This window comes from Aethalodelphis obliquidens, unplaced genomic scaffold, assembly GCF_003676395.1.
Source record: "Aethalodelphis obliquidens isolate GAN/ISIS:26980383/991018 unplaced genomic scaffold, ASM367639v1 scaffold2, whole genome shotgun sequence".
NCBI classification, from domain to species: Eukaryota; Metazoa; Chordata; class Mammalia; order Artiodactyla; family Delphinidae; genus Aethalodelphis; species Aethalodelphis obliquidens.
The window spans coordinates 91,144,132-91,216,220 of record NW_020837946.1 but is presented as its reverse complement, the minus strand read 5'-3'; positions in this window follow the sequence as shown (position 1 = coordinate 91,216,220).

Here is a 72,089-nt window from a genome sequence, read left to right as displayed (position 1 = left end):
TCAAAGAAATGGAAAGATACCCCATGCTCTTGGATTGGAAAAATCAATATTATTATCAATAAAATGGTCAACCTACCCAAAACAATCTACAGATTTAGTGTAATCCCTATCAAAATACCCAGGACATTTTTCACAGAATTAGAACAAATAATCCTAAAATGTATATGGACCCATGAAAGACCCTGAATTGCCAAAGTAATCTGAGAAAAAAGAAAAAAGCTGGAGGTTTAACCCTCCCAGACTTCAGACTATATTACAAAGCTACAGTAATCAAAACAGCATGATATTGGCTAAAAGCAGACACACAGATCAATGGAACAGAATAGAGAGTCCAGAAATATACGTGTGCACCTAAGGTCAATTAATTTATGACAAAGGAAGCAAGATTATACAATGGAGAAAAGACAGTCCCTTCAACAAGTGGTTCTGGGAAAGCTAGACAGCCACATGTAAACCAATGAGATTAGAACATTCCCTCACACCATATACAAAAATAAACTCAACGTGGATTAAAGACCTAAATGTAAGACCTGAAACCATAAAACTCCTAGAAGAGAACACAGGTGCAACACTCTGACATAAATCATAGTAATATTTTCTTGGATCAGTCTCCTAAGACAAAAGAAATAAAAGTAAAAATAAACTAATGAGAACTAATTAAACTTAAAAGCTTTTGCACAGCAAAGGAAGCCATCAACAGAACAAAAAGACAACCTATGGAATGAAAGAAAATACTTGCAAACAATGCAACCAACATATACATACACCACAGTATCAAAAAAAATAACCCAATCAGAAAATGCGCAGAAGACCTGAATAGACATCTCTCCAGAGAAGACACCCAGATGACTAACAGGCACACACAAAAAAAGCTCAACATTGCTATTTATTAGAGAAATGCAAATCAAAACCACAATGAGATATCACCTTACACCTGTCAGAATCAAAGTCTACAGATAACAAATGTTGGAGAGGATGTGGAGAAAAGTGAACCTCATACATTGTTGGTGGGAATGTAAATTGGTGCAGCCACTGTGGAAAAGAGTATGGAGTTTCTTCAAAAAAACTAAAAATAGAGCTACCATATGATCCAGCAATTCCACTCCTGGGTGTATATCCTGGAAAAATAAAAACACTAATTCAAAAAGATACATGCACCTCAATGTTCATAGCAGCACTATTTACAATAGCCAAGATACAGAAGCAACTCAAGTGCTCATCAACAAGTTATTGGCTTAAGATGATGTGGAGATTTTATATATATATATAAAATCTCCATAAATTATTACTCAGTCATAAAAAAGAATGAAATATTGCCAATTTCAGCAATATGTATTGTTATGTATATTGTTATGTATAATATTCTAGAGAATATTATGCTTAGTGAAATAAGTCAGATAAAGACAAATACTATATGATATAATTTATGTGTGGAAACTAAAAAACAATACAAATGAATGTATATACAAATGAAACAGACTCACAGACACAGAAAACAAACTTGTGGTTACCAAAGGGCGGGGTGGACAAAGTATGGCCATGGGAGTAACAGATACAAACTACTATACATAAAATAGATTAGCAACAAGGATTTACTGTATAGCATGGGGAATTATACCCAATATCTTATAATAACCTATAATGGAATATAATATGTAAAAATACTGAATCACTTTGCTGTATACGTGGAACAAATATTGTAAATCAACTAAACTTCAATTTAAAAATAGATTAAAATTTATTAAGGCAGTGCTTTACATATATAGGGAGAAAGAGTCAATGTCTGGTGGCACAGATCTGACTAACTACAGTAGAGAATTGTAGCCTCTTATAAAATGCTCAGACTTAAACTAATTTAAGGGACCTAGAATCCCTTGATGGAAAAGCAGATCTTACAATGTAACCAGAGCAGTATACTAAAAATCATAGATCAAACCTTACCCAGAGATGCCTGTGGCCATTTCCCACCATTTCTGTGCATTACACAAGTGGAAATGCACAGACCTTCTGGATAAAATCAGGTACTGGCTAGTCACTAATGCTAATCCCTAGGTACTGAAAATATTAATATGTTTCACAAATCACAGAGGGGACTTACAGAGGTCAGGTGATATGTAGACTGATGACTCCAATCCATCTCAAAAGCTCAAAGACATCCTGTGATGATTTACGCTGTCCAAGAATTAAGACTTGGTATAGATTTAAAAAGTAGAGAACAGTAGTTTTCAAATATTATCATACACTACAGTCATCTGGAGGATATGTTAAAACACAGATTGCTGGGTACCACCTCCAAAATCTCTGTCTCAGTAGGGCTTTGATGGAGCCCATCAATCTGCATGTCTAAGTTTCTAAGTGATAGCAATGCTTCTAGTCTGGGCATCATATTTTGAGAACCCTACCTATCATAATAGCCCTTGTTCTTTGGTTCAGGTAACCAACTGGTGTTCTAAGTCAGCAGTCCTCAAAAAATGATCTTCTGACCCTCGTAATGAGAGCCATTCATTCCCTTTTATCTTGTCTGAACAGTGCAAAAGCCATCATGTTTTCTAATATACATCAGCACAAACTTAATGAGGCAATGATGTCAATTACAGTGGTCTTCGTGAATGTGGTAGTTTTCAGGAACAAAACACCACATTCCTTGGCACCCAGTATACAGATATTAACTTGACGACTTCTTCCCTTATTACTATGTGCAAAGTTAGTTAGAAGCTGTTTGTCCTCACATCTTTGGGACAACAGTATGCTATTATTATCTTGTCACTGAACTATACTAACCCTCCTATTCTCTGTCCATAATATATTCCAAAGGGAGCTTGATTTTCCTGATAGCCAAAAAAATATTATTCTGGCTCCTTATATTGATAATATTTTCCTCTTTGAACCTAATGAGTAAGAACTAACTAACTAATGTGTGCCAGAGGTGGGCACCAAATACCCATGAACATTTAGAGGCCTGCCACAGTGAGGCTTCTGGACCCACTGATCTGTAACACTCTGGAGTATCTTCTATAAAATAAACAAACAAAAAACACCACCACAAAACAATAACAACAAAAACCCAACCACCACCACCACCAAAAAAAAACCCTGCTACACAGCCGTCCATCGATATGGGCGGGGGATTGGTTCCAGGATTCCCACAGATACCGAGATCTGTGGATGCTCAAGTCCCTTATATAAAATGGTGTAGTGCAGTCAGCCCTCCGTATCCATGGGTTCTGCATGGGTTCTCACAGAGGATTCTGTGAGAGCAGAGCCCGTGAATAGGATGGCGGCTCACCAATGAAGAAAGAGACCCAATGGTAGTGGTACTCTAAATTTGGGGGTAACTATCATTTATTCCAGCACACTGTTTCAAGGTATTTACTGTGTTAACTGAAAGCCTCCTGATTTTGAGTGAGGGCTTGAAGCAAAAAGGCTCTGCAGCAAGTATAGAGTGCAGTGCATGCTGCCCTGTCATTTGGGACTTGGGACTTGTGGACATACTGTTTTGGAAATATCTGTGCTAGACAGATGCTGAATAAAACATCTAGCAAACTCCCATAGAAGAACCACACTGCAGACCCTGAGCACTCTGGAACTGGGTTATGTCCTGCTGGCCTTCTTTATCTGACAACTATACTCAAGTTGGAAAGCAGCCTCTGCTTTGCTGACTGGGCACAAGAAGAAACTGAATACATGACTACAGGGAACCAAGTATCTATGCAATCTAAATCACTTATTATGTACTTGGTGTTGTACATTTACCAGTCATAAAATTGGGACATTTTCAGCAGTCACTGCACTGTAAAGTGGAAATTGCACACAATCCAACACTAGCAATCCAGAGTGTGTGGGTAAAATGCACAAAGTGGTTCAGATTTCAGTGCCTACACCTTCTGCTTCACTGTCTCTGCTTCACTGTCTCTTCTTCATCCGACTTACAGCCTCACAGAAAATACTGCAAGACCCGTTAATGGAAAAAGAAAAAAGGAAATATCTGCATTATTAATTGTACATACACAGTGTTCTGTCCTAGGTGGAAATGGAGAAAAGAGAAAGAGTGGTGATGGGGTATCTTCCCAGTGGGTTGGTTTTCCACTTTACATAAGATGGAGATGGCTCATGGTAAAAACTGACACCAATTCCTAGGTGACACTATATGCTGGCTGATAAATTACAGACTTGAAAAAAGTTGACAGTGAGGTCTGAGAGTGAAGTAAGTTGATGTATATCTTGGCACAGAGTATAAAAATGTTCTACATAAATACCCACCAGAGGTTATCCACATCAGACACTCTCAATAATTAGATGCACAACATTCATTCTCTGAAGTCAGCCTCTCTCTCCAGGCACTCTGATGTCTGCTCAATGAGCTCATGTTCAATGAACCCCTGATAGAGGGGTAGAGGCTATACAGAGCTCAGCAGCCTGAAATTTCTCTCACCAAAGCTCAAACTTATTGTGTGCAAAACCTGTTAATAACAGACACCAACACTGAGATCCAAATGGCACCATTTCCAAGGAAACCAGCTAGGCACTAGATGGCTGACTGCCTCTAACAGACCTCTCATCAGAAGGGGAACAAAGAACTAACTGCTGAACAGGCATCAACTGGAAGACACTGGAACTCACCAGAAAAGATACCCCACATCCAAATACAAAGGAGATGCCACAATGAGATGGTAGGAGGGGCACAATCACAATAAAATCAAATCCCATAGGGCTTCCCTGGTGGCACAGTGGTTGAGAGTCCGCCTGCCGATGCAGGGGACACGGGTTCGTGCCCCGGTCTGGGAAGATCCCACATGCCGCAGAGCAGCTGGGCCCGTGAGCCATGGCCGCTGAGCCTGTTGTTCGGAGCCTGTGCTCCGCAACGGGAGAGGCCACAACAGTGAGAGGCCCGCGTACCACAGAACAAAAACAAAAACAAAATCAAATCCCATAACTACTAGGTGGATGACTCACACACTGGAGAACATTTATACCACAGAAGTCTACCCACTGGAGTGAAGGTTCTGAGCCCCATGTCAGGCTTCCCAAGCTGGGGGTCTGGCAATGGGAGGAGGAATACCCAGAGAATCAGATTTTGAAGGCTAGTGGGATTTGATTACAGGACTTCGACAGGACTGGAGGAAACAGAGACTCCACTCTTGGAGGGCACACACAAAGTAGTGTGTGCATCAGGGCCCAGGGGAAGGAGCAGTGACCCCATAGGAGACTGAACCAGACCTACCTGCTAGTGTGGGAGGGTCTCCTGCAGAGGCGGGAGGGGTGGTGGCTGTGGCTCACCATGAGGACAAGGACACTGGCAGCAGAAGTTCTGGGAAGTACACCTTGGCATGAGCCCTCCTAGAGTCCGCCATTAGCCCCACCAAAGAGACCAGGTAGGCTCCAGTGTTAGGTCGCCTGAGGCCAAACAACCAACAGGGAGGGAACCCAGTCCCACTCATCAGCAGACAAGTGGATTAAAGTTTTACTGAGCTCTGGCCACCAGAGCAAAACCCAGCTCTATCCACCACCAGTCCCTCCCATCAGGAAGCTTGTACAAGCCTCTTAGATAGCCTCATCCACCAGAGGGCACATAGAAGAAGGAAGAAGAACTACAATCCTGCAGCCTGTGGAACAAAAACCACATTCAAGAAAGATAGACAAGATGAAAAGGCAGAGGGCTATGGACCAGACGAAGGAACAAGATAAAACCCCAGAAAGACAACTAAATAAAGTGGAGATAGGCAACCTTCCAGAAAAAGAATTCAGAATAATGATAGGGAAGATGATCCAGGACCTCGGAAAAAGAATGGAGACAAAGATCGAGAAGGTGAAAGAAATGTTTAACAAAGACCTAAAACAATTAAAGAACAAACACCTAGAAGAATTCAAGAACAAACAGAGATGAACAATACAATAACTGAAATAAAGAATAAACTAGAAGGAATCAGTAGCAGAATAACTAAGGCAGAAGAATGGATAAGTGACCTGGAAGACAGAATGGTGGAATTCACTGCCATGGAACAGAATAAAGAAAAAAGAATGAAGAGAAATGAAGACAGCCTAAGAGACCTCTGGGACAACATTATGTGCAACAACATTCGCATTATAGAGATCCCAGAAGGAGGAGAGAGAGAGAAAGTACCCGAGAAAATATGTGAAGAGATTATAGTCGAAAACTTTTTTAACATGGGAAAGGAAATAGCCGCCCAGTCCAGGAAGCATAGAGACTCCTAGGCAGGATAAATCCAAGGAGAAATATGCCGAGACATATAGAATCAAATTGACAAAAGGTAGAGACAAAGAAAATTTATTGAAAGCAGCAAAGGAAAAATGACAAATAACATAGAGGGAACTCCCATAAGGTTAACAGCTGATTTCTCAGAAGAAACTCTACAAACCAGAAGGGAGTGGCATGACATATTTAAAGTGATGAAGGGGAAGAACCTACAACCAAGATTACTCTACCCAGCAAGGATCTCATTCAGATTCGATGGAGAAATCAAAAGCTTTACAGTCAAGCAAAAAGTAAGAGAATTCAGCACCAGCAAAAGAGCTCCACAGCAAATGCTAAAGGAACTTCTCTAAGTGGGAAACACAAGAGAAGGAAAGGACCTAGAAATACAAACCCAAAACAATTAAGAAAATGGTAATAGGAACATACATATTGATAATTACCTTAAATGTGAATGGATTAAATGCTCCAACCAAAAGACACAGCCTCACTGAATGGATACAAAACCAAGACGCATTTAAATACCATCTCCAAGAGACCCACTTCAGACCTAGGGACACATACAGACTGAAAGTGAGGGGATGGAAAAGATATTCCATGCAAATGGAAATCAAAAGAAAGCTTATAGCAATACTCATATCAGATAAAATAGACTTTAAAATAAAGAATGTTACAAGAGACAAGGAAGGACACTACGTAATGATCAAGGGATCAATCCAAGAAGAAGATATAACAATTACAAATATATATGCACCCAACATAGGAGCACCTCAATACATAAGGCAACTGCTAACAGCTCTAAAAGAGGAAATCAACAGTAACACAATAATAGTGGGGGACTTTAACACCTCACTTACACCAATGGACAGATCATCCAAACAGAAAATTAATAAGGAAACACAAACTTTAAATGACACAATAGACCAGATAGACATAATTGATATTTATAGGACATTCCATCCGAAAACAGCAGATTACACTTTCTTCTCAAGCACGCACGGAACATTCTCCAGGACAGATCACATCTTGGGTCACAAATCAAACCTCAGTAAATACAAGAAAATTGAAATCATATCAAGCATCTTTTCTGACCACAATGCTATGATATTAGAGATCAATTACAGGGAAAATAACGTAAAAAACACAAACACATGGAGGCTAAACAATACATTACTAAATAACCAAGAGATCACTGATGAAATAAAAGAGGAAATCAAAAAATACTTAGAGATAAATGACAATGAAAACACAACAATCCAAAACCTATGGGATGCAGCAAAAGTAGTTCTAAGAGGGAAGTTTATAGCTATAGAAGCCTACCTCAAGAAACAAGAAAAATCTCAAATAAACAATCTAACCTTACACCTAAAGGGACTAGAGAAAGAAGAACAAACAAAACCCAAAGTTAGTAGAAGGAAAGAATTCATAACGATCAGAGCAGAAATAAATGAAATAGAAACAAAGAAAACAACAGCATATATCAGAAAAACTAACAGCTGGTTCTTTGAGAAGATAAAATTGATAAACATTTAGCCTGACTCAACAAGAAGAAGAGGGAGATGACTCAAATCTATAAAATTAGAAATGAAAAAGAAGTTATAACAGACACTGCAGAAATACAAAGTATCCTAAGAGACTACTACAAGCAACTCTATGCCAATAAAATGGACAACCTGGAAGAAACAAACCAACACTTAGAAGGGTATAACCTTCCAAGACTGAACCAGGAAGAAACAGAAAATACGAACAGGCCAATCATAAGTAATGAAATTGAAACTGTGTTTAAAAATCTTCCAACAAACAAAAGACCAGGAAAAGATGGCTTCACAGGTGAATTCCATCAAACATTTAGAGAAGAGCAAACACCAATCCTTCTCAAACTCTTCCAAAAATTGCAGAGGCAGGAACACTCCCAAACTCATTCTATGAGGCCACCATCACCCTGATACCAAAATCAAAGATACTACAAAAAAAGAAAATTACAGAAAAATATCACTGATGAAAATAGATGCAAAAATCCTCAACAAAATACTAGCAAACAGAATCCAGCAACACATTAAAAGGATCATACACCATGATCAAGTGGGATTTAACCCAGGGATGCAAGGATTCTTCAATATACAGAAATCAATCAATGTGATACACCATATTAACAAATAGATGAAAAAAACCCATATGATCATCTCAATAGATGCAGAAAAAGCCTTCGATAAAAATTCTCCAGAAAGTAGGCATAGGGGGAAACTACCTCAACATAATAAAGACCATATATGACAAACCCAGAGCAAACATCATTCTCAATGGTGAAAAACTGAAAGCATTTCCTCTAAGTTCAGGAACAAGACATGGATGGCCACTCTCACCACTATTATTCAACATAGTTGTGGAAGTCCTAGCCATGGCAATCAGAGAAGAAAAAGAAATAAAAGGAATCCAAATCGGAAAAGAAGAAGTAAAACTGTCACTGTTTCCAGATGACATGATACTATAGAGAATCCTAAAGATGCCACCAGAAAACTACTACAGCTAATCAATGAATTTGTCAAGTTGCTGGATACAAAGTTATTGCACAGGAATCTCTTGCATTCCTGTACACTAATGATGAAAAATCTGAAAGAGAAATTAAGGAAACACTCCCATTTACCATGCAATAAAAAGAATAAAATACCTAGTAATAAACCTATCTAGGGAGACAAAATACCTTTATGCAGAAAACTGTAAGACACTGATGAAAGAAATTAAAGACGATACAAACAGATGGAGAGATATATGATGTTCCTGGATTGGATGAATCAATATAGTGAAAATGACTATACTACCCAAAGCAATCTACAGATTCAGTGCAATCCCTATCAAATTACCAATGGCATTTTTTACAGAACTAGAGCAAAAATATCTTAAAATTTGTATGGAGACACAAAAGACCCCGAATAGCAACGCAGTCTTGAGGGAAAAAAAACGGAGCTGGAGGAATCAGACTCCCTGACTTCAGACTATACCTCAATGCTACAGTAATCAAGACAATATGGTACTGGCACAAAAACAGAAATATAGATCAATGAAACGGGATAGAAAGCCCAGAGATAAACCCACGCACCTATGGTCAACTAATCTATGACAGAGGAGGCAAGGATACACAATGGAGAAAAGACAGTCTCTTCAATAAGTGGTGCTGGGAAAACTGGACAGCTACATGTAAAAGAATGAAAGTAGAACACTCCCTAACATCATACACAAAAATAAACTCAAAGTGGTTTACAGACCTAAATGTAAGACCGGACACTATAAAACTCTTAGAGGAAAACATAGGAAGAACACTCTTTGACATAAATCACAGCAAGGTCTTTTTTAATCCACCTCCTAGAGTAATGGAAATAAAAACAAAAATACACAAATGGGACCTAATGAAACTTCAAAGCTTTTGCACAGCAAAGGAAACCATCAACAAGACCAAAAGACAAATCTCAGAATGGGAGAAAATATTTGCAAATGAATCAACGGACAAAGGATTAATCTTCAAAATATATAAACAGCTCATGCAGCTCAATATCAAAAAAACAAACAACCCAATCCAAAAATGGGCAGAAGACCTAAATAGACGTTTCTCCAAAGAAGACATACAGATGGCCAAGAAGCACATGAAAAGCTGCTCAACATCCCTAATTATTAGAGAAATGCAAATCAAAACTCCAATGAGGTAACACCTCACACCAGTCAGAATGGCCATCATCAGCAAAATCTACAAACAACAAATGCTGGAGAGGGTGTAGAGAAAAGGGAACCCTCTTGCACTGTTGGTGGGAATGTAAATTGATACAGCCACTATGGAGAACAGTATGGAGGTTCCTTAAAGAACTAAAAATAGAATTACTATATGACCCAGCAATCCCACTACTGGGCATATACCCAGAGAAAACCATAATTCAAAAAGACACATGCACCCCAATGTTCACTGCAGCACTATTTACAATAGCCAGGTCATGGAAGCAACCGAAATGCCCATCGACAGACGAATGGATAAAGAAGATGTGGTACATATATACAATGGAATATTACTCTGCCATAAAAAGGAACAAAATTGGGTCATTTGTAGAGACATGGATGCATCTAGAGACTGTCCTACAGAGTGAAGTAAGTCAGAAAGAGAAAAACAAATATCGTATATTAACACATATATGTGGAACCTAGAAAAATGGTACAGATGAACCAGTTTTCAGGGCAGAAATAGAGACACAGATGTAAAGAACAAACATATGGACACCAAGGGGGGAAAGTGGCATTGGGGGTTGTTGTTGTTGGTGGTGGAATGAATTGGGAGATTGGGATTGACATACATACACTTATATGTATAAAATGGATAACTAATAAGAACCTGCTGTATAAAAAAATTAAAAAATAAAATTCAAAATAAAAAAAAAGAAGGGGAACAAAGAGTTGATCTTACAGAGATTAAAATACATTCTGGGGTCAGATTTAGTATCCCTTTCCTCTTTCAGCACCTCCATTAAAGGACTTACAGAATGTATTCTTATTTGCCAATGTTCCACAAAATATTACCTTGAACTATGGAACTCGTTGTTTGACACGTGAGGTGTGAAAATAGGCTCACTAAATTCAGTAGACTTACCACATGCTTCCATAAACCATAAGAAGCGGGCTCAAATGGTGGAATTGCTTATGGATGATATCAATTAGGAGACTGTGGATACAGTAAGTCCCTTTAAGTTGTCTTAAACCAGCAATGGTCTCCCCCATGAACAGGTTGTAAAGTCAAAATGGGGGATGTGTGTTAGTTCGCTTGGGCTTCTATAACATAATATCATAGACTGCATGGCTCATAAACAACAGAAATTTATTTCTTACAGTTCAGAAGTAGAAGAACTTGTAGTTCTAGAAATTCCAAGATAAAGGCACTAGCAGAGTCAATGTATGGTGAGAGCCCACTTCCTAGACATCAGTCTTTTTGCTTTAACCTCAACATGATGGGAATAGGGAGCTCTCTGGTGTTTCTTATAAGGTGTTTCTTATAAGGGCACTAATCCCATTCCTGAGGGCTCCACTCTCATGACCTAATCACCTCCCAGAGACCATCACACTGGGGATTAGGCTTCAACATATGAATTTGGGAGTGGGGCACATATTCAGTCCATTGCAGGGTAGGAGTGATTCCTCTTAGGATTCCACCAAATCATCCAAGAAAGAAATTTAACCTCCTTATTCATAGCACCTGGGGATTTAACGTGTTTGAAGGTCTTGGAGTGCTCAATTCATTTAGCCGATCTATTATTGCTTAAAAATTTTGTTGTTTCTAGTTATGAGCTTTCATAAGTTGAATTTTAATGAACACCTTGTGCAAGTCAGTCTTAGAGCAGAAATGCTTGTTATATGATCAAAGTTTGGTAATCTTTATGAAAGACTAGCAGATAGTTTTCCAAAGTGGTTGTACAATGTCAGACTCTCAACACAAGAGTTTAAGTTGCTGTACATTCTCACAAATCCTTGGAGTTTTCAGTCTTTCTAAGGTTAGCTGATCTGATAGGTGTAGTTTTTGTTTTTGCTTGTTTTTAATTCTAAAATCTCACTGTGAGTGTGATTTGCATTAGCCATGGCATTGAGAACCTTTTCATATGCTTCGTCGTCATTCAGTATCTCATTTTCTGAAGTGTTCATCCAAATCTTTTGCTCATTTGAAGAAAGAGTTGCTTGTCGTTTTATTATTGATTTGTAGGATTTATCTATTCTGGATATGAATCCTTTGCCAGATATATGTTTTATGAATATACTTTCCGAGTCTGTGGTTTGTCTCTTTACTTCCTTTTCTTTATCTTTGGTGTTCAGAAGATTTCAATTTTAAGCCCGATTTTTAAAAAATCTTATGGGTAGTGCCTTTTTCATTCTAATTAAGAAATACTGATATTTGCCTAGACCAGGAGATTTGTCTGTGTTTCCTTCAAGAAGCTTTCAAATGTTAGCTTTGACATTTAGGTTTATGATACATTTTTAAATGTATTAATTTTGGTGTAAGGAGTAAGAATGCGGGGGTCAATTGTAACTGATTTTGTAAACACTCTGCCATTTGGATATCCAGCAATACTTGTGGTGATGATCAACCTAATGTATCAGTTTGACTGGGTTTAGAAAGACCCAGACAGCTGATAAAACACTATTTCTGGGTGTATCTATGAGCATGTTTCTGGGAGAGATTAGCGCTTGTTTCAGTAGAGTGAGTAAAGACATCAACCCTCACCAAAGAGGGCGGGCATTATCCAACCCACTGAGGGCCAGAATAGAACAAAAGAGTGAAGGAAGAGTGGATTCCCCCTCTCCTTCCTCTCCTTCCTCTCTCTCTCTCTCTCTCTCTCCTAGAGCTCGGACATCCATCTTTTCCTGTCCTCAGACCTTGGAGCTCCTGGTTCTGGGGCTTTTGGACCCAGGGACATACACAACTCCTGCCCAGCCCCAGGCCCCAGTCTCAGACTGAATTATACCACTGGCTTTCCTGGTCCTCCAGCTTGCAGATGGACATTATGGGACACAGCCTCCATAACTGTGTGAAAGTTGCTATCATAATTCTTTCTTCCTATCTTCCTATCTATTTATCTATCCAGCTAGCTAGCTATCATCTCTCCTATTGGTTCTAGTACTCTGAAGAACCCTAATAATTTTTAAAATAATCCTTCCTTAAGCTATTGAATCACACTGATGCCTTTGTCAAAATCAAGTAATTGTATATAGAGGTTTATTTATAGACTCTCTTTTTGGTTTCTTTGATCTGTTTGTCTGTCTCTACTAATATCTCATTGGCTCAATTAATGTAGTTTTATTCTAAGTCTTGAAATATGGTAAGTCAGTCCTCCATCTTTATTTTTCTTTTTCAAGATTGCCTTGGTTCTTCTTTCTCTGCATTTATGTATATGTTATAAACTTACATATGTATTATGTTTTATAATTATATAACATATACATTACAATTATTACATTAATTATATATTAATGTATAATTATATATGATAATTTTATAATTCTTTTATTAAAAATAAACTTTCCAGTTCTAAAAAAATTTGAATAGGAATGGGATGGGATAAATATGAATCTATAGATCAACTTTAGGAGAAATGGCATCTTAATACTCAGACTTATAATCTATGACCATAGTATATCTGTTTATTTAGATCTTTAATTTCTTTTAACAATTTTTAATATATAGGTCTTACACATAGGTCTTTAAAATTATTAAGTATTTTATGTTTTGGAGGGCTGCAATTGTATCATTTTACAATTGTACTTATTTGTTAATAAACTATGTAAGAACATTTTACAGTCTCTTAAAGAGCTTCTAACCCGTTTATAAATTATTTCTTTTTCTGTGATTCACTTCAGATAATTCCAAATGACCTTCTTTGAAGTTAATAATCCTTTTTTCTTGTGTCCAGCCTACTTGTAAGCCAATCAAATGAATTACTCATTTCAAATATAACATTTTTCAGTTCTAGAATTTACAATTTTTTAGTTTTTTTTTCTGCTGAAATTCTTCATCTTTACACCATTTCATCCATCTTTTTCTTATTTTTTTAGACTACTACTTCCTGCATTTGTGTCATCTATGGTCTGCTTCTTTTGACTTTTTATTCTGAGTCACACTGTTCTGCTACTTTTCATGTCTTCTAGATTTTTGTGTATACACTGTACTTAGGGTATAAAATAGCAGTAGAGACTCATGTGGATAATAAATTCTTCCAGAAAGGACTTGCTTTGTTCCTCTGTTATTCAGCTAGGTGCTTATAACTTCAAGTTAATTAGTAGTTTATGTGATTCGTGTTCTGGTTCTCCGCAGTGAGATCAAGCCCTGGCTTCCAGCAGGACTTTGAAATTTAATCAAAGAGAAATTAAGCAACTTCTCTTTATTTTCCAACTAGCCTGCAATTTTCTAGGAACACTAGAAATTCTTTATGTGGAGAATCGGTAAGCAGCCATGTAAGCCATCTTCCAGTGGTAAAATCTCAGCAAATCTCTTCTCATTAACATAAGACCATTATAGAACAGTCTTATTTTCCCATCCAGTTGTTTATATACACTTGGCAACAGCATTGGGAAATAAAGAATCCTGCTGGACTTTGATCATTTCTGAAGGGCTACCATCTTTATAAATTATTTTATTTAGACTTCTTTGTGCCCATAGCTCTCTGATGACTTTAAAAAGTGTGTGTATATATATATATATATATATATATATATATATTTATTTATTTATTTATTTAACATCTTTATAGGAGTATAATTGCTTTACAGTGGTATGTTACTTTCATGATTTATAACAAAGTGAATCAGCTATACATATACACATATCCCCATATCTCCTCCCGCTTGCGTCTCGCTCCCACCCTCCCTATCCCACCCCTCTAGGTGGTCACAAAGCACGAAGCCGATCTCCCTGTGCTACGTGGCTGCTTCCCACTAGCTATCTCTTTTACATTTGGTAGTGTATATATGTCCATGCCACTCTCTCACTTCACGCCAGCTTACCCTTCCCCCTCCCCGTGTCCTCAAGTCCACTCTCTACATCTGCATCTTTATTCTTATCCTACCCCTAGGTTTTTCAGAACCTTTTTTTTTAGACTGCATATATATGTGTTAGCATACAGTATTTATTTTTCTCTTTCAGACTTACTTGACTCTGTATGACTCTACGTCCATCCACCTCACTACACTACAAATAACTCAATTTCATTTCTTTTTATGGCTGAGTAATATTCCATTGTATATATGTGCCACATCTTCTTTATCCATTCATCTGTCGATGGACGCTTAGGTTGCTTCCATGTCCTGGCTATTGTAAATAGAGCTGCAATGAACATTGTGGTACATAACTCTTTATGAATTATGGTTTTCTCTGGATATATGCCCAGTAGTGGGATTGCTGGGTCATATGGTAGTTCTACTTTTAGTTTTTTAAGGAACCTCCCCATACTGTTCTCCATAGTGGCTGTATCAATTTACATTCCCACCAACAGTACAAGTGGGTGCACTTTCTCCACACCCTCTCCAGCATTTACTGTTTGTAGATTTTTTGATGATGGCCATTCTGACTGGTGTGAGGTGATACCTCATTGTAGTTCTGATTTGCATTTCTCTAATGATTAGTGATGCTGAGCATCCTTTCATGTGTTTGTTGGCAATCGGTATATCTTCTTTGGAGAATCGTCTATTTAGGTCTTCTGCGCATTTTTCCATTGGGTTGTTTGGTTTTTTGATATTGAGCTGCATGTATATTTTGGAGATTAATCCTTTGTCAGTTGCTTCACTTGCAAATATTTTCTCCTATTCTGAGGGTAGTCTTTTTGTCTTGTTTATGGTTTCCTTCGCTGTGCAAAAGCTTTTAAGTTTCACTAGGTCCCATTTGGTTATTTTTGTTTTTTTTTCCATTTCTCTAGGAGGTGGGTCAAAAAGGATCTTGCTGTGATTTATGTCATAGAGTGTTCTGCCTATGTTTTCCTCTAAGAGTTTGATAGTGTCTGGCCTTACATTTAGGTCTTTAATCCATTTTGAGTTTATTTTTGTGTATGGTGTTAGGGAGTGTTGTAATTTCATACTTTTACATGTACCTGTCCAGTTTTCCCAGCACCACTTACTGAAGAGGCTGTCTTTTCTCCACTGTATATTCTTGCCTCCTTTATCAAAGATAAGGTGACCATATGTGCGTCGGTTTACTTCTGGGCTTTCTAACCTGTTCCATTGATCTATATTTCTGTTTTTGTGCCAGTACCATACTGTCTTGATTACTGTAGCATAAAAAGTATATATTTTTAAAGTCCATCTGTTTTTTCTTAATGTTACAAGAGTGATCAATTGATGTTGTGACTATCTATGACTTAACTGATATCAAAACTGCAATGTACATTTTTTCTTGCTATCTCAATTAAGTCATAGATAGTCACACAAAAAAGAGCAAAGAGCAGTGTTTTAGATTTCAGAAAGAAGTATGACTGAATTGCTATCTGTTGGGACTTTGTATGGAAACAAAAGAGGAAAGTTAAGTCTGATGAAGAAAAAGGATGCATGTTTACCTTATGTCCCTGAATATCTAAACTTCACCTTTCTCCACTATGCTTAAATTAAAGGTGGTCTGCTTAAGAAAATGGAGCTTTATTAATTGCAATCTTGAGATGTAAAGATACCAGTTCTATCCAAATTGATCCATAAATTAAGTGAAATCTCAGAATGTGTGTGCGTGTGTATGTGTGTGTGTGTGTGTGTGGAGAATCATGAGCTGGTTCTTAAACATATGTGAGAATGCAATGGGCCAAGGATAAACAAGACAAATCTGTAGGAGAAAAACAAAGTTGGAGGAATTTTGTTACCAGATATCAAAACATATTATAAAGCTACACCAATTAAGGTATTGGTTCAAGACAGACTAATAAATCAAAGGAATAAAATAAAAAATAAAAAACTATATATATATATTATATATATAATCACTTGATTTATATATTATATATATTATCATATATATTATAATATTTATATGTTAATTATTACATTAATAATATAATTAATATAAATTATATTATGATGTTATATTATTATATATGTTATATATATATAATCACTTGATTTGTATCAAAGTGACTCTAATACAGTGTGGAAAGTACTGTCTTTTCAATAATTGATGCTCAGTCGATTGGATATACATATAGAAAAATATTTAGTTTTGACACGTACCTCACATCATATGCAAAAATCAAATCCAGAAGGGCTATAAAATGTAATAGATAAAGCAATAAAACTTCTGGAAGAAGATATGTTAGAATATCTTAATAAGCTTGGGATTACAAAAGATTTTTTAAACTGGACATAAAAACATAAACCATGAAATGAAAGACTGGTTGATGAACTACATAAAAATTTAAAATACCTATTCATCAAAAGCCACCATTACAGAGAAAATGTAAAACAGGAAGTAGAAGATATATATGTATCCAGAATATATGAAGAACTATTATGAGTCCATAAAAGGAAGACAACACAACAGGAAAATAAACAAAAGACCTGAAAAACCAATTTATAGAAGAGAATATCTAAATGGCCAATTAATGAAAAAGTGCTAAATTTCATTAGTCCTCAACACATTGAAATTAAAACCACAAATAGATATCACTACACATTTGCCAAATGGCTAAAATAAAAATAAAAATTAAAAAAAAAGTTTTGTGACAACCTAGAGGGGTGAGATAGGGAGGGTGGGAGGGAGGAAGACACAAAAGTGAACAGATATGGTAACATATGTATATGTATAACTGATTCACTTTGTTATAAAGCAGAAACTAACACACCACTGTAAAGCAATTATACTCCAGTAAAGATGTAAAAAAAAAAAAAAAAAAAAAGGAAACCCACTGAAATCCTTAATTTCCAACTCCAACAGGTGGAAACCCTGAACAAAACCAAAATCCTCTAGCCATTATTACAAAAAGCAGGACGTTGAAAGAGGCAATTACAACCTTAAGCTTAAGCCCTCCAGGTGCCTTTAGTTTTCTGACCAGTCTTTCCAATGCTCTCCTATCTCCCAATGATGGGACTCTGAGGAACTACAGGGCCTTGCCCACTCCTTCCCCATAATTAACTTGGAGAAATTGGGAATTCCTATTTAGATTGGGAATAAATTTCTCTCTCTCTTTAATGACATCAGAGCTACACTCTCTGTGCTGAAATCCACTGTTATTAAACAACTCCTGCCTTGGAGTTCTAAAATGATTCAAATAGTGGGAATCTCAAACAAACCTCAATGAGTTCCTGTCTCCAAACTATCCCCTTTTGTTTAGGCCCTCTAAGAGATACCCACCCATTGCTCCTTAGTTACTCTGTCACTATCCGTTTATTGGGCTGAGATATCTTAGAAGAATGTTATGCTGGAATTACTTTAACCTAAAAAAGAAAAATAATTTCAGGATTTGACAGCAGCAATCAAAATAGCCAATCAGGTGAATCAAATGATCCTTCAGCATCTTTTGTTTGCTCTGTCTCCGAATATGCTAAAGTAAATTCCAAAGACACCAATCATTTGTCCCTTTTGGATCAGCTGCCACCCTCCTTATGGGCAATATTCTCAAGTGATATTGGCAGAATCCACAGTGCACCTCCTGTTAAGATCAAAATTGACCCTTCAAAGCCTCTCCCTAGAATTAATCAATACCTTATAAGTAAAGAGGTTTTCCAGGGCATTAAGCTGATAAAAGAAGACTTGAAGCCCCAAGGCCTCATTGCTCTCTTCACACACACACACACAAAAATTAAAAGAAAAAGATAGTACCAGATGTTGGTAAAAATGTAGCACAATAAAAACCTTCATATACTATTAATACAATTGGGAGTGTACATTGATACAGCAAGTTTAGATAAACTTCAATGAAGTGGAATAAAGGCACATCCTGTGACGCATTGATTCCATTTATAGGTATGTGTGGACCTATGTGCACCAAAAGATATGTAGAGGAATGTATAACCTCACTGTTATTAATAACCCTAAACTAGAAACAACTTAAATGTTAAACTGTGAACCGAATAAAATGTGGTAACACAATCAATACTATACAATGAGAAGGATGCAAACATTTTTACTTGCAACAATGATTAATTTCACACACAGATTAAGCAAAAGCAGTTATACACACAAGAATGTAGAGATTGGTTCAAGATGGCGGAGTAGAAGGACATGAGCTCACTCTCTCTTGCAAGAGCACTGGAATCACAACTAATTGCTGAACAGTCACTGACAGGAAGACACTGGACCTCACCAAAAAATATAGCCCACATCCAAACACAAAGAAGAAGCCACAACAAGACAGTAGGAGGGGCACAATCACAATAAAATCAAACCCCATAACCACTGGGTGGGTGACAAACAAACTGTAGAAAAGTTATACCACAGAAGTCCACCAACTAGAGTGAAGGTTCTGTGCCCCATGTCAGGCTTCCCAACCTGGGGGTCTGGCAACTGCAGGAGGAATTCCCAGAAAATCAGACTTTGAAGGTTAGTGGGATTTGATTACCAGACTTTGACAGGACTGGAGGAAACAGAGACTCCACCCTTGGAGGGCACACACAAAGCAATGTGTCCATCAGGACTCAGGGGGAAGGAGCAGTGACCCCACAGGAGACTGAACCAGACCTCCCTGCTAGTGTTGGAAGGTCTCCTGGAGAGGCAGGGGGCAGCTGTGGCTCACCGCAGGGACAAGGACACTGGCAGCAGAAGTTCTGGGAAGTACTCCTTGGCATGAGCCCTCCTGGAGTCCGCCATTAGCCCCACCAAAGAGCCTATGGGCTCCAGTACTGGGTTGCCTCAGGCCCAACAACCAACTGGGAAGGAACTTAGCCCCACCCATCAGTAGACAAGCAGATTAACGTTTTACTGGGCTCTGCCCCCACAGAGCAACACCCAGCACTAGCCAACACCAGTCCCTCCCATCAGGAAGCTTCCACAAGCCAATTAGATAGCTTCATCCACCAGAGGGCACACAGCAGAAGCAAGAAGAGCTACAATCCTGCAGCCTGTGGAATGAAAAGCACCTTCACAGAAAGACAGAGAAAATGAAAATGCAGAGGACTATGTACCAGATGAAGCAACAAAATAAAACCCCAGAAAAATAATTAAATGAAATGGAGATAGGCAACCTTCCAGAAAAAGAATTCAGAATAATGACAGTGAAGATGATCCAGGACCTCAGAAAAAAGAATGGAGGCAAGGATCGAGAAGATGCAAGAAATGTTTAACAAAGACCTAGAACAATTAAAGAACAAACACCTAGAAGAATTAAAGAACAAATAGAGATGAACAATACAATAACTGAAATGAAAAATACACTACAAGGAATCAGTAGCAGAATAGCTGAGGCAGAAGAACAGATAAGTGACCTGGAAGACAGAATGGTGGACTTCACTGCCGCAGAACAAAGAAAAAAGAATGAAATGAAATGAAAACAGTTTAAGAGACCTCTGGGAAAACATTAAATGAAACAACATTTGCATTATAGGGGTCCCAGAAGGAGAAGAGAGAGAGAAAGGACCTGAGAAAATATTTGAAGAATTATAGTTGAAAACTTCCCTAACATGGGGAGGGAAACAGACACCCAACTCCAGGAAGGGCAGAGAGTACCAGGCAGGATAAACCCAAGAAGAAACATGCCAAGACACATGGTAATCAAACTGACAAAAATTAAAGACAAAGAAAAATTATTAAAAGCAACAAGGGAAAAATGACAAATAATATACAAGGGAACTCCCCATATGGTTAACAGCTGATTTCTCAACAGAAACTCTACAAGCCAGACAGGAGTGGCATGATATACTTAAAGTGATGAAAGGGAAGAACCTACAACCAAGATTCCTCTACCAGGCAAGGATTTCATTTATATTTGACAGAGAAATCAAAAGCTTTACAGTCAAGCAAAAGCTAAGAGAATTCAGCACCAGCAAACCAGCTCCACAGCAAATGCTAAAGGAACTTCTCTAAGAGGGAAACACAAGAGAAGAAAAGGGCTTACAAAACGAACCCAAAACAATTAAGGAAATGGTCATAGGAACATACATATTGATAATTATCTTAAATGTGAATGGATTAATTGCTCCAACCAAAAGACACAGGCTCACTGAATGGATACAAAACCAAGACCCATACATATACTGTCGACAAGAGACCCACTTCAGATCTAGGGACAAATACAGACTGAAAGTGAGGGGATGGAAAAAGATATTCCATGCAAATGAAAATCAAAAGACAGCTGAAACAGCAATACTCATATCAGATAAAATAGACTTTAAAATGAAGAATGTTACAAGAGACAAGGAAGGACACCATGTAATGATCAAGGGATCAATCCAAGAAAAAGATATAACAATTTTATAAATATATATCAACCCAACATAAGAGCACCTCAATATATAGGGCAAATGCTAACAGCTCTAAAAGAGGAAATTGACAGTAACACAATAATGGTGGGGGACTTTAACACCTCACTTACACCAATGGACAAATCAACCAGGCAGAAAATTAATATGGAAACACAAGCTTTAAATGACACAAGAAACCAGACAAATCTAATTGATATTTATGGGACATTCCATCCGAAAACAGCAGATTACACATTCTTCTCAAGTGCACATAGAACAGTCTCCAGGATAGATCCCATATCGGGTCACAAATCAAGCCTCAGTAAATTTAAGAAAACTGAACTCATATCAAATATCTTTACCGACCACAATGCTATGAGATTAGAAATAAGTTATATGGGAAAAAACAGAGACACCTAGAGGCTAGACAATATGTTACTAAATAAGCAAGACATCACTGAAGAAATCAAAGAAGAAATCAAAAAATACCTAGAGACAAATGACAACAAATACAGGACAATCCAAAAGCTATGGTATGCAGTAAAAGCAATTCTAAGAGGGAAGTTTAAAGGAATACAATCCTACCTCAAGAAACAAGAAAAATCTCAAATAAACAATCTAACCTTACACCTAAAGGAACCAGAAAAAAAAGAACAAACAAAACCCAAAGTTAGTAGAAGGAAAGAAATCATAAAGATCAGAGAAAAAATAAATAAAATAGAAACAAAGAAAACAATAGCAAAGATCAGTAAAATGAACAGCTGGTTCTTTGAGAAGACAAAATTGATAAACATTTAGCCCGACTCAACAAGAAAAAGAGGGAGAGGACTCAAATCAATAAAATTAGAAATGAAAAAGGAGAACTTACAACAGACACTGCAGAAATACAAAGCATCCTAAGAGACTACTACAAGCAACTCTATGCCAATAAAATGGACAACCTGGAAGAAACTGACAAATACTTAGAAGGGTATAACCTTCCAAGACTGAACCAGGAAGAAAAAGAAAATATGAACAGACCAATCACAAGTAATGAAATTGAAACTCTGATTCAAAATCTTCCAACAAACAAAAGACCAGGGCGAGATGGCTTCACAGGTGAATTCCATCAAACATTTAGAGAAGAGCTAAAACCCATCCTTGACAAACTCTTCCAAAAAACTGCAGAGGAAGGAACACTCCCAAACTCATTCTATGAGGCCACCATCACCCTGATAACAAAACCAGACAAAGATACTACAAAAAAAGAAAATTACAGAATATCACTGATGAATATAGATGCAAATATCATCAACAAAATACTAGCAAACAGAATCCAACAACACATTAAAAGGATCATACACCACGATCAAGTGGGATTTATCCCAGGGATGCAAGGATTCTTCAACACTCTTCAAAATATGCAAATCAATCAGTGTGATACACCATATTAACAAACTGAAGAATAAAAACCATATGATCATCTCAATAGATTCAGAAAAAGCGTTTGACAAAATTCAAAATGCATTTATGATAAAAACTCTCCAGAAAGTGGGCATAGGGGGAACCTACCTCAACATAATAAAGGGCATATATGACAAACCCACAGCGAACATCATTCTCAAAGGTGAAAAACTGAAAGCATTTCCTCTAAGATCAGGAAGGAGACAAGGAGGTCCACTCTCGCCACAATTATTCAACATAGTTTTGTAAGTATTAGCCATGGCAATGAGAGATGAAAAAGAAATAAAAGGAATACAAATTGGAAAGAAGTAAAACTGTAACTGTTCACAGATGACATGATAATATAGAGAATCCTAAAGATGCCACCAGAAAATTACTAGAGCTAATCAATGAATTTGGTAAAGTTGCAGAATACAAAATTAATGCTCAGAAATTTTTTGCATTCCTGTACACTAACAATGAAAGATCAGAAAGAGAAATTAAGGAAACACTCCCATTCACCACTGCCATAAAAGAATAAAATACCTAGGAATAAACCTACCTAAGGAGGCAAAAGACCAGTACTCAGAAAAGTATAAGACACTCATGAAAGAAATCAAAGATGACACAAACAGGTGGAGAGATATACCATGTTCTTGGACTGGAAGAATCAACATTGTGAAAATGACTATACTACCCAAGGCAATCTACAGATTCTATGCAATCCCTATCAAATTACCAATGGCATTTTTCACAGAACTAAAACAAAAAATCTTAAAATTTGTATGGAAACACAAAAGAGCCCAAATAGCCAAAGCAACCTTGAGGGAAAAAACGGAGCTGGCGGAATCAGACTCTCTGACTTCAGACTATACTACAAAGCTACAGTAATCAAGACAATATGGTACTGGCACAAAACAGAAATACAGATTAATGAAAACCCAGAGATAAACCCACACACCTATGGTCAACTAATCTATGACAGAGGAGGCAAGCATATACAATGGAGAAAAGACAGTCTCTTCAATAAGTGGTGCTGCGAATACTGGACAGCTACATGTAAAAGAATGAAAGTAGAACACTCTGTAACACCATACACAAGAATAAACTCAAAATGGACTAAAGACCTAAATGTAAGACTGGACACTATAAAACTCTTAGAGGAAAACATAGGAAGAACACTCTGACATAAATCACAGCAAGATCTTTTTTGATCCACCTCCTGGAGTAATGGAATTAAAAATAAACAAATGGAACCTAATGAAACTTAAAAGCTTTTGCACAGCAAAGGAAACCATAAACAAAACAAAAAGACAACCCTCAGAATGGGAGAAAATATTTGCAAATGAATCAAAGGACAAAGGATTAATCCTCAAAATATATAAACAGCTCATGCAGCTCAATATCAAAAAAACAAACAACCCAATCCAAAAATGGGCAGAAGACCTAAATAGACGTTTCTCCAAAGAAGACATACAGATGGCCAAGAAGCACATGAAAAGCTGCTCAACATCCCTAATTATTAGAGAAATGCAAATCAAAACTACAATGAGGTATCACCTCACACCAGTTAGAATGGGCTTAATCAGAAAATCTACAGCCAACAAATGCTGGAGAGGGTGTAGAGAAAAGGGAACCCTCTTGCACTGTTGGTGGGAATGTAAATTGATACAGCCACTATGGAGAATGGTATGGAGGTTCCTTAAAAAACTAAAAATAGAGCTACCATGCGACCCAGCAATCCCACTACTGGGCATATACCCAGAGAAAACCATAGTTCAAAAAGACACATGCACCCCAATGTTCATTGCAGCACTATTTACAACAGCCAGGTCATGGAAGCAACCTAAATGCCTTTCAACAAATGAATGGATAAAGAAGATGTGGTAAATATATACAATGGAATATTACTCAGCCATAAAAAGGAACGAAATTGGGTCATTTGTAGAGATGTGGATGAATGTAGAGACTGTCATACAGAGTGAAGTAAGTCAGAAAGAGAAAAACAAATATTGTAAATTAATGCACATACGTGGAACCTAGAAAAATGGTACAGATGAACTGGTTTGCAGGGCAGAAATAGAGACCCAGATGTAGAGAACAAATGTATGGACGCCAAGGGGGGAAAGGGGTGGGGGGTGGGGGTGGTGTGATGAATTGGGAGATTGGGATTGACATGTATACTCTAATATGTATAAAATAGATAACTAATAAGAACCTGCTGTATAAAAATTAAATAAAGGGGAAGATGCCCACTCACTGAGTTAAATGCTTACCAAGAGGCACTCTGTTCCCAAATCTGTTTATATGTGGTCTTCTTGTTACTGTGATTGGCATAAGTTAATTAAGTGGAATGAAAACTGATGAAATGTGTGTGCTAAAATAGAGAAAGCCGTCATTTCCGTGAAAACCTTTGGAAAGACTCCATAAAGACAAATTACTATCAGATGGATAAAGATGAGTCAATTATAAAAGATTAGGGAAAATCATAAAAATATGTGCAGCTTCCAGATTCTGTTTTCATACTGCTCCACAAGTGTCTTTAAATTTTCACTCTTCGTTAAAGAAAACAAACCTGGGAATCTTTGACATTGTATCATGGGTGTTATTTATGCCTAGAAGACAGTGAGAAGCTCCATCACTGGATCCTAGTCAAAGGAAAGGCCTTGGCTCCACATTAAAAGATTTGCCAATAAATGTATACATTTAAATGTTTGTTAAAATAAAATATTAAAGATAGGCAAAAAAAATTAAAAACAAAAAAACCCAAATACCCAGAGGGGAAAAAAAAAGAGTGTATACTGTCTGAGTCTATGTAATGTTCAACTATAGAGTACTAATAATCTTCTATATCTTAAACTATGTGGTGTGCATTTATGATTTGTGCACCATTCAGTACGTATGGTGTATGTTATTAAAAGTTTACTGAGAAAGAATCAAATATACATTTACATGTTTCTAGGAACCTATTTCCTAGGATATAATAAAATTAGACCACCAGTGTATAACAACATGTATACAATAATGTTAACTGCAGCATTTTTCATAGTAAAAAAAAAAATAGAGGTAAATGGCCTTCAGTAAGGACTGTTTAATAAGTAACGATATGCAGCCATTAGAAGAAATTAGAGTTATCATTTAACTTGGAAATATTTCTGTGAAATATCAAGTGAATAAAGCAAAGTGCTGAAAAGTAAGAAAATGGTATAGGGTTTTCAGTTTTTATAAAATCATCTATATGTTTGAATGCATATTAATATATCTTTTATATTCATATTCCTATTTATACATTATTGTGAGATCTTGGAGAAATTCTCAATAGTGCTTACATTCTTAGATAGAAGGTTAGAATTGATACACAAGGAAAGACGAGAACAACAGAATTAGGCACATTTAAAAAGAAAAATACAACCCTAATAATATGACCACATTTACAGTTAATGAACAGTAGTGTAAATACAAGATAAACAATAGAAAATGTAATTATTAAAGCCCTAAAAGAAAGTATAAAAGACCAAAAATAAGTAAAGTGAAAATTACAGGCCAACTTTGACCATAGATGCAAAAATCTTTTTAAAAATATTAGCATACCAAATCCAAACATTTACTTTAAAAAGATATGTCATGACTAGATCAGGATTTATCCCAGGGAGGCAAGGATTTTTCAATATTTGCAAATCAATCAGTATGATACACCACAACAACAAATTGAAAAATGAAAACCATACGATCATCTCAATAGATGCAGATAAAGCTTTTGAAAAAAGTCAATACCCATTTATGATTAAAAAAAAAAAAAAACTCTCCAGAAAGTGAGCATAGAGGGAACCCACCTCAACATAATAAAGGACATATATGAGAAACCTACAGTTAACATCATACTCAAGGGTGAAAAACTGAAAGCATTTCCTCTAAGATCAGGAACAAGACAAGGATTTCCATTCTCATCACTTTTATTCAGCATAAGTTTGTAAGTCCTAGTCATGGCAATCAAAGAAGAAAAAGAAATAAAAGGAATCCAAATTGGAAAACAAGAGTAAAACTGTCACTGTTCACATAGAAAACCCTACAGAGGCTACCAGAAAACTACTAGAACTCATCAATGAATTTGGTAAAGTTGCAGGACACAAAATTAATACACAAAAATCACTTGCATTTCTATATACTAAAAATGAAAGATCAGAAACAGAAATTAAGGAAACAGTTCCACTTACCATTGCATCAAAAAGCATAAAACACCTAGGAATAAACCTACCTAAAGAGGCAAAAGACCTGTACCCAGAAAACTGTAGGACACTGATGAAAGAAGTCAAAGATGACACAAACAGATGGAAAGTTATAAGATGTTCTTGGATTGGAAGAATCAATACTGTCAAAATGACTATACTACCCAAGGAAATCTACAGATTCAATGCAATCCCTATCAAATTACCAATGGCATTTTTTACAGAACCAGAAAAAAAAAACCTTAAAATTTGTATGGAGACACAAAAGACCCCCAATAGCCAAAGCAATCTTGAGCAAGAAAAAATGAGCCGGAGGAATCAGGCTCCCTGACTTCAGACTATTCTACAAAGCTACAGTCAACAAAACAACACAGTACTGGCACAAAAACAGAAATATAGATCATGGAATAGGAAAGAAAGCTCAGAAATATATCCACACACCTGTGGTCAACTAATCTATGACAAAGGAAGCAAGACTATACAATGGAGAAAAGACAGTATCTTCAATAAGTAGTGCTGGGAAAACTGGACAGCTACACGTAAAAGAATGAAATTAGAACATTTTTAAACACCATACACAAAAATAAACTCAAACTGGGTTCAAGACCTAAATGTAAGACTGGATATTATAAAACTCTTGGAGGAAAACAGGCAGAACACTCTGACATAAATCGCAACAATATCTTTTTTGATCCACTTCCTGGAGTAATGAATATAAAAACAAAAATAAACAAATGGGACCTAATTAAACTCAAAAACTTTTGCCCACCAAAGGAAATCATAAACAAAATGAAAAGACAACCCACAGAATGGGAGGAAATATTTGCAAACGGTGCGACCGCCAAAAGATTAATCTCCAAAATCTACAAACAGCCAATGCAGCTCAATATCAAAAAACAACCCAATCAAAAAACGCACAGAAGACCTAAATAGACATTTCTTCAAAGAAGACATACAGATGGCCAAGAGCACATAGAAAGATACTTAACATCACTAATTATTAGAGAAATGCAAATCAAAAGTTCAATGAGATATCACTGCACACCAGTCAGAATGGCAATCATAAAAGTCTACAAACAATAAATGCTGACAAGAGTGTGGAGAAAAGGGAACCCTCCTACACTGTTGGTGGGAATGTACATTGGTACAGCTACTATGGAGAACAGTATAGAGGTTCCTTAAGAAACTAAAAGTAGAACTACCATATGACCCTGCAATCCAACTCTTGGGCGTAAATCTGGAGAAAACCATGGTTCAAAACGTGCATGTACCCAGTGTTCATTGCAGCACTGTTTACAACAGCCAAGACAGAGAAGCAACCTAAATGTCCATCAGCAGATGAATGAATAAAGAAGATATGATACATACATACGATGGACTATTACTCAGCCATTAAAAAGAATGAAATAATGCCATTTGTAGCAACATGGATGGACCTGGAGAATATCATACTAAGTGAAGTAAGTCAGGCAGAGAAAGACAAATATCATGATACTGCTTATATGCAGTATCTAAAAAAAATTGATACAAACAAACTTACTTACAAAACAGAAATAGACTCACAGACTTTGAAAACAAACTTATGGTTACCAAAGGGGAAAGGTGGGGAGGGAGGGATAAATTGGGAGTTTGGGATTGACATATACACACTACTATATTTTAAAAATTAACCATCAAGGACCTACCATATAGGACAGGGAACTCTGCCCAATATTCTGTAATAACCTAAATGGAAAAGAATTTGAAAAAGAATAGATACATGTATATGTATAACTGAATCACTTGGCTGTACACCTGAAACTAACACAACATTGTTAATCAACTATACTCCAATACAAAATAAATTTTTTTTAAATGTCATGACTCTATCAGTTTTTCCCAAGAATGATGGTGAACATTTAAAAATGAATTTATACTGTAACTATCTACATTTAGAAATTAAAGAGAAATAATCTATTATCTCAAAATTATGAAAAACATTTGATTAAATTCAATACTCATTAATGATAACAACTTCTAGCAAACTAACAATAAATAGGAACTCCCGTAGCCTAATGTGAGTCATCTACATGACTTATCATTGCTAATGAAGATGTCAGAGGTATTCTTCTGAAAATTAGGAGTAACTCAAGGGTGCACAGTATGACTGCTACTATTCAATATTATTTTAAACGTCCTATCGCGTGTGGTAAGGTAAGACAAATAATGGAAAGGCACTGTCATTATTCAAAATGACGCCACCGTTAACATATAAAGGCCAAAATCCATAAGCAAATTATAATTAAAAAGAGAGAAGAAATATTTTTTTCTGATATAAACGTATGTCAAAATATATGCCTTTGAGATAGCCATGGGAGTTCTGTTTGCTACCTGCTTTGATAGTCCTGATTTCAGAAAGATAATAAAATCTCATAAGTCATTACAATCCAGGATGTCTTTGTCTTTTCTAGTTTATCTAGGACATTGTGTAGCCACAACTGCTAGGATACTAGTATGTAACCACACCTACTCAACATTAGGGGTTGGGGGACAGAAAAATGAAATAGATATGCATGCTATGCTCAAGAAACTTATGGTTTATTATGGGGAAGAAAGACTCATGAATGGTATGGTACAATAAAACATTTAGCAATAAAATATTTAGCATTATAAAAAGCATGTTCAGAATATATTAGAGGCCCAAAGATACTAAATTTGCCTGGAATGATCAGGAGAAGTCTTCTCAAAGGATTCAGAACTAAGTTTTGGGATAGACTGGGGAATGGCATTCCAGGCAAATAAAACAGAGGCAGGATATCATGGAGGTATAGGATACCTGAAATATTCAGAAACTATAATTAGACCACAATTACAGGAGCACAGGTATAAGTGGGAATATGGAATGAATTCTTGAGAAGTAGAGGAGAGTTGAATTCTAGAGAGTTATCCATAGCATAATAAGCAGCGTGCATATTATCCAAAGGCCTAGAGATCCATTCAATATACTTAAGCAGAACACAACTCTGATCTGTATTTTAGTAACATGGAATAGGGGCAGGGTAATAGAGGCAAGGAGGAAGTTGCTATGGAAATGAAAAGGAGATGAACTGAAAAGTTATGTGCGCCTTGTTTGAGGAAAAACATGATGAGATGATTTGGGGACACATCTAATCTGAGGTACCTGTAGGATCAGCTGGCCTAGATTTTAGACCTGCATTACAGGAAAAGGGGGAATCCAGCTCTTTTTTAGGCTGAAAAAATAGGGCTGTTTTTTCCTATTTCCAGCTTCCTAAGGGTTAAAAACATCTTCATGTTCACTTTAGATTGACTAAAAATAAGTGTACTTTTCATACTGTTTACGTAAGACTTTTAATACGTTTATAAAAATAGCATTTTCATGATAGAATTTTTAAACCAAAACATTTACCTACTAATTTAATGAAATTGTATTTTCCATTCAGCTACCTTGCATGTGAAATACTCAATATATGTTTATTTGAATAGTTAATAATTACATAGAGGATTCCATACTTCCTTTCTCTAACGTTGATTTTTTTCTTCCTTATGAATATATTTTTATTCTTCTTCATCTTTTTATGGCAAATATTTAATAAAAATTGCTGTTTTATATGATTCGTGTATATTTAATCTACTTTTCAACCTACTTTTATGTTTATCTAAAAGAATAATTGGCCTCTTCCACCCTTCAATTGATTAATTTTTCTTGAATATTCCTTTAAGACATTGAGATACATCATAGTTTTTCCATAGCAAATTCTAGTTTATCATATTATTTTCCTGGATCAAGAAAATTTACCATACACACACACACAAATTTCTCTTTTTATTTTTATTTATTCTGTTTTTAAAATTTTTTTGGATTTTTGAAATTTATTATTTTATAGAGCAGGTTCTTATTACTTATCCATTTTATACATATGAGTGTATATATGTAAATCCCATCTCCCAATTCATTCCACCAACATGCCCTGCCCACCACTTCCCCCCCTGGTGTCCATATGTTTGTTCTCTACATCTGTGTCTCTATTTCTGCCCTGCAAACCAGTTCATCTGTACCATTTTTCTAGGTTCCTCATATATACGTTAATATACAATATTTGTTTTTCTCTTTCTGACTTACTTCACTCTGTAGGACAGTCTCGAGATCCACCCAAATTCTACAAATGACCCAATTTCATTCCTTTTTATGGCTGAGTAATATTCCATTGTATATATGTACCACATCTTCTTTATCCATTCATCTGTCAATGGGCATTTAGGTTGCTTCCATGACCTGGCTATTGTAAATACTGCTGCAATGAACATTGGGGTGCATGTGTCTTTTTGAATTATGGTTTTCTCTGGATATATGCCCAGTAGTGGGATTGCTGAGTCATACGGTAATTCTATTTTTAGTTTTTTAAGGAACCTCCATACTGTTCTCCATAGTGGCTATATCAATTTACATTCCCACCAACAGTACAAGAGGGTTCCCTTTTCTCCACACCCTCTCCAGCATTTGTTGTTTGTAGGTTTTCTGATGATGCCCATTCTAACTGGTGTGAGGTGATACCTCATTGTAGATTTGATTTGCGTTTCTCTAATAATTAATAATGTTGAGCAGCTTTTCATGTGCCTCTTGGCCATCTGTATGTCTTCTTTGGGGATGTCTATTTAGGTCTTCTGCCCATTTTTGGAGTGGGTTGTTTCTTTTCTAAATATTGAGCTGCATGAGCTGTTTATATATTTTGGAGATTAATCCTTTGTCCGTTGATTCATTTTCAAATATTTTCTCCCATTTTGAGGGTTGTCTTTTTGTCTTGTTTATGGTTTCCTTTGCTGTGCAAAAGCTTATAAGTTTCACTAGGTCCCATTTGTTTATTTTTGTTTTTATTTCAATTACTCTATAGGTGGGTCAAAAAAGATCTTGCTGTGATTTATGTCAAAGAGTGTTCTTCCTATGTTTTCCTCTAAGAGTTTTATAGTATCCAGTCTTGCATTTAGGTCTCTAATCCATTTTGAGTTTATTCTTGTATATGGTGTTATGGAGTGTTCTACTTTCATTCTTTTACATGTAGCTCTCCAGTTTTCCCAGCACCACTTATTGAAGAGACTGTCTTTTCTCCATTGTATATGCTTGCCTCCTCTGTCATAGATTAGTTGACCATAGGTGGGTGGGTTTATCTCTGGCTTTCTATCCTATTCCGTTGATCTATATCTGTTTTTGTGCCAGTTGCCATACTATCTTTATTACTATAGCTCTGTAGTATAGTGTGAAGTCAGAGAGTCTGATTCCTCCAGCCCCGTTTTTTCCTCTCAAGACTGCTTTGGCTACTGGGGGTCTTTTGTGTCTCTATACAAATTTTAATTTTTGTTTTTCAGGTTCTGTAAAAAATGCCATTGGTAATTTGATAGGGATTGCATTGAATCTGTAGATTGCTTTGGGTAGTATAGTCATTTTCACAATATTGATTCTTCCAATCCAAGAACATGGTATATCTTTCCATCTGTTTGTATCACCTTTAATTTCTTTCATCAGTGTCTTACAGTTTTCTGCATACAGGTATTTTGTCTCCATAGGTAGGTTTATTCCTAGGTATTTTATTCTTATTGTTGCAATGGCAAATGGGAGTGTTTCCTAAACTTCTCTTTCAGATTTTTCATCATTAGTGTATAGAAATGCCAGAGATTTCTGTGCATTAACTTTGTATCCTGCAACTTTACCAAATTCACTGATTAGCTCTAATAGTTTTCTGGTGGCATCTTTAGGATTCTCTATGTATAGTATTCATGTCATCTGCAAACAGTGACAGTTTTACTTCTTCTTTTCCAATTTGTGTTCCTTTTAGTTTTTTTTTCTTCTCTGATTGCCTTGGCTAGAACTTCCAAAATTATGTTGAATAAGAGTGGTGAGAGTGGCCATCCATGTCTTGTTCCTGATCTTAGAGGAAATACTTTCAGTTTTTCACCATTGAGAATGATGTTTGCTGTGGGTTTGTCGTATATGGTCTTTATTATGTTGAGGTAGTTTCCCTCTATGCCCACTTACTGGCGAGTTTTTATCATAAATGGGTTTTGAATATTGTCAAAAGCTTTTTCTGTATCTATTGAGATGATCATATGGTTTTTTTTCTTCTATTTGTTAATACGGTGTATCACATTGATTGATTTGCATATATTGAAGAATCCTTGCATTCCTGGGATAAATCCCACTTGATCATGGTGTATGAACCTTCTAATGTGTTGTCAGATTCTGTTTGCTAGTATTTTGTTGATAATATTTGCATCTATATTCATCAGTGATATTGTTCTGTAATTTTTTTTTTGTAGTATCTTTGTCTGATTTTGTTATCAGGGTGATGGTGGCCTCATAGAATGAGTTTGGGAGTGTTCCTTCCCCTGCAATTTTTTGGAAGAGTTTGAGAAGGATGGGTGTAGCTCTTCTCTAAATGTTTGATTGAATTCACCTGTGAAGCCATCTGGTCCTGGACTTTTGTTTGTTGGAAGATTTTTAATCAGTTTCATTACTTGTGATTGGTCTGTTAATATTTTCTATTTCTTCCTGGTTCATTCTTGGAAAGCTATACCTTTCTAAGAATTTGTCCATTTCTTCCAGGTTGTCCATTTTATTGACATAGAGTTGCCTGTAGCAGTTCCTTAGGATGCTTTGTATTTCTGCGGTGTCTGTTGTAACTTCTTCTTTTTCGTTTCTAATTTTATTGATTCGAGCCTTCTCCCTCTTTTTCTTGACGAGTCTGGCTAATGGTTATCAATTTTGTTTATCTTCTCAAAGAACCAGCTTTTAGTTTTATTGGTCTTTGCTACTGTTTTGTTTCTAGTTCATGTATTTCTGCTTTGACCTTTATGAATTCTTTCCCTCTACCAACTTTGGGTTTTGTTTTCTTTCTCTAGTTCATTTAGGTGTAAGGTTAGATTGTTTGAGATTTTTCTTGTTTCTTGAAGTAGGCTTTATTGCTATGAACTTCCCTCTTAGAACTGCTTTTGCTGCATCCAGTAGGTTTTGGATGGTCGTGTTTTCAGAGTCATTTGTCTCTAGGTATTTTTTTATTTCCTCTTTGATTTCTTTAGTGATCTCTTGGTTATTTAGTAGTGTATTGCTTAGGCCCCATGTGTTGGTGTTTTTTACATTTTTTCCTTCTAACTGATTTCTAATCGCATAGCACTGTGGTCAGAAAACATGCTTGATATGATTTCAATTTTCTTAAATCTACTGAGGCTTGATTTCTGACCCAAGATGTGATCTATCCTGGAGAATGTTCCATGTGAACTTGAGAAGAAAGTGTAATCAGCTCTTTTTGGATGGAATGTCCTATAAATATCAATTAAATCTTTCTGGTCTCTTGTGTCATTTAAAGCTTGTGTTTCTTTATTGATTTTCTGTATGGATGATCTGTCCATTGGTGTAGGTGAGGTGTTAAAGTCCCCCACTATTTGTGTGTTACTGTTGATTTCCTCTTTTATAGCTGTTAGCAGTTTCCTTATGTATTGAGGTGTTCCTATGTTGGGTGCATATATATTTATAATCGTTATGTCTTTTTCTTGGATTGATCCCTTGATCATTATGTAGTGTCCTTATCTCTTGTAACATTCTTTATTTTAAAGTCTATTTTATCTGATATGAGTATTGCTACTCCAGCTTTCTTCTGATGTCCATTTGCATGGAATATCTTTTTCCATCACCTCACTTTCAGTCTGTATGTGTCCCTAGGTCTGAAGTGAGTCTCTTTAGATAGTATATATATAGATCTCGTTTTTGTAGCCATTCAGCGAGCCTGTGTCTTTTGGTTGGAGCATTTAATCTATTCATGTTTAACGTAATTATCGATATGTATGTTCCTATTACCATTTTCTTAATTGTTTTGTGTTTGTTTTTGTAGGTCTTTTTCTTCTCTTGTGTTTCCCACTTAGATAGGTTCCTTTAGCATTTGTTGTAGAGCTGGTTTGGTGGTGCTCAATCCTCTTACCTTCTGATTGTCTGTAAGGCTTTTGATTTCTCCATCGAATCTGAATGAGATCCTTGCCGGGTAGAGGAATCTTGATTTTAGCTTCTTCCCTTTCATCACTTTAAATATTTCATGCCACTCCCTTCAGTGTTTTAGAGTTTCTGCTGAGAAATCAGCTGTTAATCTTATGGGAGTTCCCTTTTATATTATTCGTCTTTTTTCCCTTGTTGCTTTCAATAATTTTTTCTTGTCTTTAATTTTTGCCAATTTGATTACTATGTGTCTCAGCGTGTTTCTTCTTGGGTTTATCCTGCCCAGGACTCTCTGTACTTCCTGGACTTAGGGGCTATTTCCTTTCCCATGTTAGGGAAGTTTTCGACTATATCTCTTCAAGTATTTTCATGGGTCTTTTCTCTCTCTCTCTTCTTTTTCTTCTTGGACCCCTATAATGCGAATGTTTTTGCATTTAATGTGTCCCAGAGGTCTCTTAGGCTATTTCTCTTCATTCCTTTTTGTTTATTTTCTTCCACAGCAGTGAATTCTACCATTCTGTCTTCCAGTTCACTTATCCATTCTTCTGCCTCACTTATTCTGCTATTGATTCCTTCTTGTGTATTTTTCATTTTAGTTATTGTATTGTTCATCTCTGTTTGTTTATTACTTTTTTTAGAAGATGTTGGGGTAGGAGTTTATTAATTTATTTTTGGCTGTGTTGGGTCTTCATTTCTGTGTGAGGGCTTTCTCTAGTTGTGGCAAGCGGGGGCCACTCTTCATCGTGGTGTGCGGGTCTCCCACTGTCGCGGCCTATCTTGTGGAGCACAGGCTCCAGACGCGCAGGCTCAGTAGTTGTGGCTCACGGGCCTAGTTGCTCCGCGGCATGTGGGATCCTCCGAGACCAGGGCTCGATCCCGTGTCCCCTGCATTAGCAGGCAGATTCTCAACAACTGCGCCACCAGGGAAGCCCTTGTTTGTTCTTTAATTCTTCTAGGTCTTTGTTAAACCTAGACCTTTCTTTCATCTTCTCAATCTTTGCCTCCATTCTTTTTCTGAGGTCTTGGATCATCTTCCCTATCATTATTCTGAATTCTTTTTCTGGAATGTTGCCTATCTCCACTTCATTTAGTTGTTTTCCTAGGGTTTTATCTTGTTCCTTTATCTGGTACCTAGCCCTCTGCCTTTTCATCTTGTCTATCTGTGAATGTGGTTTTTGTTCCACAGGCTGCAGGATTGTAGTTCTTCTTGCTTCTGCTGTCTGCCCTCTGGTGGATGAGGCTATCTAAGAGGCTTGTGCAAGTTTCCTAATGGGAGGGACTGCACAAATTTATCTTTTAAATAACATTTCCCCATCTCATCTTGGATGTTGTGTTTTATCACAATGATAACCCTGCATTGTCTCATGGTACTTAAAATGACTTGATATTTATAACTGTTATGGTCAAGTTATATTCTAATGTCCAAGGCAGCATAGTCATTAACGTGTGGATACTAAAATATCCATAAGTTGTTCTTCTCTCTCTTAACTTTAAGATTATATAATATTGTAATTTCAATAAGAAAGAATTCAGCATGACAATTATCTTACCCCTATTTTAATACAGTGTAATTGATTTTTCTGTCAGGTAGAATATATTTACATAACTGTATCGAAATGAGAACAAGATTAATAATATGCTATATCTGTGGTCATATCCTAACTGCACATTCTAAAAATTAACTTTCTATTTGTAGTTATCCTAAAAAATAAAGCTCTTCCTGCAATTTGAATGATTGAATCCTTCAGTGATTGCAGTTAGAATAGCTCTCATATATTTACCCTGCAGCTCACAATGATCCCCCTTTTTGAGGGAATTGCTCTCTCATCCACAAGCATGAGAGCCTAGGGGTTATGTCACATAATCTCTGGCTCCACAGCCAGGTTACATAAGTTTTCATACCAGCTCCTCTACTTAAGTGTTATATGGTCTTGAACAAAGATCTTAACGTTACTGGGCCTTAGTTCCCTTTCTCCAAATTGAGGATGATGATTATACTACTTCCTCACTGAATTGCTCGGTGGACTAAATAATAAATACAATACTGATTCTCTAATGTAACTAAATAATATAGATACAAGTACTGCTTTTAAGCGAGTATCTGACATATGATTATTACTTTACAGAAACCCATGGGTCCATTTCCCCATCTTCATCCCAGGATGGAATTAATTTGACTGTTTCATGCTGAGTTAAGCAGATGATCTCCGGGAATATGGAATTTATACTGAGAGAACAGGTTAGTGTCTGTTCATAACTTGAATTGGAACAAGTGAACTTAGGAGTTGTGGTTGTGGCTATGCTTAATTTTGCTGTTGTTGTTGAGGCCCAGCTGTAGTTCTCTCTTGACTTTTAGGGAATACTTATGGGTTTTTATATTTAGTGTTTACATTTTTCATTGAACTGATTTCTTTTTCTTTCAGTGAAAGAGACTTTACTAATACAATATGTATGAGTTACATCTCTTGATTGTAAAGAACATTTTCACTATTTTCAGAATGCTAAGGTGACTAGCTTGATCTGTTCAACATTTATTCTTCTATCAACAACATTTTATTTTTGAATTGTGGGCAGCAGAGAACAAAATCAGATAGAATGCTGAGTAGTTCATTCAAGGCAGACCCACCTCAAAGCTACCTCCTTCCTGAAGACATCCTTAAATACAGTCACAGAATGGTTCCTCTTCAGCTCTCGAAACAGTGGATCTCAGATATTTAGCTGTTCTATCCATTAAAGGAAAGAGATTGAGTCCATCACAGAATTTCCCATGTTACCATCTATATCACCATCTTTTCATAAAATAAAGAATCATGTTCACCTCAAAAAATTCAGGAAGGACATTTACCTTAGAATTAAGTCCTTTCAATTAAATATTTAACTTTATGAAAAATTTCTATACATTTTCCTTATTTCATGATCAACTGGCACCAAAGCCCTGGTCTGATGGCACGTTTCATTCTTCACTTTTAGTACCTGTCATTTCACAGTATTATATTTATTAATGTATCTTTCTCTGTCTTCCATTAAGTGTTATTCTCCTGAGGAAAAAAAGTGCTGCTCTTATTTATCTTCCCCATCATACCCAGGCAGCCCCTAGTACATGTCTGGTGTACAGCCAGTGCTCAGTAATAAGTTGCTAGGTTGTGCCTCCATGTGACCCAGGAGCAATTGATTAAAAAAAAAGAATTCAGTGCATGGTTGAATGAGAAATAGGTGAAAATAAAGTTTGGGCAAACCAAGATTTCTTTTACCTACAATGTCCCAATCTTTACTGTAGAGACTACCAACTAGTTCCACAATGATACACACTTAAAACAAAGTCTTATTTCACCAATTATCTCTGCTTTATGGATCCAGTGATTACCCAGGGGATATTGTGAGGGCCATCCCTAATTACTTAGTTTTCATTTTTAAAGGCATCACTATTTTTCTAGCTTAAACAATTTCAACAGCTCTGGGGTAGACAATAGTAAGTGTCTTAGAAATAAATTATAAGCTAAAGGCACTGTTGAGCCATTTGCATTTAAGACTCATTTGCTGGAATTATCAGGCTGCGTTATAACAGATTGTGGCTGAGGCACCTGCTGCTTAAGACTTTCAAAAACTACTTTGACTTAGAAATGATTTCTAAAGTAAGCAGGAGTATTTCTCTACTAACATTGTAAACTGAGGACAAACTTACTAGCTCTGTTGACCTGTCATAAAAGATAATGTTCTTGTATCTAAGACTAAGTGAGGCATTTAACGCAGCAGGAGGAACCCACACTTCTGCTTTCCTGCTGGAGACACAGCATATGGCAGAAAGGTGGAGTTCTGTTCCTAGCAGTATCAATTCTCAGAGTCTGGGCAACTCTCTGGTTTGGCAAACAATTAGTCTCAGAGGTCTTCAGGCAGCTGACTTCTGGGGCTGCCACAAACTAAGAGACAACCCCATTCTTTTTTTGGCAAGCGGAGACTCTTATCAAGAGTCAGAGTTTTTACATACTGTGAACATACCCTCTAGCTCTGTCTCCAACACCTTAAATGCTTCCCACAGGAATATATTTCAAGCAACAGATCCAACACAGGTGGTCTCTGCACCAGCTCCAAAGAAATACTCTCACATAACGAAATCAATTGAATTAATCTCACTTGACCACTCAGTTACTGCCAATACACATGTTAACTATCACTTCAAGGTAATTTGTTTTATGATTACTTGGCGTAGTAAAATTAATCACCTGGAAGTATTACAAAGTAGATTTCACTTTTTGCCAGACATAAAATGTGGTTTCCAAGGTATCATGTCACATGGGCTCTCCCCATCCTCCTCTAGTGTGTATTCTTACCAGGCTTTTCTCCCACTGCTAACCCAGCCCCATTGAGCATGCTCACTATGGTCTAGCACATGGGTATTCTGTTGCCTGGGTTTCCCCAGCTCTGTGCTTCCTCAGGTCTTCATTAATTCTCTTCATTGGTTAACTCTTCAAGTAGCTGACCCCTATTCATCATTCTGGCCTCAGCCTTAAAGGTGCTTCTTCAGAGAAAATTTCCCCAACTTCCAAGATTAGGTACTTCAGTTACATGAAAATGCTCTCATTTTAATTACAAGATAACTTAATTGCTGCTTCTCCCACAATATTACAAGCTTCATGTGACTAGGGGCTTTGCCCTTGCTGCTCTTAAATCTGTGCCCACAAAATACCACAGAGGTGGTAGCAGCAGCCCCATTCACTTCTGTAGAAATGACATCTAGAATATCATGGCAGCAATGAAATTTCCAGGATAACCTGTCAAGAACAGTAGCATTTATGTCAGATTTTATATGATTATCTTTGTGGAGCAATGGACAAGATGGTAGTAGTCCAAATTTTCCTGGGTAACTTCATTAAGTCAAAGGTTTGTAGAATCCTCTCTTGAAAGGCACACATGCATTGCTATTCTACTGGGAGAGAATAGCAAGTCTCACTAAATTCTCAGTTGTGGATATAAACATATGCATTCCTAGGGAATTCTGGAGATGTTTGAAGAGACAGAATCTTTCAAAGTCTGTATGTTCCTGTAAGTCTAAGAGATGATAGCAGTGAGCATAGGACTTTTGGGAAATTCAGGCAAAGGTGACCTTCTTCGGTGTATTTGTCTGCTACGACTGCCATAACAAAATATCACAGTCACAAACTGAGTGTCTTAAACAACAAACATTTACTTTTCTCACATTTCTGGAGGCTCGAAGTCCAAGATCAAGGTGTCAAAAGATTAAGTTTCTCCTGAGGTCTCTCTTCCCAGCTTCCAGATGGCAAGTTCTTACTGTGTGCTCACATGGCCATTTCTCTGAGCATGTGCAACCCTGATGTCGCTTCCTCTTATAAGGACACTAATTATATTGAATTAGGGCATCACCCTTAGGACATCATTTAACCTTAATTAATTCCTTATAGGCCCTATATCCAAATACAGTCACAGTGGGGGGTTAGGGCTTCTTCTATACATGAATTTGGGAGGGACACAATCCAGCCCATAAGATCTAATAAAACTCGGGATTCTTGGATATCATGGGTATCTGCCCTGTCAAAGGAATAATCTTTAATGTTGCTGCATTCTGATATAAAATAAATCATATAAAGATTATTATATAATACATATTTATGCATATAATGAGTATTACACTTAAAATTCTGAAAAGATTCTCAAAATAAAGTCTTCATTTTGCTGTTAAGATTACATGGTCAAGAGATGGGATCAAGACAGTGAGATAGCATGAAAAGATGCTCAACATCGCTAATTATTAGAAAAAGGCAAATCAAAACTACAATGAGGTATCATCTCACACTGGTCAGAATGGCCATCATCAAAAAGTCTATAAACAATAAATGCTGGAGAGGGTGTGGAGAAAAGGGAATCCTCCTACAATGTTGGTTGGAATGTAAACTGGTACCACCACTAATGGAGAAAAGTATGGAGGTTTCTTAAAAAACTAAAAATAGAACTATCAGTGTGACCCAGCAATCCTACTCCTGGGCATATATCTAGAGAAAACTATAATTCGAAAAGATACATGCACCTCTATGCTCATCCCAGCACTATTCCCAAGAGCCAAGACATAGAAGCAACTTAAATGCCCATCAACAGAGGAATGGATAAAGATGCGGTACATATATATGATGTTTTCAGTTGGCCAAAAAGTTTGTTTGGTTAGTGAATACACTGTTCAATAAAGTTCTTTGTGAAAATGAAAAATGTGTCTTTTATTGTTACTTAGAACCAAATGAATTTTTTGGTCAACCCAATAATATTACTCAGCCATAAAGAAAGTGAAATAATGCCACTTGCAGCAACATGAATGGATCTAGAGATTATCATACTAAGTGAGTTACACAGAGAAAGACAAATATCATATGATATCATATATGTGGAATCTAAAAAATGATACAAATGAACTTATTTATAAAACAGAAACAGACTCACAGACTTCAAAAACAAACTTATGGTTACCAAAGGGGAAATGCTGAGGCAGGGGATTAAATAGGAGTTTGGAATTAACATATACACACTACTATATATAAAATAAATATTCAACAAGGACATACTGTATAGCACAGGGAACTCTACTCAGTATTCTATATATGGGAAAAGAATCTGAAAAAGAATTGATATATGTATATGTATAACTGAATCACTGCTGTACACTTGAAACTAATACAATATTGTAAACCAACTATACTCCAATAAAAAATAAAAATTAAATTAAAAAAAAAGATGGTGAAGTAGGAAGATCCTAAGCTCATCTCCTGCACGAACACACAAAAGCCACAATATATAGAGCAACTCACTCTCAGAACAACCTAAAGAGTAGCCAAACGTCTCCTCTACAATTAAGGATATAAAGGAAAAAAACACATTGAGATGGATAAAGGGAGCAGAGACACCATCTAGTCAGGACCCAAACCCCAGTGTGGTGACCTACAAACAGGAGGGGACATCACAACCATCGAGGTCCTCCCCAAGGAGCAAGGGGTTTGAACCCCCACATCAAACACCCCAGGCCTGACTATAGGCACATGGAAGATAAGTTCCCATAACTGGCTTTGAAATCCAATGGGGCTTCAGTTTGGGAGATCCAGAGGGCTGTACTAAATTGAGACTCTGCTCTTAAAGGGCTCATGCACAAACTCACTCCAAGTCCAAGTGCAGAGGCAACAATTAGAAAGCTGGAAACAAAAAACAACCCAATACAAAAATGAACAGAAGACCTATATAGACACTTATCAAGAGAAGAAATACAGATGGCCAATAGGCACATGAAAAGACGCTCAACATCACTAATTATTAGAGAAATGAAAATCAAAAGTACCATGAGGTACCAGTCAGAATGACCACTATTAAAAAGCCTACAAATGGGCCTCCCTGGTGGCGCAGTGGTTGAGAGTCCACCTGCCGATGCAGGGGACATGGGTTCGTGCCCCGGTCCGGGGAGATCCCATGTGCCATGGAGCGGCTGGGCCCATGAGCCATGGCCACTGGGCCTGCGCGTCCGGAGCCTGTGCTCCGCAACGGGAGAGGCCACGGCAGTGAGAGGCCCGCGTACTGCAAAAAAAAAAAAAAAAAAAAAAGCCTACAAATAACAAATGCTGGAGAGGGTGTGGAGAAATGGGAACCCTCCTATACTGTTGGTGGGAATGTAAGTTGGTACAGCCACCGTGGAAAACAGTATGGTGGTTCCTCAGAAAACTAAAAATAGAATTACCATATGATCCAGCAATCCCACTCCTGGACAAAACTAAAACTCAAAAAGATACATGCACCCATATGTTCACAGCAGCACTATTCACAATAGCCAAGACATGGAAACAACGTAAATGTCCATTAACAGATGAATGGATAAAGAAGATGTGGTACGTATATACAATGGAATACTACTCAGCCATAAAAAAGAACGAAATAATGCCATATGCAGCAACATGGATGCAACTAGAGATTATCATACTAAGTGAAGTCAGTCAGAAAGAGAAAGACAAATATGATATCACTTATATGTGAAACCTAAAATATGACAAAAGTGAATCTATCTACAAAACAGAAACAGAGTTCCAGACATAGAGAACGGACTTGTGGTTGCCAAGTGGGGGCTGGGGGTGGGATGGACTGGGAGTTTGGGGTTAGTAGATGCAAACTATTACATACAGAATCAACAACAAAATCCTACTGTGTAGAACAGGGAACTATATTCAATATCCTGAGATAAACCACAATGGAAAAGAATATAAAAAAGAATGTATGTATATGTACAACTGAATCACTTTGCTGTAGAGCAGAAGTTAACACAACATTATAAATCAACTGTACTTCAATTAAAATACACACACACACACACACACACACACATACATACATACACATATGGTAGCTGAATGGATTTTAAAAATGAGACCCTTGTATAGGCCTCCTACAAGAGACTCACTTCTGATCTAAAAACACACCAAGAGTAAAAGTGAAAGGATGGGAAAAGATATTTCATGGAAATGGAAACAAAACAACAAAAAAACTGGGGTAGTGCCATAAAAAGAAACGAAATTGAGATATTTGTAATGAGGTGGATGGACCTAGAGTCTGTCATACAGAGTGAAGTAAGTCAGAAAGAGAAAAACAAATACCGTATGCTAACACATATATATGGAATCTAAGAAAAAAAAGAAAAGGTCATGAAGAATCTAGGGGTAAGATGGGAATAAAGACACAGACCTACTAGAGAATGGACTTGAGGATATGGGGAGGGGGAAGGGTAAGCTGTGACAAAGTGAGAGAGTGGCATGGACATATATACACTACCAAACGTAAAATAGATAGCTAGTGGGAAGCAGCCGCATAGCACAGGGAGATCAGCTCAGTGCTTTGTGACCACCTAGAGGGGTGGGATAGGGAGGGTGGGAGGGAGGGAGACGCAAGAGGGAAGAGATATGGGAACATATGTATATGTATAACTGATTCACTTTGTTATAAAGCAGAAACTAACACACCATTGTAAAGCAATTATACTCCAATAAAGATGTTAAAAAAAAAAAACTGGGGTAGCAATATCCATGTCAGACAAAATAGAGTTTAAAACAAAGACTAGAACAAAGAGCATTAAATAATGATAAAAGAGCCAATCGAAGAAGATGGCATAATATTTGTAAGGATATATACACTCAACATAGAAGCACCTAAATATATAAAGCAAATATTAATAGACTTAAAGAGAGAACAGACACCAATACAATGATCGTAGGGGGTTTTAATACTCCATTTACATGAATAGATAGATCATCCAGACAGAAAATCAATAAGGAAACACTGGCCTTAAATGACACCATTAAACTAGATGACCTAATAGATATCTACAAAACATTCTACCCCAAAACTGTGAATACACATTTTTATCAAGTGCACATAGAACATTCTGCAGGATAGATCACATGCTAGGCTACAAAACAAGTCTTAGTAAATGTAAGAAGATTGAAGTCATGTTAATCATCTTTTCTGGCTACAACAGTATGCTAGAAATGAATTATAGGAAGAAATTGGAAAAAATATACGCATGTGGAGACTAAACAACATGTGACTGAAAACCAAAGTGTCAACAAATAAATCAAAGAGAAAATCCAAAAATACCTGGAAACAAGTGAAAATGGAAACATAATGTTCCAAAATCAGTGGGATGCAGGAACAGCAGTTCTAAGAGGGAAGTTTATAGAAATACAGGCCTACCTCAAGAAACAAGAAAAATCTCAAATAAACAACCTAACTTTATATCTAAATGTACTAAAAAAAAAAAAAAAAGAAGAAGAAAAATACAAAGCTTAAAATTAGTAAAAGAAAGAAAAAAAATTAGAGCAGAAAAAATGAAATAAAGTCTAAAAAAAATAGAAAAGATCAATGAAACTAAGGGCTGATTCTCTGTAAAGACAAAATTGACAAACCTTTAGTCAGACTCATCAAGAAAAAGAGAGAGAGGGCTCAAATAAATAAAATCAGAAATGAAAGAATTTACAATCAATACCACAAAAATACAAATTATACATCAAAATATTGGATAGCCCTTGTAGAAGAAATGAAAAATTCCTAGAAACATACAATCTTCCAAGGCTGAATCGGGAAGAAATTTAAAAATCTGAACAGACCAATTATCAGTAAAATTGATTCAGTAATCAAAAAACTCCCCTCAAAATAAAAGCCCATGACCAGAAAGTTTCACTGGTGAATTCTACCAAACATTTAAGGAAAAGTTAATACCTGTTTTTCTCAAATTATTCCAAAAATTGAAGAGGAAGGAAAGCTTCTGAACTTATTCTACAAGACCTGCCTTAACCTAATACCAAAACCAGACAAAGACACTACAAAAGAAGAAAATTACAGTCCAATATCTTTAATGAACATGGATGCAAAACTTCTCAACAAAATATCAGCAAACTGAATGCAACTATACATTAAAAGGAACATACACCATGATCATGTGGGATTTATTCCAGGGATACATGGATGGTTCAATATCCACAAATCAATCAATATGATATACCACATTAACAAAATGAAGGATAAAAATCACGTGATCAGTCATCTCAATAGATGCAAAAAAAGCATTTGACAAAATTCAACATCCATTTATGGTTTTAAAAAAAACTCTCAACAAAGTGGGTATAGAGGGAACATACCTCAATATAATAAAGGCCATATATGACAAGCCAACAGTTAACATCATACTCAGCAGTAAAAACTGAACGTTTTACCTCTAAGATCAGGAACAAAGATGCCCACTCTTATCACTTTTATTCAATGTACAATAGTATTAGAAGTCCAGTCACAGCAATCAGACAAGAAATAAAAGGCATTTAAATTGGAAGGGAAGAAGTAAAACTGTCAACCATTTTCAGACGACATGATACTGTATCTAGAAAACCCTAAAGACTCTACCCCAAAACTATTAGAATAAATGAGTTCAGTGAAGTTGCAGGATACAAAATAAATGTGAAGAAATCTGTTTCATTTCTATAGACTAATAATGAACTATCAGAATAAGAAATTAAGAAAACAATCCCGTTTACAATTGCATCAAAAAGAATAAAATACATAAGAATAAATTTAACCAGGTAGGTGAAAGACATGTACTCTGAAAACTACAAGATGTTAAAGAAACTAAAGATGACACAAATAAATGGAAAGATGTAACGTGTTCATGGATTAGAAGAATATTGTTAAAATGTCCATACTATCCAAAGCAAAGTACAGTTTCAGTGCAACTCTTATCAAAATACCCATGGGATTTTTCATAGAATGGAAACAAATAGTCTTAAAATTTGTACTGAACTATGAAAGACCCTGAAAAGTCAACACAGTCTTGAGAAAGAAGAACACAACTGGAGGTATCATGCTTCCTAATTTCTAACTATACTACCAAGATACAGTAATCAAAGCAGTATGGTACTGGCAGAAGAATAGACACATAGATCAATGAAACAGAATAGAGAGCCCAGAAAGAAACCCATGCTTATATGGTCAATTAATCTATGGCAAAGGTGGCAGAAATATACCATGGGGAAAAGAAAGTCTTTTATAAATGTTTATGGGAAAACTGGACATGTAAAAAAATGGCCACTAGACCACTTTCTTACACTGTATGCAAAAATAAACTCAAAATGGATTAAAGACTCAAATGTAAGATCTGAAACCATTAACTCCTGGAAGAAAACATAAGTAGTATGCTCTTTGACATCAGTCTTAGCAGTAATTTTTGGATCTGTCTCCTCAGACAAGGGCAACAAAAGCAAAAATAAACAAATGGAACCACATTCAACTAAAAGCTTTTACACAGCAAAGGAAACCATCAACAAAATGAAAAGGCCACCTACTGAATGGAAGAAGATATTTGCACATGATATGTCCAATAAGGGATGGGTGGACTTATAGGGCATTATGCTAATGAAATAAGTCAGAAAGACAAATACTGTATGATATCACTTATATGTGGAATCCACAAAACAATTGAACAAACATAACAAAACATAAACAGACTCATAAATACAGAGAACAAACTAGGGGTTGCTAAAGGGGAGAGGGGCAGAGGGATAAGTGAAATAGGTTAAGGAGATTAAGAGATACAAACCTCCAGTTACAAAATAAATAAGTCACTGTGATATAATGTACAGCATAGGCAATGTAGTCAATACTAATGTAATAACTTTGCTGCTAGGTGGTGACTAGACTCAGAGTAACTAAATCACTAGTGATTATTTTGTAATGTATAAAAACATCAAATCACAATGTTGTACACCTGAAACTAATATTGTAAGTCAACTACAATTAATTTTAAAAAAGAACAGTAAATCATGCTGTCACATATTTTAAATCATGCTGTCACATAATTTAAATTGTATTAACCTAAAATAAACTCCTTAAACTTCCCCCCCCCACACACACACAAAAGAATATACAGTCCTCCCTCTGTATCCACAGAGGATTGGTTCCAGGAGTCCCTCTGGATACCAAAATCTCCTGATGCTCAAGTCCCTTACATAAAATGGTATAGTGCAAAGAATATGCTTGACCCTCAGCCCTCTGTATCCACTGGTTTTGCATCTACAAGTTCAATGAACCACGTTTGGATCTGCCGTTGGTTGAATCAGCAGATGAGACACCCACACATATGGAAGATGGACTCTCTAGCCAGTAGATAGCCATATATTGCTGTTTTAGGGAAGATCTTCAGGGGAAATAATAGTTCTCATGAAATAGCCTTACAAACCTACATTTATAGACACACAAATTCTGCTCTACATCATCCACTGCATTTGAGGGAGGAAAATGAAATTGCCAACTTCTGCACAGGACAGTTTTATGTTCTCTGCATATGAGAACTGAGACCTCTGTGAACTACTGATATGGCCCTGTATCGTGCATTTTAATATTTTTTGATATGAAAAATATAAAATCCACTATTGTTTTACATAGACATCAAAAATTGTTTACACACTGACTAGAATTATTTTCTTTCTTGTTCCGTCTTAATCTGTTATTTCAGATGGATCAGGAATAGGCTGAGACTCTAAGATATTTGCTTTGAAGACCATATAATGGAGCCCATTTTAGCCACAAAAAGGTAAAAATGCTCAACCTGCGCAAAGTTGCTATGTGACAAGCCTACTGTCTTTTTTGACAGTAGACGCTCCAATCCCCTATTTGATACCATCAAATATCTTTAATGAATATCTTCATACAGTCTATGAACTGTTTGAATTGAAATGAAAAACCATAATGATGACATTTATAACATGTCACATTAGATTTGCTTGGTCTATATCTCTCTCTCTGGAGTAATAGTGATTTATACAAATTGCTTCTCACTGCAATTTATATCAGTATAAAGATGCCACCAGATACGTGGAGGATTTTATTTGCTTCAAACTGAATGTCTGTTTAATTGTATTTGCCACTAAATGAAAATACTACCCTCTGGCATATCTGTTTAGATAGAATAATTTATTCTGTGGTTTTATAACTTCAGCCTCTTCCTCTCCATGGTCGAAAGTGTAACCTTCTCTTTGCAAACATATGAATATGTCTATGTCTATGTTTATGTCATATAAAGATCTTGATGTCACAAATATGGTAACTATAATTTTATTACTCCAAGAACTTCATTGCCTAGGTATGTTTTCTCTCCCCTTGCAGAAGGAAAGAAAGAAAGAAAGAAAGAAAACTTTCCTTGGCTACTGTTACACCACAGCAGTGCTTCCCAATGCAGGGGGAAGAGGCAATCTTGCCCTCCCAAGGATATTTGGCTACTGAAGAAATTTTGGGTTGTCAAAACTGTTGAGAGGTGCTTCTAGCATCTAGTGGGCAGAGGCTAGGGATACTGCTGAACATCCTACAAGTCCCAGGACAGTCTTACACCACAAAATATCCAGTCCAAAATGTCACTAGTGCCAAGTTTGATAAATCTTCAACTACAGAATTATTACCTTAGTGCTATGGGGTTTCATTATCAAGATATGTCTACATAGAAACAGACATTTCCATTAAAAGTAAGCAACTTTATAAAATCTAAATAAGTTTAATTTATATAGGCATATATCACATAGATGAATTTCCAATATATCCAATTGCAGTTGTAGTTATAATTTGGAATACTACCGACTTCTGCAGAGTTGGCTAAGCTCAGGGGTCCCTTATCCTTTTTCCGCAGGTCCTCTTCTTTGGGGGAAAAGAGTGGAGGTGCCCCAGGAACTCACCTCCAAGCATGATTTTGGCTCTCTGCTGCCCAGCACTCTGGCATCTTTGTTTTCCACAACAGGGCCCTTTCTCAGCTTTTCCTCCACCTCAATGACCCTTTTTCTCTGTCCTTTCCACTAAGTTTTCTTCTTCTTCCCATTCCTTCCATGTGGGTATCACCCAAGGCTCTAACACAGAATCTCTTTTTTTCTGAATATGCTCCTTTGAAAATCTCGTTTAATTTCTGCTTTCAACAATGCTTTCTAGGTGATTATTAAATTTGCAATTTAAATCCCATTCTCTTTCCTGAATTACAGATGTTTTCCTGGGCACCAGCTGCTTTGCAGAATTTTGCTGCTTTTCTTAAAGGCATATCTAATCTCCTCCTCCAAGTACCCTCATATAGAACAAAATCATGCAGATCGTACCTCATGTACTTGCCTCATCTGTCGACTCAGTCCTGTAGACAAATGGCCATGTTTCAAAAGCAGAGATTCCTTGTATTACTGCATTGCCGAAGTGCACAGTGCAAACTCCTCACCTTATACAGGGAAAGTCCTCATCCTGACAGTAGAACCCTCTTTAATAGGCCCCTACCCAATCTTTCCTGCTTCAACAATGTGTACACACACCCAAAAAACTCCACATTCCAGCCAAACTAACTTGATTCTTGATCCCCAACCAACGTACCTATATATTCCCCAGTGTATCTTTTCTCAAGCTTACTTTCTTCCCTCCAGATTCTGCACCGCATTGTCACACATCCCATAGGAAGACTTAGTCCCCCATGCTCCTCCATCTCCAACTTACTTTATCCTTCTGTCCTGTGAACACTCAGAGCACTTGTGGCCGCCATTTGTCCAGCGTTTACTGGTGGAATGGCCATGTGTGTCCTTGTCTAATTTGCCATGTTAAATAAAACGCATATCGTTTGATGAAGGACTTAGATTGCATTTCACATATCTGGTTTTCTTCTAAAGCACTGAACACAAGGTGCTGCACACCATTCCCTTCTCAGTAAATGTGTCGTATCTAAAGTGCAATCTATCTTGCTCTACACAACTGATGACAGCACCTTATATATATTTTATCTCGAATTCTACTCACATCTCAAGTTGAACTCATCTTCCCATGATCATAAGATTTCTCTTTAACAAGTCCTTATATTTGTCAAGGTAGGACATTTTTATTAGCCATGTTTTTAAAAATGGAAAAACACTGTCTTTACTTTTACACTTTCATTTCTTTATCTATGGCCATAAATGACTTCCTTTCATCGAACCATTTACACCTGCAATTTACAGCAACCTCTTAACTAATGTTCACGCTGCTCATTTCCTTTATTTGAACACTGACAGTAACAGCTAGGTTTGTTTTGAATGCTTCCTATGTGTTAGGCACTGCCTCAACACTTCAGAATCAGTAATTCATTTAATCTTCATAACAGTCTTATTACTGTGAGACCCAGAGGGATAAAATATCTTCCCCATTTGCAGCAGAAGTATAAAGTGCTAAGCCAGATATAAACTTGGCACCGAGTTTGGCACCAAGGATGAGGCTCTGAAAACACACGTTCTGCTTCCCATTCTTGAATTCATCTCCAACTACTATCAGATTAATTATGTCACGTTCGGTGACAAAAAAAATTCTCCATTTTTTAATGGAAGAAAAATCCTATTTCTTGGACTACTAGATAGACCAGGCTCAATTTCTCCCAAAGGTACTGGTCCTAGCTTATCTACGCAAGAGTGCTTCTCTCCAGCATGGCAGGCTCCCTACTCTGCCTGAGTATGCCCCTCCCTTCATCATCCCTGCCTCTCTGCCTAGTTCAGGCTTCTCTCTCCACTTTTTCTACTACCCAAGCCCTCCTTATCCATTAATTCAGAAGCTCCAAACTGGTAGCTGATCTGTCAGATCTGGCTTACAGAGTACTGGTTTTATAGTGTCTTAAAAGAAGATGTTTAAAAATTAGGAGGTTTCACCAGAAGATTGATTCCTGGTTCTTCAGCAAAATGGAACGATCTGGCAACACTGAGCCTGCATGTTGTCTCATAGTAGTTTCTTTAAATTTATTTATTTTATTTGTGGCTGTGTTGGGTCTTCGTTGCTGCACGTGGGCTTTCTCTAGCTGCTGTGAGCGGGGGGCTACTCTTCGTTGCGGTGCACGGGCTTCTTATTGCGGTGGCTTCTCTTATTGTGGAGCACAGGCTCTAGGCACGTGGGCTTCAGCAGCTGCGGCATGAGGGCTCAGTAGTTGTGGCTCGCGGGCTCTAGAGCGCAGACTCAGTAGTTGTGGCACACAGGCTTAGTTGCTCCGCGGCATGTGGGATCTTCCTGGACCAGGGTTTGAACCCGTGTCCCCTGCATTGGCAGGCAGATTCTTAACCACTGCGCCACCAGGGAAGCCCGTCTCATAGTATTGAATAATTGGCAGGATCTGAGTATTTGCTGCTTTATTTAGATGGAGCAAATCCCACTACTCCCTACTGAGACCAAGGTAATAGTCACTATTTAACCTGTGCTAGTTTTGTGTATTGTTTTGTTTGTTGTTTGTTTAATAGTAGCATTAGAGGAAATTAAAATACTTCTTACATTAGCATCTCTTTGAAAAGTTGGAAAACAAAAGGTAAGATAAGATTATGATTAAGAAAAACAAAAATATTTCATAAAGCCAGTAAATATTATTCTTTTATATTTAGTAATCAATTAGTGCTTGTCAATGAAATGAGTGAAGAGAAATAAGTGTTAGTATACAGGCAACTAAATATACTTGACACTCACCCTTATCAGGCAATTTCCATATGTTATTACATTAAAAACTCACCAAATCTCCTGAGGTAGGTGGTGTTAACCTCCATGTAAGAGATAAAGCAATTGCAGCTCCAAGAGGGTGGGTAAATTGCCCACAATCACATGGGCACGTAGCTATTTGGTAGTGTGGCCAGGATTCAATTCTGACTGACTTGGCTAAACCGTTTAAGCCTTTGCCACACAACATACTACCTTTGTTAATTCACAGATTGGTTAATGACCTAATTAACTGTTAAGGCAGAGCACAGGTATTGTTACTAATGATCATAGATCAGTGACACGTGGGCTCACAGTGGCTAACAAGAGCCTCTCGTGTACATCCTTTCCCAGCCCCTCTTTGGATGTTGTCACCTTGGTTGCTTGAAACCAGCCAGGAGAGGGGTAATTTATGGCACAGAATTGGCAAATGCTAAAAATCGGGGCTGGTTTTCTTTCTTTGACAGCCAGTCATTAAACATTTACCAGAATATTCTTTTTAATGAGTGATCTGGTCCTTCAAGGTTTGACCCCCAAAAGTTTAATTCTTTGTTTATGGGAAAGCCTCCCCCTAATATTAAGAACCTAAAAAACTGAACAGCATAATGGTTAAGAGAATGAACTTTCTGGTTGATCACTTCTTGCTTTAAATGCCTGTCCTGCTACTAGTTACATAACCTTGGGCAAGTTATTTCATGTCTCTAGGCTTCAGCTTCCTCACCTATACTTCATAGATATGTTAATTATCTTAGGTAAGGTATATGTGGTCCAGGTACAGAGAACAGAGACAGGTACCTTGCTCTCAACCTCCAAAATGCAGGTCAGGGATTGCTGGGTAGGAAATATCTTAATCACTGAGATTATAATAAAACCGTCAAAAGTAGAAAACATCCACATAAATTATGAAACACAATTTATAGTTTTTTTCTGTATTGGTGAAAACACTATCCAATTTTAGTCAAGACCCCTGTCTCCCTCAAGTATTTTAGTTATGCTCTGCTTCAAATACTTAGCTCAATGTACTGTTTAGAGGATGAAATGAAATTACATGTGTAAGGTACCTAGCACTGTGCTTGGCACACATTAAAGTGTAATAAATATAGCTATGTTTATTAGCCCTGTGGGGAGCACACCTTCTTCTACTGTTACAAATAAATCACATCTCTCGAATCAAGGAGCTGCAGAAAAGGTATGTTGGGCCCCATTAGAAATGAAGCCTTGTTGACGAGTTTTCTCACTGATGCTCACAGCACTCACTGATAACCAAGCAGAGCAAGCTTTGTCCCCATGGAACTGACATTCTACATTATACCAAAGTTCAAACTTCTGGAGCCCTGGGACCATGCTTTATACACGTTTGTACTCTGCTAAGAATCCAGAACCTTGTCGTATCTATTAGCTAACAACTGTTGAATAAGTAATAAGGTTAAATAAGGGACACTGGTCCTTGTTTCAAGGACTTCCGGGCTGTTGGTGTTACCATAAATGAGATACGAAGGCTTTGGGAATTTGAGTAAGAGTTTGGCCTGAACAGAAGGCAGGAGAAACTTCTGAAGAAAGGATTGGAAGAGAGGGGAGATGTTACCAGAGGGAAACAGCCATGAAGGAAGACCAAGTGGTTTAAAGTGTCATCCAGGGACATTTCCTGCAGGACGTGCAGTGATCAACATCTCTTTGCCCACACAAAGCTTCCTTGATATCTTTATTATTTAGCAAAGCTTTCAAGGTCGGATATTTGGGATTTGGGGGTTTGGCTATCAAAAGCTAAGACTAGCCTGACCATGAGCACGAGCAGGGCAGAGGCTGCAAAGGTACACATGTTACCGCTAGCAACCAAAACCTTTTGGCTTTGCTGTAATTGTTGCATTATGTACGGCACGAAGTAGCTATTTCTAAGCATGCACTGGGCTGGGTGGCCACTGCCCTATTTACTGAGGTACACAGTGTGTCAAGAACCCTGCTAACTGCTGGAAGTAGAGATGCTGATAATTGCCACCCAATATCCATTCTCTACTTCTTCCATACAAACAGAACTCAATTTTTATTTAGAGTGACAGTATAATCAACCTTCTACTACTTTTTCCAGCCTTCTTTTCCACAAGGTGTGGGCATAAGACTACATTACAGCCCGTAAGACATATACAGCGGTGTGGTATGGGACATCCACAAAAGTTACTTAGGGGGGAGTTGACTCAGCTCCACAGCCTCTCTGTCCTTCCTTCTACTTGTGTATTGTCTGTATTAAAGATAAAGATGACTTAACCCTTGAAGTCATCTTTGTTCATGAAGCAAACTTGAAAATAGAAGCCCTGTAGTGAAGATATTTGAGCAGAAAACTAGGAGGTGGCTGAGTCATTCGTGAAATCACCAGATGAGACTGGATTAGCTTCCTTTTACGTGTTTTTATCTCATTGTTATTTTTTTCTTTCATGCAGACAAACTAATCCTAACTTATTTTATCATAAAACCCCATGAGAAAGTGCCAAACATGCTTGTTATTATTTTTAAAATAAGGAATCTTGCTTACAGACGATTCCCACAGAGATTTGTGGACATCCATGTCATGGACACAAGTACTTTCACATTTTTTATTCCTGTTGATTTCATTCATGTAGATAGTTCATTCTTTATTTATTTAAGTCAATTTTTCAACTTCACCCAGTGATTATCTGGAGTATATTAAAAAAGGAAAGAAAATGCAGCCACTGGTAAACATTTAGTTCTGTTTTAGGACGAATCATTTTTTCTAAGACGTAAGTAGTCACTGAAATATACAATACTTTTATATCATCAGCAACAAAATAGTAAGGCCAGTCCCATCTATTATTTTAACATCAGTATATTTAATGTATATAGTTTGAAAAGAGCTGTCTACCTAGCTTTCATTCCTTCCTTCTTTACTGGCATCCCAATTTTAAGGGCAGCAACAAAGGGCTAAGCTTAAACAGACAACCAAAACCCCCGGTTTAGCTTGTCCCTCTCTCAAACAGTGATGGCCAAGTGAGCAATTCTGACCAACTAGATCTAAGTCCAAGTAATTAACAGATCTTCCTTAAAAGCCTCTTTAAAGGGAATAGTCTCAATGGATTCACACCCTTTTACCCTTTGCCATCACCTTCCCTCGTGCCTGCTGCCAGAATGAGAGCTGGTGCTGCAATAGTCCTCTTAAAACTATTCATGAAAAGCCAAGAGAGACACAGAAACCTGGTGTGGAGACCTTTTAGCAGCAGGACCAATGTCTGCAAGCACCTGGCTTCAGACTTCTTGTGTGAGTGGACTGTAAATTCCCAATTTGTTTAAATGACAGGAAGCCAGGCAAACAAATTCAACCCCTAATAGTTACAGGGCTCAGGGAAAAATAAATAAAAAGGGAGCGAATTATGTGTATTGGAGGAGGTGGAGTATAAGAGATGATGATTTTTCAAAACTGTTTTCAGGTCTGCTTTCTGTCCTTTTAGTAAACGGTTGGCAAGATTTCCTTTTCCCATTATCTCTTCAATCATGAGACAGGCAGTAGTCATTTCCTTCTTGTCTTTTTCTCCCATTCTTTAATAAAGATGTTCTTCCCTCAAGGAACTATTTCTGAGCCTCTTACTTGTGGATAATTGAGAGACAGTGTCTCCTCGTTCTTTCTTTTTCACTTCCTTTCCCTGATTTCCAGTTCTTTTTCTTCAATATCCCATCACTTTCCTTCTTGTTCTACCTTTCTCCTTTGTCTTTTTTCTCTTATCGTTTCTTCCTCACCTCCATTTCTTTTCTTCTTTAATCTATTTTTCCATTTTAGGCATTTTAAAATATACAACTATGAAAAATCAGTTAATATTTGATTCTCTCTCTCTCTCTCTCACCGTCCCAAATGCCTGAGGTACTGAAATTTTGGAAAATAAAAAGAGGAGATAATTTAGCAGGCAAACACAATGACTAACAGTGTCAGTGAACCAGCTACACACACACATACACACACGTGTGTTATATACACACTTGGTCAGCGTTCTTTGGAGAGAGCTTTTGTTATAAAATGATAACACATATTACTGGCAAAAAAAAAAAAAAAAAGAAAAAGTCCTCTTGGTACATCTTTGATCCTAGCAATTTTCATAGCATGACATACCACTTGCTGTCATAAAATGTCAATGTGTATGCATATACAAGAACATTTAAAATTTTATTCCATACCAGATTCAAAGCAATTTCCCCCTTTCTTATACTTACATTAAACATGATGTGAGACCTTAAAAGTGCTTATTCACTTTAAAATTCTTTCTCTAATTCTTCAGTGAACCTGATACTGGAACTTTCCCTCACACCTTCCACCCGTAGCTCTCTCTCAATTTGAAAGGAAAGTAAATAAAAATCGGAATAGCCATTAACCAGCGTTACAATGATTTGTATAATAAATCGATCTTGCCACAGAATAGTCTCTTTAGGGAAATCTGGTGGGGAAATAACAGTGCCTGCAAATTATTTTATTACTTGTTTATACCTTCAAAATCCTTTACCAGGTTTTAAAGATAATTCATGGTTTATTATGTTAGGGTCATTTCATGACAGCAAATGCGGTCTTTCTGACAGAAAAATGCCACACAGTAACTAAGTGAATATAAAAAGTGTCTCCACAGAAAGAAATGAAGCTCAGTTCCGAAAGCCTTGCATTCTGAAGGGAAAATGGGCAAGAAGGTAAATTGAACTGACAAGGTGATGTAAGCCGTAGGTGAAAGACTGTTATTTCATTAACTGAGCAAACGGTTTTGGTTCCTCACAGTATGTGATGTAGTTTAGCTGGGTAAGGTGCTTGGCCTCTTTCTTTCAAAAGCTGTTTTCCAACAGATTTTTGGAAATAGCTTAGCACCACCAAGCTATCCCACTGTGAAACCAGGGACCAGACAAAGACATGTGATGAAAATGCCAAGAATGGACATGAAGCAGCTTTGTTGCTTCAGTTAAATATGGAAAGAAAAGAAGACAAAAACAGCAATGATCCCCCAATCCTGTCTGTGTGTGGGAGCCCGGCACTCTCCTCTGAGCACACTTCTGAGGGAGACCCCCATTCCCTGGAGGTCTCTTTGTCAGCTTCCTTCCTTTAATCACCACCCAAATCCCTCCCTTAAAAAGGCACACAGAAAGGGACCACGCCACCATGCACATTCTCATTGTCAAGAGAAAGCATGGAATTCTACTTTTTTTCTATTATGGTTTATCATAGGATATTGAATATAGTTCTCTGTGCTATACAGTAGGACCTTGTTTATCCATTCTATATAAAAAAGCTTACATCTGCTAACCCCAGCCTCCCACTCCATCCCTCCCCCAACCCTCTCCCCCCTGGCAACCACCAATCTGTTCTCTATGCCCATGATTCTGTTTCTGTTTCATAGATAGGCATGGAATTCTAAAGGCTTTCTTTCAGCCGAGGCACGTACAGGATGTGGGCTCCAAGAGAAATCACAGCGAACACTGGTTGATCAACCCTTTTGTGCCAAGTTCCCTGAAGCCCTCCATACCCATCGTCCCTTTTATCCTCCCAACAACATGAGTCTCCTCATTTTACAGGTTGAGTAAAGCAAGGCACAGAAATCAAGCGACTCAGGGGCACAGAACAGGTGGCAGAGCTCTCAGAATGTGAAGCCATATGACTCCAGAACTTTTCTTCTGAACAGTTACCAATACTGCTTTAAGGAAAAACAAAACAAAAAACCAAAAACAGTCTTAACCCTGGCTTCCAAAATGCTGACCTGGAAATTCAGCCTGCTACACGCCCATTTGTTCAGCTCCTCCCCTTCGGTGGCTTTAACACCAGCTGAACGCTGCAAGGCTGGGTGCTCCCTTAAATGAGAGATACTGAAAGGGCACGCAGATTTCTAAGCAGCCTGAAAGGCCTGAGGTTTCTGCCGGGTATTTTTAGAAGTGCATTCCTTTGAAAGCTGAGCCTTTCCCAGCCCTACAGGACAATTAGAACTTGTCAATTGAAGACATGGTGCGTTATCCCCCCTACTTGAACTGTCACATTTGCATTTCCTTATCGCAGTGCACAGGTGGCCTCTCACTGCTGTGGCCTCTCCCGTTGCGGAGCACAGGCTCTGGACGCGCGGGCTCAGCGGCCATGGCTCACGGGCCCAGCCGCTCCGCGGCATGTGGGATCCTCCCGGACTGGGGCACGAACCCGTGTCCCCTGCATCGGCAGGCGGACTCTCAACCACTGCGCCACCAGGGAAGCCCCTGATCTGATTATTAAATAGGCACTTCACTCTGCTGCCCCAGCCCATTGAGGTGCTCTAATCCCTCCCAACCAATTCAGCTGTGTCACTTTTGGGGGTGACTGGAGTGACGCCCAGTCACGCCAGGTCATTACGTTCTCTGCTTTCTGCACTGTACTTCTTCCCCGTCACCCACATAAGCTTCTACTATGCTCTTCTTTTTCTTCCCTTGAAATCTTGTTTCAGGATACTTTTTCTACCTGAGACCCAAAGGCAGTCTGAAGCCGCAGCCCTGTACCCTCCCATACCCTCCAGGCATTCAGGTCCATGGAGTAAAACTAAAACTTGCCAAAATAAAACTATCTGACATTCGTAGCCTCTAGCGGCCTCTCTGGACTTCACAGGGGCTTCCAAAATCACTCTGGAGATGGGAAGGAGGATGCAAGAGCAAAATTAATCATAAAATCACTGTTTCCTCTCCCACTGGTTGTGTCATCGAATTTAGGAAGTGCTACAACAATCCATCCAATCAGGCCATAGAGATTGCTAGTAGTTTCTAACATACTAGAAAGAAGGGACCCCACTTAATTAACTTGATATTTCCAGGTTACTTATTTTAACTAAACAGGCTGCTAAATTCAGTCAATTAACAGGGTAACTCAGTCAAATAACTCACTGGCCTATTGCTTTTAGCTAATTGGCCTGTTATTAAGGAATTGTGAGAACTATTTTTGCACATTAGTTGGCGGAACCTGGGGACCAGGCCCGATGCCTCCATTTCAGATTGTATCCAAGGGAAACAGCCCACATTTTACCCCAATAATAAGCTGTGAGCTTAATTAAGGAGTATGTTGTTATGATACCGAAAAACCCAAAATGGAGCTGAAGCTTTCCTGATGGCCTGATGAGACTCGAGAAGGATCCAGGAGAAAGGAACCAACTGTTTCCCCAGAAGCACTCAGGTTAGACGCAGAAGTTCCCTCAACGTGTTGCTCTCCTGTGTTGAGTACCAAATTGATGGGAGAGACATTTTATTCGATATCGCCTTTGGCTTGATATTTCCACATATTTTTCATATATGTGGAATTTAAATTGGTCACTGCATTTGAGGCTGAAAACCAGCACAGTTAGCAGGGTTAGCTAGTGGTTATCGATAATCAGTGCGTTGGTGGCATTGCTAAGCTGAGTCAACACTGGAAGGTGACCAGCAATGGCGATGTTAAAGTACGAAGGTTATTATCGAAAGAGAAGAGGTTTTAGTCCCTGGATAATCCCATCTATATGCCAGGGTTTCACAGGGGGGTAGTGAGGACCAGCCCCATGTCCTAAGGTATTCTTTTTTAAAACATTGTAAAAAGACAGGGAAGTATATATTATTTTCTTATTCCAAGGAACTGAACATGAATATGAAGGAAAGTGTGTAGGAACTGGAATCATTTTAAAGAAAGAGCTATCCAACTGAGAGGCTGGGATAATATGGAGTGAATATCTGTTTTGTGTCTGTGAATTCACGTACTCAAAAGAACCCAGAAGCCATGCAATTTGCTTCCATGAAATGCTGCAAGATGCATTTATACTTGGAAAATGAAATGTCCTATCTTCAGAAAAACCTGTGTGCTAAGATTCTGAATACAAGCCTGTGAGAATGTGTCACATGAAGACACCTGTCTCTAAATGCTCTTAAAAGTTGATAAGAAAGCCTGAATCTGAAGATTTGGTCTTGTACAAAATAGGAAATGCTATATTTCTCACAAAGCCCCATAATATAGAATGTAGAATAAAACAGGAAGGGCTCAAGTTACACTGCTGAGAGGAAATTACTAGCTTATGTAGAAAGGGTTCTGCTGCCCATGTACCGGCAATAAGGAGCCTATTTTGTTATATTGTCTGTACTTACTTTTAAAATACCTCAGTACAGACAATATATGTGTGTGTGTTAATTTTAATCTATAACTTAGGGGCACTGCGTGAACATTTAAAGTGCCTTGACTGGGAATACACCAGCCTATAACTCTGTATTCTCCTGTCCAGAGGCTTTAGCTGTCTTTATCTCCAATCACCATCAGGGCCCTTCAAAGTTAACATACTGGGTGATACAATGTGTTTTCATCAGTGAAATGAGTGGCATTTAATATGAATGCGGAGGAGAGTTATTGCTCATGGCAGCAGGGCCCACTCCAGGACCTTTGTGAGAACAGAGAGTAAGAGACAGCAAACCCAGTCCTACAGAATGTTGTCTTAGCCTTAGGATTCTGTAATGAGACCTGTATTTTATCACTATATTAGCATTCTCCAGAGAGACAGAACCAATAGATTATGTTGTTATAAGGAACAGGCTAAAGCAATTACAGAGATTGACAAGATCCAAGATCTGCAGGAGGCAAGCTGGACGCAGGAGAGCTGATGGTGAAAACTCCAGTTTGAAGGCAGGCAGGTCTGAGACCCAGGAAGAGCTGATGTTTCAGTCTGAGTCCGAAGTCAAGATAAAACCCATGTCTCAGCTCACAGGCATTTAGGCAGAAGGAATTCCCCTCTTCTTTGGGGGAACTTCAGCTGTTTTGTTCTATCAGGCCTTCAACTGATTGGCTGAGGCCCACCCACATTAGGGAGAGCACTCTGCTTTACTCAGTCTACTGACTTAAGTGTTAAACACATCCAAAAACACCCTCACAGAGACACTCAGAATAATGTTTGACCAAGTATCTGGGCACCCCATGGCCCAGTCAAATTGACATACGAAATTAACCATCATAATCGCCTATCAGAGAATTTGACATCTGCCCCAACTATAACATTGTCAGTGCTGCCTCTAGAATGATGTCACATCTGCCTTTAGTCATCACATACGGTGATGTTGGAACAGTGAAATGGACAGAGACCTGGGACCACATCAATATTACCGAACATGTTCCATGATTATTTTTGTGCACGCTTGCTAACAAATCCTGATATGCATAACAGAATCTGTTTTCACTGTAACCTACTACCTCATAGTGAGCCTGTAAGGGAAATACCTATAGCTCTCAACCACCTCCAAGGTACTGGAGACTTCCCAGTATCAACCAAAAGAGAGTCTCACAATTTTGAAACATCATATTACATGGGCTTAGAGTGCAGTGCCTTTTCTATAAAGTCTCTGGGCAGAAAATGACTTTCTCCACTGCAGAGGTTTTGAAATGCCCCTCCCATCTCAACAGCACCCAGGATAATACTGACTTCACAGAGAGGACACAGATGACAGAGAGCACAGCCACAGGCCTCAGAAAGAGGGGAGGAGCTTGCAAGAGTCCACAGCTTTTTTTTTGTTTTTTGCGGTACGCGGGCCTCTCACTGTTGTGACCCCTCCCATTGCGGAGCACAGGCTCCGGAGAGCCGCTCTGCGCGGCATGTGGGATCTTCCCGGACTGGGGCATGAACCCGTGTCCCCTGCATCGGCAGGCGGACTCTCAACCACTGCGCCACCAGGGAAGCCCCCCACAGCTATTTTTGATAATATGAAAAATTGGAAGCTAGCATTGAGCAGAACTCACGGGAGTAAAATACAGCTTCTATGGAAATCAACTGCTAAAGGCTGTCCCATGAGCAAAAGTGAAAACAAAATAAGGCATTAGAACCTAAAGAAAGAAGCAGACTTCTCTTTTTGAGCATAGCCAAAAAGAGAACACAGAGAAGAGCAGAACTAGACCCTTATTACACGGTTAGAAATTATCTGCTCCTTGGTAATTAGAACAGCAAATAAACACCAAAAGCCATTGAATTACTTTAGAGTTCATTATATGTGAGCACACGAAATGTTATGTAGTTCTTATGGTCCTTTTTTGTCCTCTCATACACTACCAAATTAAAGAGCCCTCCCTGTTGCGATACACGATTGAATGGAAACCATCTTATAAAATTAGAGTCAAAACTCGGTGCCCTGAGTGGATAGAACAGGTAAGCAGTTGTGTGTATAGAACACAGTCCTAATAAGGCTTCTGTCCCATACACTCCACACAAATGAATAATATATAGCCCAAGACACAAAATCAATAACTATTCCAAAAGTATATATTTTATCCAAGACTGTACTTTTTAACACTATGGAAACAGATTTACATTCCAAAATACTTTGTATTTACCATTGAATGCGAAGTCTCTTTGCTTTAGCTGATGACATCTCAGCAGGACTGGGAAGGGAAGAAAACTGTAGAATTACTTTATATGGTGCTCTCTCAACTGACTTTGTAATGCAGTATGTTTTAAGACTTAGGATATGTGCTTTTGGAAGATACAGGAACTCTTATCAGCCTTGCAATGCTTACTCTAGCAAATCACTACATCAGTGTCTAACACTGTGTGTATTCAAATGGAGAATACTAGGTAGGTTCCTTCCTAGAATAGTCTTTTGTGTACCTGATGTCTCTTGTTCAATTTACATTCAGCCTTCTACTCATTTCTTCATCTCTTATCTCTTCAGGACAGTGGGTTTATTTGGATTATTAATGTCTCTTTTTCAGGGATATTCTCCCCACGAGGTTATTTTTTATCCTGCTGTGAGCTTATGAAACTAATCTGAACATAGGGGCACCACTGACATTAAAAAAAAAAAATCAAAAAATCTGTTCAGAAAACATCTCCATGAGACTTGGCCAAAAAATAACAAATATAAAGGGTAATGAACACAACATTCTCTCCAATCAATTCAACCCTCCAGGCGGGTCCCTAGAATGATTATAGGATGAATCCTATAATAGGATCAAAAATAGCATTCATCCTATAGGATGAATGCTATTTTTGCTTCATGGAAAAACTAAAGCAGATTTGATTTTAGGTATCATTTATTCAAAAGATAGAGATACTGAAATTGAATAGGTTTGTATGTGTGGAATTCACTTCGGATTCTCATAATGTGATAACGTGCATGTCTCTGTATACTGAGTTGAGATGGTGAACACACGATGGATTCTTTGTACTATGACTAAATTTTGTACCTGGAGTTTTACTTCCTGGGGATGATAAGCTTTTCCATTACATGTAAGATTATATGTAAGAATTAGTAAGGAGAAAAAGATAGCTGAGCATTTTGACAGTACTAGAAGGGGAAATTTAACTAAGGAATAGGAGGAAAAAAAAAACACCTTTATGAACAAAATTGGTAGAAACGTAATTTCTCTTCTCTCATGAATTGCTTCAATTCTGCCATTTCTTACAATTTAAGGCTCTGGACAGTAGCTTCTCCCCATTCTGGAACATATTTGTCACTAATTGAGGTCAAAAGAGGGGGAAGAGGGAGAAGAAATCAAATGCACAGAACTATATTTACTCTCTTTATGCTAACCACTAAAATCACTGGGCAGAAAAACGCTGCTCAATGTTAATTTCAAAATGCCTCTGTAATAAGTCCTAAGTCATTTCTCACGCTTTCATCCCATTTTGTATCCAATTTGTCCCCCATTCCAGTTTTTTCTTCTTTTGTCTTTCAGATTTTCATGTTTTTCTCTGTAGGACTTAGGACTGCTCTCTTGTGAGAATAACAATAATAAATTCCAGTCTGACTCTCTCAATCTCTACACTTTTTACCTATATATTTGCAAACTATAGACTTAAGTTTAGCTAAGATAGTGTGACTATTGTCAATGAGAATATCAAGTACAAATTACTCTATATTTAAAATGCATCTCTGTGAGAATAGTTGCATCTTGCTTTTCATCTAGTCTGATTTCTGCCTTTTTTTTAAAGTTCTTTCACATTTTTTTAAAATTTTATTTTTTAACATCTTTATTGGAGTATAATTGCTTTACATTATTGTGTTAGTTTCTGCTGTATAACAAAGTGAATCAGCTATACGTATACATAGATCCCCATATCTCCTCCCTCTTGCGTCTCCCTCCCACGCTTCCTATCCCACCTTCTAGGTGATGACAAAGCACCGAGCTGACGCCCACCTATATATTAATATGCATGTGTTAAATCTGCCATTTAATATTTTTCTATTTGGATCATCAGTTTGTCACTCTGTTCCTTCTTTCCTTTCCAGTTTTAGGTTAAACAAATATACTTTTAGTATTCCATTTTGAGTCATCTTTCGGCTTTTTTGCTGTACTTCCTTGCATTGCTTTTTTTAGTGGTTGCTCTAGGGGTTACAGTATAAATCATTAAGTTATAACAATCTACTTAAAATATATATTTTGTGTAAAGTATAAGAACCTTGTAACAATATTTTCATCTAACACCCTGCCTTTTGTGCTATCATATATTCATATCCATATATATTAACATATACAGTGTTAAATTTTTGTTTTAAATATATGGTTTTTTAATTAAGAGAAGAAATTGGTATTTTATATATAGTATTCTGTATTTACCGTTGCCCATGATTTTTGTTTCTGGAGATTCAGGTTATCATCTGGTATCATTTTCCTTTAGACTGAAGGATTTTTTTCTAGCATTTCTTACAACACAAGGTGCTTGAGATGAATTCTCTACTTTTTTTTTTTAATCTAAAAATATTTTTATTTTGCCCTCTGGTTTGAAGGATAGTTTTTCTAGATAAAGATTTTTTTTTTCTTTCAGCAATTTAAAGATGCCCTTCCATTTTCTGCTGACCTTTTTCTGACAAGAAGTTGGCTATTATGGTTATTATTTTTTATGTAATGTATCACTTTTTCTCTTACTTCTTGAAAGAATTTCTTTTTAATCCCTAGATTTCAGCAGGTTGGTTATGTTTGTGCCTGGGTATAGCTTTCATTATATTCATCTTGCTTGGATTTCTCTAATGACCCTTTAAGCTACAAATCTCTGTAACTAATGATTCTGTCGATTGGATCCCCTTGCAAAGAGAGTCAGCCTCCATCTGCAGGCATTCCCTTGGGTTTTGGACTTGCCACTTCTTCCCACGGCTACCAGGAACATTCTTAAGGAAAAGCAGCTACTGGCTTGCTATCAGGTTCTTGTTATACTGAACGTTGGCCCTATGGCGGCTTTAATGACTCTCCAGCCCGATAGTCCCATTTTGGCATGGGTCAGTTTAGACTCTTTAATGACTCCCCAGCCCGATAGTCCCATCTTGGCATGGGTCAGTTTAGACTCAATGGCTAACAGGTTGTGAAAGGGCCCATCAAGTCTCACTTGCCAAATGGAATCGGTAAGCCTGTCCCAGGCAGCAACTTGGCCTTATATTAACCTGACAACTATGCCTTTGGGGGAATCTTTATCCTTTACTCCACTGTCTGAAGTTGCTTCAGCAACTCCACTGTCTGAAGCAACCATCACAGCAAAGACACACAGCCCAGGCGGTGTATTGAGAGCATAACTGGTGCAGTTGTCCTCTCAATACACTGCCTGGGCTGTGCGTCTTTGGTGTGATGGCACGCCTAAGCTGAAACCCAATGGTGCTGTTCAACCTCAGCACCAGCTATGAAGAACCAAAATGGATGCGATTGCTCTCTTTGGTGGGTAATACTTGCCTCGGTGAACCTTCTTATTTTTTACTGGCTATTGGGCTCTTGCCAATGGCCTAGCTGTTTGGTCTACCACTTATTACATACTGGTAGACTAAAGTAAACCCTCTTTGGGGCCACAAACTGTGAAAACAAATCATGGCTATTAATGGAGCCATCTTGGTTACTCATGTAGATGACCATGGTCAGGGTCCATTCTTTGATAAGACTGATGGCTAGAGCCTGTGCTATTCAGATTGCCATCACTGCTGCCTGAATTCAGCATCATACCAGATAGGGCAACACAGCCACCATCATAGGCTGGACACAATTTCAAGGACTCCATTTATTATGTACCATTTTTTTATATATAAATTTATTTATTTTTGGCTGTGTTGGGTCTTCGTTGCTGAGCACAGGCTTTCTCTAGTTGCGGCGAGTGGGGGCTACTCTTCGTTGCAGTGTGTGGGCTTCTCATTGCAGTGGTTTCTCTCGTTGCGGAGCATAGGCTCTAGGCATGTGGGCTTCAGTAGTTGTGGCACCCGGGCTCAGTAGTTGTGGCTCACGGGCCCTAGAGTGCAGGATCAGTAGTTGTGGCACACAGGCTTAGTTGTTCCGCAGCATGTGGGATCTCCCCAGACCAGGGCTCGAACCCACGACCCCTGCATTGGCAGGTGGATTCTTAACCACTGTGCCACAAGGGAAGTCCCATGTACCATTTCTGTTACCACCACTTGCCAGATTTGTTACTCATGACAAAAGTTGACCCATTTGTCTTGTAGCATGGGAAACCACACTGGACAAGGCATAGCTCTTACCCACTCATATAGCTTGACTAGATCAAAGCTTTGACTCCTTCTGAAGGCTAACAGTGGTGTTTCAGTACTCTTTACACTTTTTGTCATGATGTTCCTGTATGATCAGCTGTATCTGGCCACAGTTGTGTCCTTTGAAACTAATCCTTGTCATGTATTTGGCCTTCCAAATTATTTGCAGTCTAATAAGTTTTTTATCACAAAAAAATCACTTAATGAGTTGATTATCAAGATATTTGATGAAATTTCAATGTTTCCTTCCATCCACATATATCTGATATTGTGCATTGTGAAATCATTCCCTGAAATTGTTTGTCAGTTTTTAATTCTACCTTTCTCATTTCTTCCTGCTCCAACCTACCTTAGAGTAAGGCAGTTTGGACACTGAATGCAACTATCCCCAGAAAAGTATCATCTCCTTTCAGCTGTTTCTTGGGTAATGATCAAAATCAATGGGGTAGAAGGTTATACAAACCTATTTTAAAAATTCAGGATTCCTCCCTTACCATTCCTGGGCATGAAGCTTTTTACCTTCCCCTAAGGGAAAGCCCAGGCCAGCTTGGTTGGTATACTCTTTGGATGGCAGCCAAAAGGGGGCATAAAGGACATAAACTTAATTCTGGTTCAACCACTTGAGTTCTCTTGTTGGATTGACATTGTCCTTTATCAGGATAATGGTTGACTACATTGCTCACTGAGTCCCCCTGCAGTGGCCCATCCAGGCTAAGCTGGGGAACATAATAGGTTTCTGTAATTTTGTAAAAATGCCTTTTTTTCTCACACATGGCCTTTCTCAATGAGAAGTCTAGCTGTGAGTAGGGGATGATCGTAAAAAAAAAAAAAAAAAAAAAAAAGTGAAGTTACTGATAATGAAATGGGGCACACTGATTTTGCAGCAGTGGAGAGAGAACAACATCCTGGCACCAGAGCGAGAAACGGCTCAGACACCAGAAGGGAGGAATGTTAACAATCTTTGTTTTTCAGAACTACCTCTAGAGCCTTTTCACAAAGGAAAATTTCCTGATTTTGTCCTCCAAAAATGCTGTAAGAGCTTTAAATTGAACTGACCACTTGAGGTACCATCCTCCATCCCCCACCAGGTATCTGTGACCATGATTTGATCACCATCTTTCTTAACCTCACAGAGAAGTGTATTGGAAAAAGCATCTCCTATATCTCCCATTTAGTACATCTGTCAACACATCTGGATCTTTTTCCCACCTCCATTCTTAAAGCCCCTCCTCAGTCCCATGAGGTTAATTCCTCCCAACTGGTAGCACAGACAAACGGGACAGGCTTCCCTCAAGCAGTTTCTCCAAATATAATTGAGACAAGTTCTCATCTAACTGAGCTGGGGATCCTAAGATCTATCGACTAAACAAATGACCATGTTGGATGCCCTGTTAACCTGTGACCCTGACCAATGGAGGTTTTACTTTGGGGTCACCAACGATTGTAAATAGCACTTTATTCCCAAGGGTACCATGTCCATTTTCTTCTTGTGTGTAAGTCAGGCTTTAACTTGACTTCCTCCTGAAAGCACGATGAGTTGACCTCAGAAGACCTTCAAGCATTTAAGAAAACACTATCAGTAGACGATATAACCCTCAGATGACTGTGGAAATCTCCCCCAACTCTGGTCACCCTTACTTACTCAGGAGATTTCTTGAGAGATAAATGGCTCATTATTTATACACAACCTGTGGGCAGTTATTCTTATAATGGGAGATACACAGTTAGGAAAGATTGTATGAAATTGGCCCTTAACTTGGCTGACATGATCAATCATACCATCTCAGCTCTAAAATCCATTCAGGTAAGCAACAACTCAATGGCCAGAGCTGTGATATGGGATAGAATTGCCATAGACTTCCTCTTTGTGGGACAAGATGAAACTTGAAATCACTGATGCCCCTTATTGTACCTGGATTACGATTTTGGACCAAGTAGAAAGGTCAGTGCATATTTTTAAGAAAGTCACTTGTATTTCTGTAATAGACCCTGAAGATTTACGGAATTCATTCGGCTGGCTGAGTCCAGCTGTGGGGAATGGTCAATATTGCAGACTGGCTGCCTCCTGCTAGCTGGAGTCCTGCTGATGCATTCCTTTTCTTTTCTTTTATTGAAGTATAGTTGACTTACAACATTACATTAATTTCAGATGTACAACATAGTGATATTTTTATATATTACACACCATACAAAGCTATTATAATATTATTGACTATTTTCCCAGAGCTGTACATTACATCCCTGTGACTTATTTTATAATTTTATAACTGGTAGTTTGTACCTCCTAATCCTCTTGACCTATTTCACCCAACTCTCCACCTCCTTCATTCAGTGTGATAACATTTAAAGTTCTGAAAGGAAAAAAGCTACAATCTAGGATACTCAGCCTGGTCAGGTTATCATTCAGAATTGGAGAGAGAGAATTCCAGGACAAGCAAAACCTAAAGGAGTTCATCACCACTAAACCAGCCATACAAGAAATATTAAAAGGGCTTCTTTAAGCAAAAAAAGGCCATAACTAGAAATAAGAAAATATATTTAAAAAAAATCTTACTACTAAAGGCAAATATATGGTAAGCACAGTGGATCGACCACTTAAAAAGCTAGTATGAAGGTTAAAAGACAAAAAAACGTAAAATCAACTGTAACTACAGTAAATAGCTAAGGCATATAAAGCAAATCAATGGACTTGGTCCCATCCTACATTGTTCAGATCAATAAGCATGAAAAACAGTGGCGTACTCATGGGGAGATTCGCCAGAAGACAAGATGAGTACCAATGAGCAGATACTGTTGGGAAAGAATTCTCCAGGGACCTCTCATATTTTTGCATGTCTTATAAAAGGAGGAATTTACAGTCATTTATTCTGATCCTTTTAAAGATGTTTGTGGAGACAACAGCATTGAAAATACAGTGTTCCCCTCCACACACCAGAGCTAAGAGAAAACATGTTTACTCTCAAATATAATGACAGTGACATTTCCCACTGGAGCAAAGGACAGGCGTGCTTAGTTCCTATTACAAAATATTAGGGTTCTAATCACAGTTTCTCTCCTGTAGAACATGTGCAAGTGCTTTCTGTTCCTCTTCACGTAACCACATAGGAATTGGGATTTGGACTCACAATGCAAAAAAAAAAAAAAAAGGGAACTACTCTAGCTCTCACTATTACTATGAGTAATAAATAGTCCTTTTCTGAACCAGGAGTCTCTGTAATCTACCAGCATCCATAAAACTGTGGCAGGTTAACTTGCTAGTCTGCAAGAAGAGTAAAATCTCAGAACCTTCAGAATTCATGACAATAAGGCAAGGTGAAACGTTATATATAGGTAGCTAATCAAGTTTCTAATACAGTGAGTAACCTTAATACTGGAAGCTGTTAGAGATCATTCCCATGCATATCACAATGCTTAGCACACAGGAAAGCTTAATGTATACTGACAGAGCGATTGGTCAAATTTTTCAATAAACTATTACTGTGAAATAGTGGGGGGGGGGTTTGGCCATAGCTACTATCATAATAATGGTATTATGATAGTGACTTCCAAGTGTAATTGGATGGGTCTTCCAAGTGACTTCCAAGTGTAAAGAGTGACTTCCAAGTGTAATTGGATGGGTCCCCCCCAAAAAATTAATAGCCAATTCTAGAATTTTTTTTAATGCAACACATGCCAATCAGAACAACAGTTCTCCTAAGCTGACTCAATTTTTTGCTTAATTTTCTATCCAGCAGATATCAGCGATGAACTTGCTGAACTAACAAGGCTAGTTTCCTCTATTTCCTACTAAAGTTTTTTTTTTTTTCTAACTCTTACATGTTTTAGACTTCAGAAATTTTCCTCAGAATTGGGTTTCAATCGTTCTCCAAATATTTTGGTAGTGTAACAATTCATGTCAGCTAAAGATAATATTTTGATAGCATGATAAAGGCCAGTGTTCAACCCTTTATATATCTTGAGATCATCCCCAGACATGCGAGAGAAGTCTTGTTTGTTTAGGATATACCTGACATACAGTGAAAGGATCCTGCATTCTACTGCTAAGGAAAAGCAAAGTATCAAATTACGGCCATAGCAGTATTTAAGTACTTATCTAATCCGTAAGATATTTTTTTGGAAGAGAAGAAAGGGATGGAGCCTCTTTTAGATTATTATATTACTACACAACATATTCTCTACTTTTCCTGTGGGAAGACTGAATATCCCAAATTACAAACTTCGGTCTTATCCATAACTTGTTTTGCCCAATAAATGTGAGCGGAAGTGATGGGCATTATTGATGAGTAGAAGCTTTTGGAACTATCATGTCCTTCTGTCACTGTTCCCTTCTTCCTCTGCCATGAGATTGGAAATGTCCCAAATGGGGGTCATTCCTTCATCCTGTGTCCCAGAATGAAGAAAAGGAGTTAAATTTAACCCCAAATGAACATATAGCTTGAGCAAAAATGAAACTTCTGTTGAAGTCACCGAGATTTAGGGAGTTATTTGATACTTAGTCTAAGTTATCTGACATAGGGGCCGTAAGAAAGGTTATTTATCACCACAGAACGCAGATAAAATTATCAAAGAGCATTTTGTTATTTCTAAAGCACCCCAGATTCTGTATATTTGAAGAAGAATACAGCTTCTGGAAATAGAAAACTATTAGCTTTTCTTCTTATTTTCCATTTGCTGTTTTTAAGATTGTCTATTCCATACCTTTGTTGATGTCTCCTGATACTAATCATAAAATTCTCTCTATTCATTCTCATTCTCTCCCCTCCCCCTTCTTAAGCAAGGATTCATTCACTATCCTTTATGTTCAGCCATATGTCAGCATTTCTCTGTTCATTCCTTCTCATATCTTATAAAGACTTATAAGTGTAACCATTTATGAAACAACCACTATGTGTGAGGTTCTGCCTTAATGTTTTCATTATCAATTTATTTCATAACAAATAATGTTATACATCATTTTTCTATTATATGTGACTCAAATGAGATCACCGTGGTTAAGGAAATTGAAGACAATTATATGCCTGCTAAAAGAGCAGAATTAAGATTTGAATTCAGTTTGTCTACTCCTAAAGCCAATGATCCTTCTACTGTACCATTTTTATAAATGGTAGCATGAGAAAACTATATGTATTATTAATTTCCTTATGAAGGCAGCAATGAAATATTAACAATGAGAAACTGATAAATTGCAATTAATATTTTTACTCCTAATATGTATATCTTTAAAGTTGTTTACTTTCTTGATTTAATGCTATAGAATTGTTGAATTTGACAGTATGTGGCGAATAATTAAGGTTCAAGAATTTCTTTGGACAAATCTAGGTAACTGAGATAAAATTAATTGCCTCATAATGTAACTTTTAAAAAATTAATTTCACATGACCTACCTAGTAATTATTTGAGAGCTAAACTGGGCTTACTCAATGTAAGCCTAGAACTGCTTTTTAATTTAATGGTATAAGACTCATAGAGAAACAATGTGAAAAATCTCATTGTTAGTTTTTTACTTAATTGATCTAGATGATTCTTCAAATAAATGTTTTAAAAAAACTTATCACCATTAAAACAACTGGAGAAAAATGACTTGCATGGAACTAGATAAATCCTGTCTGGCTTTTCCTGAGATACATGCAAGAAGGTAATTTCAACAAAAGAAATAACAAATGTTCTAAATTGGGAATAAAAGATGGAGAATAAAAGAAAACTGGACATTTGATGTAGTATGAATATCTTGGTGTGTCTTCCTAGCTCAAAACTATTTCCTCTTCTCTGAGAGTACTGGAGAGGGTGCTACTAGCCCAGGTCTGCTTAATATCACCCTCTCCTCTTGTCCACAGCCAGATATCCTGATCCAAGATGGGCCCATTAGCGTTTTCCTTCAGGGAATATGTAACTTGTAATAGAAGCATATAGAGATTGGGAGTTT